This window comes from Vitis vinifera, chromosome 19 (genome assembly GCF_030704535.1).
Source record: "Vitis vinifera cultivar Pinot Noir 40024 chromosome 19, ASM3070453v1".
In the NCBI taxonomy this organism is placed as follows: Eukaryota; Viridiplantae; Streptophyta; class Magnoliopsida; order Vitales; family Vitaceae; genus Vitis; species Vitis vinifera.
In genome coordinates, this window is record NC_081823.1 from 23,067,860 (window position 1) to 23,131,917 (window position 64,058).

At 32.1% G+C, this 64,058-nt stretch overlaps 3 protein-coding genes and 1 pseudogene across 4 annotated transcripts; 2 read left to right on the forward strand and 2 right to left on the reverse strand.

Annotated features, from left to right (window-relative positions):
- Positions 1-33,380: 33,380 nt before the first annotated feature.
- On the reverse strand, positions 33,381-34,220 carry LOC100256149 (rhodanese-like/PpiC domain-containing protein 12, chloroplastic; annotated as a pseudogene).
- A 2,602-nt stretch (positions 34,221-36,822) lies between these two features.
- Positions 36,823-45,483, forward strand: LOC100245577 (Lojap-related-like). Of its 2 annotated transcripts, none has more exons than XM_002267476.5 (6): positions 36,823-37,074; positions 39,048-39,275; positions 41,509-41,635; positions 42,806-42,944; positions 43,083-43,171; positions 45,034-45,483. In XM_002267476.5, the coding sequence occupies exons 2-6, from the start codon at positions 39,075-39,077 to the stop codon at positions 45,135-45,137; spliced, it is 660 nt and encodes a 219-aa protein (XP_002267512.1). In that variant the 5' UTR covers positions 36,823-37,074; positions 39,048-39,074; the 3' UTR covers positions 45,138-45,483. The 2 variants fall into 2 exon arrangements, with proteins under 2 accessions (XP_002267512.1, XP_010644988.1); XM_010646686.3 differs by having other exon boundaries at positions 36,836-37,074; positions 39,018-39,275.
- Positions 45,484-48,374: 2,891 nt separating this feature from the next.
- LOC100250703 (large ribosomal subunit protein eL27) lies at positions 48,375-49,027 on the forward strand. Its single transcript, XM_002267442.5, has one exon. The coding sequence runs from the start codon at positions 48,466-48,468 to the stop codon at positions 48,871-48,873; it is 408 nt and encodes a 135-aa protein (XP_002267478.1). The 5' UTR covers positions 48,375-48,465; the 3' UTR covers positions 48,874-49,027.
- Positions 49,028-51,802: 2,775 nt separating this feature from the next.
- LOC100853332 (cysteine-rich and transmembrane domain-containing protein B-like) lies at positions 51,803-52,590 on the reverse strand. The gene is made up of 3 exons (XM_003634758.4): positions 52,369-52,590; positions 52,056-52,278; positions 51,803-51,971 (listed from the first exon to the last, which is right to left on the reverse strand). The coding sequence occupies exons 1-3, from the start codon at positions 52,553-52,555 to the stop codon at positions 51,926-51,928; spliced, it is 456 nt and encodes a 151-aa protein (XP_003634806.2). The 5' UTR covers positions 52,556-52,590; the 3' UTR covers positions 51,803-51,925.
- Between the last annotated feature and the right edge of the window lie 11,468 nt (positions 52,591-64,058).

Sequence of the window (64,058 nt, forward strand, 5' to 3'; positions counted from 1 at the left end):
TGTTCCATAGGCAAATATTGACAAGTTTTGTGTGGTTGAAGGATCTAGAAAAAGTTAGCTCAACTGCATCACCAACTTACATGCTTCATGGCTTTTGTTAGCATTTATTATGTATAATCCTCATCATTCATGTTTATAATCCGATTTATAATTCCTACCTCTTTTTCTACTTTCCATTTGTTTAATATTTATTATTTCTAAATCAATTTGTTAAAAAAAATATCAAACTCTAGTTGAAATATTGATTTGTTTATTCTCATGTGCAGGATAACAAGAAGTTGAATGAGAAGCATGTACTATTGAATTGGTATAGCATATTCGTCAATTCTTCTCAATTTTTTCCCTACATTTTAGTTGAAGGTAATCAATAGTATCATTCTTTCCATTCCTTAAGGTATTTGGACCCAATATGAAAAACTTTATGATATGTTGAAGTGGAAGACTATTTCCAAAGCAAGTGATAGTAGAATCAGTTGCTACTAATATCATCTCCACAAGGTGAGGTTTATGCTACCACATTTGGATGTAAAATATCCATAACAAAAGAGTATCTTCTTTCTTTCCATTTTCTCATTTTTTTTTCAACATTAATTTCAGTGCATATTGAAAGCATCAATGATCCAACATATTTGCCAACATAGGAGCATGCATGTCATAATCTATTGAGTTTGCCAGCATAAGAACTTAGAGGAATCACATATCTCTAAGGTCTATATATCTATGCTATTGCCAACATAAAGTGAAATGTATGAACCTTATCCCAAAGTTGAACTTTCTTCAAAATGAGCTTCAACATGTTACTAGTTAACACACTTAATAATATGTCATTTTGCAACTCCATCAAAAAGTAATTATATTTTCTTTGTTTGCTTTTAAAAAAAAACAAATTGCTAATAATGTGTCAAATCATCATTGTATAAAAAATTAATAAAGTTGCCTTAAAATTATTATAATATGTTTAGGAAATAAAAAATATTTGTTAAGTATATATTTTTAGATGTAATCACTATTGACTCAATGCAAAAAGCTATGACGATAAGGATTGACCAAGTTTTAGTTATGTGATGGAGACTGATATTAACAAGTCATAGATAGTGGATGCATAGTGTAATAGTTAGCTTAATCTATCCTACTTTTCATCTTTTACTATCTTTTGTTTTGTATACATTGTTCATAATATGTATTGTTTATCATCTATTGTGTTAGCCTAAAGGTTCTCCTAATCAAGTTTTGATGATAACAAACCATGGTTAACTAATTGGTTTGAATTATAAAGAATTTCATATGTTAATTTGGAAATTCATCAAAGAACCAAATGGATGCAAGATCGAGACCTTTGGAAGACCTTTAATCATAGGAAACATATGTAAGGTGAATGCATAGGTGCACTTAGGATTTATATATCATTTCATGCATCTTTGAAAAACTGGGTTTATTCTTTAAAGTTACAGTTTCATCAAAACCCGAGTTTTATCAAATGAACCTTAGGCAAATCACTTCAAAATTGGCATATTGATTTACCTAAAAACCTTGCCTAAGTGTTAGAAGAGAAAATACCATAAAAAGATAGGTTTTTAGGCCAAAAATGGTGAACCGGTCAAGGCACTGGCCAATTGGCTCAATCGGCCAGGAGTACCGGTTGACCAGTTCCCTCTTCCCGATCGAGGTTCGGTCGAGGAGTGCAAAAAGCACTCTCTCTCTTCCATTAGCCTTTCCTTCTCGGTCGAGGTATTTGCCTTCCCGGTCGACCTCCAATCGAGGTCTGGTTGAAGGTAATGGTCACCTGTCAAGCATTAAATGCTCCAACGACTAGTGAACTGGTCGACCCCTAGCTTGACCGATTGAGGCTGCTGTAGACCCTTAATTTTGTCCCTTTAGCGCATGTCTTTAAATTCACTTCTAGTGCTCCATAGTAGTTTATTGGTGGTCCATTACTACTCATACTACTTACCTTTTTTTGAGCCACCTCAAATACTCTGGTTGAGGGATTATCTGACCCCTTATTATGACCTTTGGCAGTCCTAATTTAGACTATGGTTTTTCTTTCCTTTTTAGGATAGCTTTTAGGTGCACTTTTAGGATAGCACACTTAGGCATGTTTAGGTCACTTAGACTCATTTGGGTTACTTAGGCCCATTTAGACACCCCTAAGCCCCTTAAGACCCATTAGGCCCATTTAGGTTCACTAGGTCCACTTAGGCATCCTGGCCCACCTATGTCACCTTTTAAGTAATTCCTACATGAGTTACATAATTTGCATGATTTTCATTTTTAACACTTGTATGTACTTGACTTCTTATTTATTTATTTATCTATTTATTTTATTTATTTATTATTATTTGGTTAGTTATTTGTTTTTATTTATTTATTTTATAGAATATTGCATGAGATTGATGTTATTAATTGCGTAAACTGATGTCTTTATTATTATTTTTTTATTATTTTTTATTTTTATTTTTATTTTTTATTCTTTTTGTGTACCCATGATAAAGATAATGTTTTTAATTGCATAATTTTAATTAGTTTTAATTTTCAATTTCATTACCTTTACTGATTTTAATTCTTATTTTATTTTGGCATGAGACTTGAATGCACTTCGGTTTGGGCTTAAGAGAATCTTCTTTGGGAGGATTTTTTATAAGAGGTCATGCTTATACAATGGATACAATCTCCTTTGCTGTTGGGTTCTGGGCAAACAAGAAATATGGCTCTTGATAGGCGGTATTTGGCTTACAACTTGACTCCTGTTTCTAGAGTTGCAGCACATATATCCCGGAATGGCCATCCTGCTGACTCTTATCTATCAAACTCAAAACTCCATTATGTGTCCTCTTCCTTTGTCCAGTGACATAAACATGCCTGTCACTGTTCTTGGATGTTTCCTTGTCCGTCACAATGGAGGTCGTTATCTCTTTAAATGCCAGGATAGAGAAGCTGCAGTTGAGGCACGGCCTGATGCTGGAAATCTGTTAATTGAAGCTTGGAGCAGAGAACTGATGTCTTGTGTTCGTGATTCCTACATTGAAATGGTGTTGGAAATTCAAAAACTAAGAAGAGAACCTTCAAGTTCTACTATTGAGCCAACTGTAGGTCGTACCATTAATCTGGCTCTGAAGGCTTATGGGGACCGAATTTATTCCTTCTGGCCAAGATCTACTGGGAACTCTTTGGTTAATGAACCTTCTGATAACAGTAACTTAATTTCAACCAATGTTCTTAAAGCTGATTGGGAATGTCTGATTGAACAAGTAATTAGGCCTTTTTATGCTCGCCTTGTTGACCTTCCTGTCTGGTAGCTCTACTCTGGAAATTTGGTCAAGGCTGAAGAGGGTATGTTTCTTTCCCAACCTAGGAATGGGGTTGGTGGTAATTTGTTACCAGCTACAGTTTGTGAATTTGTGAAGGAGCATTATCCAGTTTTTTCAGTACCATGGGAGTTGGTAACTGAAATCCAGGCTGTGGGAGTTACAGTTCGCGAAGTCAAACCTAAGATGGTTCGTGATCTTCTTAGGGTTGCTTCAACATATTGTTCTCCGGTCAGTTGATACATATGTGGATGCCCTTGGCGAATTCATTGTGCAAAGCTTCCAGGTGTTCCCACCTTCACAATCAGGACTATCCATGAATCACATACCTGTGGTGGGATTACACATCTCGGTCATCAACAAGCTTCAGTACAGTGGGTCACAAGTTCAGTTGAGCAAAGCCTGAAAGAAAACCCTCATTATAAACCAAAAGAGATACTAGAAGAGATTCACCGAGTTCATGGGATTACCCTATCATACAAGCAAGCCTGGAGAGGAAAGGAGCGGATCATGGCTGCTGTTCGTGGGTCATTTGAGGAAGGATATCGTCTTCTTCCACAGTACTGCGACCAAATCCGACGGACCAATCCTGAAAGTATTGCATTGGTTTATGCAAATCCTATGGATAACTCTTTCCACCGCCTTTTTGTTTCATTTCAAGCTTCAATCTATGGATTTCTGAATGCATGCCGGCCCCTAATTGGGCAAATACCTTGGGACATTGCTTTTTGCCACTGGTTTTGATGGAGATGGTGCTCTATTTTCTTTGGCATTTGGGGTTGTTGATGAAGAAAATGATGATAACTGGATGTGGTTCCTGTCTGAGCTGCACAACCTCCTTGAAATTAATACAGAGAACATGCCAAGGCTTACAATCTTGTCTGATAGACAGAAGGTTATTGTGGAAGGGGTCGAAGCTAATTTTCCTACTGCTTTTCATGGATTCTGCATGCGGCATCTCAGCGACAGATTCCGAAAAGAGTTCAACAACACTCTGCTTGTTAACCTTATTTGGGAAGCTGCCCAGGTTCTTACCGTAATCGAACTTGAAGCAAAAATCCTCGAGAGTGAGGAGATATCCCAAGAAGCTGCTTACTGGATTCGACGAATCCCGCCTCGCTTGTGGGCAACAGCATATTTTGAGGGAACCATCAAGCATTCACTCGACAAGCAAGAGAAACACATAGGCGCTCCATTCTCCAACAAGAGACGGGCTGCATCCTTGAAGAAATTGCTAGGTAAGTCACGCATACATCACTTCCCATATCCACATGCATTCAAAAAAGGAAATAGAATATTCAATGATGGAGAGGCTGCCATAAAAAATCCCCACTTCCCATAAGAAGAGGATCTCTACATGCTGGCTGTACTAAGGGGAATTTTGGAGATCCTCACGCAGCCATATAAAGAGGGGCTGTCATATAAATAAGGGGCAGGAACAGGCAGAGAGATCCACACACAAGGGAATTTTTTTAGAGAGAACACGCGGGGGATTTTTTTTTGGTAGAGAGAACACGCAGGGGATTATTTTTTAGAGAGGACACGCACAGGATTTTTTTTAGAGATCCAAACATAAAGCAGAATTCCTCCAGAGAGGACACGCGCAGAATTCAGGGGGAGCAGCAGGACTCTTTGGACAGGGGATTCGGTTGCACACAAGATCCACGCATTTCGAGAGGGGTATCGGCAACACGAAGTAGGCAAGTTCCCGTTTTTTTATTTTGATTTAATTTAGTTTTAAATTTTATTTTTTTTAATTTGGATGTGTTTGTGATTTTAATTCATTAACTTAATTAATTTTGTTAGATAAAGCTCACTTTTAATTCGGTTTTAGTTTAGTTTTAATACATTTTTTAATTTGGGTATATTTGAGATTTTGATTCATGGGTTTTATTAATCCTGTCAGATAAAGTACATATTTTTAATTTCAATTTAATTTAGTTACAATTTACTCTCTTAGTTTGAATGTGTTAATGATGTTAATTTATCAGTTTAAATAATTTTGTGAGATAAAGTTTATATTTTTAATTCCAGATTAATTTAGTTTTAGTTTATGTTTTAGTTTGAATATGTTAATGATGTTAATTTATCAGTTTAAATAATCTTGTGAGATAAAGTTCATGTTTTTTTAATTTCAGATTAGTTTGGTTTTAGTTTATGTTTTTATTTGAACATGTTAGTGATTTTAATTCATTAGTTTAAATAATTTTATCAAATAAAGTTTGTGCCTTTAATTCTAATTAGTTTAGTTTTAATTTGTTTTTTAGTTTAAATGCATTTGTTGATTTTAATTCTTTAGTTCAAATAACCATGTCAAATAAAGTTTGTGTTTTAATTCTAATTAGTTTAGTTTTAATTTGTTCTTAGTTTAAATGTATTTATTGATTTTAATTCATCAATTTAAATAATCTTATTAGATAGAGCTTAATTTCAATTTAGTTTAATTTTAATTTATTCTATAATTTGAATGCGTTAATGATTTTAATTCAATTGTTTGATTAATCCTCTTAGATAAATTCCATATTTTTAATTTCGATTTTAGTTTAATTTTAATTTGCCGATTTATTTATTTGTTTTGGTTTAAATGTATTTACAATTTCAATTTGATAGTTTAGCCAATCTTATTAGATGATGTTGATGTTTTAATTCTAATTTAATCTAGTATTAATTATTATTTTTAGTTTGAATGTGTTTGTGTGTTTTTTATTTCGTTAATTTTGACTTTAATCCATTTATATCCAATTTTGTAGTTGATTATAATTTTAGTTAATTAATTTAGTTAATCACGTATTATTATTTTCATGTCCTAAATATTGTAATTTTAATTTTGATCCATCAATATTTAGTTTGAGTGTTTTTAGAGTTTTGGTCAATTAATTTAGTCAATCACATGTTATTATTTTTTATATTTTGAGTATCGCATATTTTGGTTTTGATCTATTAATATCTAGTTCAAGTTTTTAGGAATTTTAGATAATCAATCTAGTTAACTGCATGTTATTGTTTTCATATTTTTAGGATTGCTAAACTTTGTTTTTTTTTATTTACCATATTTTGTTAGAATGTTAATTTATCTTAATTGATCCCACATTATTATCTCCATATGCTAAGTTTGTTGATTTTAGTCTTTGATTGGTTATTTTTATTTTAATTCATGTGTTTCTTGAAATCTAGATGTTAGTCTTAGATGATATTTTTGTTAGTTTGCTTGATTAGGAAATCATTAGTTTCTTGCCTTAGTGATTGTTGATCAAATCCCCTTTTTTTAAGGCCACTGGAAACCCTACTCTCACCACTTTAATTGGCATGATTGTCTAAAACTTTATTTTGTGATTTTTGTTTTCTTTTATTTCGGTTGGTATTTTATTTTCTATGTTTTGTTATTTTAAAAATTAATTTCTTTTATTTTAAAACAAAAAAAAATTTCTCAAAAGATACCTTTAAAAAAATCTATTTAAAAAGAAAATTCATTTAGAGTCTTTAGAATCAAATTTTTTTTTTTTTTTAAATAATGTGCAACCATATCTTGATCGGTTTGCACCCTTCTCGGTTTTCAATGAAAATTTTGGTTTTGAGTAAAATACGAATCAAAGCTTGTGGTCCCAAATAAATGGGATAATTCTAGGCTAAATTCGTGTATGTCGATTGGGGAATTGGTGAAACCCTACATAAGAAAATCTTTTCAAAACTTATTTTTGCTACCACCCTTGCTATTTGTTGTAATCATATCTATCTCTTTTTTTTAGGAATTGTATACAAGATGTGTGTGATAATTTATTTTTCGTATATTCTGATCATTTTTACTATACTAATTAGATAAGCATGTTAGGATTTCTTGTTTTATTTATTATCTACCCCCATGCCCTAAGGAAGTGAATTACGAGTTATCTATGTTATCCAGGTATGCTCCCTTACACCCACTTTCTGAATTCTATAAATATGATTGTCACTGTGAACTATGCCTATGTTTGAGAATGCTTGGGTGTCTTGATATATGTTTCATTGTTCGATTATCTATGATAAAGCGCATGCTAGGTGATATACTATTTAAATTAACTTTGATTGTTTTATGATAGCGCTTAAGAAGTGGCCCAAATACGCACCCTAAATCTTCTATATGATTGTGATTGGTTTTCTTGTTAGGCATGTCATTCTTTTGAAATCACCTAACCTACTTAGGTATCTATAATTAACCAATTAATTGTCATATTTCCCTTAACTTAGTCAGTAGAGATCTTTATAGGGCTTAGAGGGGTGCTACCTTTTAAAGGTACCTTTCCAATAGGTAACCTGCTCCCCAAACTTAGACTCGGGTTTTTCAAAGACACGCATTTCCAAAAATTATGGAGTCATTTTTTAGGGTTTTATTTCTTGTTTTATTTTTCCTTTAAAATAAAAATAAAATAAGTGGTGACTTCGACTTTTCTAGAAACAAAATTTTCACCAAATAAAAGCGAGTCTCACCGATCGAGTAGGGACACACGTGAAAAATGTGGGTCCACAAGCGAAGTCACCAATTTGTAGACCCGCATTTTTCATGTGCATCCCCACTTAATCGGCGAGACTTGCTTTTATTAGTCAAAAATTAATTTTGAAAAGAAAAGTCAGAATCGCCACTTATTTTATTTTTATTTTAAAAGGAAAATAAAACAAGAAAAAAAACCCTAAAAAGTGACTCCATAGTTTTTTGGAAAAGCTTGTCTTGAAAAACCCGAGTCTAGGTCTGGAGATCAGGTTACTTATTGGAAAGGTACTTCTATGAGGTAACACCCCTCTAAACCCTATAAAGGTCTTTACTAACTAAGTTTAGGGAAATGTGGAAATTAATTGGTTGATTGAGGGTACCTAGGTAGACTAAGGTGATTTCAAAAAATAGCATGTCAAACAAGATCAAATCACGATAAAGGAGAGTTAGGGTGCGTACCTGAACTGCTTCTCAAGTGCTATCATAAAACATTAAAGGTTAGTTTAAATAGTATATCACCCAACATGCACTTTATCATAAATAATCGAACAATGTAACAAATATCAAGACACCCAAGCACTATCAAACATAGGCATAATTCACAATGACAATCATATTTATAGAATTTAGAAAGTGGGTGTTAGGAAGCGTACTTTGATAGCATAGATAACTCATAATATGCTTCCTTGGAACATGGAAGGTTAGATAATAAATAATAAAATAGGAAATCCTAACATGTTTATCTAATTAGTATAACAAAAATTATCACAGTATACGAAATAATCAATTATCACATACATCTTATATACAATTCCTAAAAAATAGACATGATTACAACAAATAGCAAGGGTGGTAGCAAAAATAAGTTTTGAAAATATTTTCTTATGTAGGCGTTTCACCAATTCCCCAATCGATATACACGAATTTAGCCTAGAATTATCCCATTTATTTGGGACCACAAGCTTTTAGTCGTGTTTTGTTCAAAACCAAAATTTTCATTGAAAACCAAGAAGGATGCAAACAGATCAAGATATGGTTACATATTATTTAAGAAAATGAGATTTTGATTCTAAGGACTCTAAATGAATTTTTTTTTAAATAGATTTTCAAAGGGATCTTTTGAGAAAAGTGTTTTGTTTTAAAACAAAAGAAATTAATTTTGAAGACAACGAAACATAGAAAACAAAATACCAACCAAAACAAAAGGAAACAAAAATCACAAAATAAAGATTTAAACAATCATGCCAATAAAAGTGGTGAGAGTAGGGCCAACCTTCATGGGTTTCCAATGGCCTTCAAAAAAAGGATTTGACCAATAATCACTAAGGCAACAAACTAATGACTTCCTAATCAAACAAACTAACAAAAATATTATCCAAGACTAACATCTAAATTTCAAGAAACTCATGAATTAAGATAAGAAAAACCACTCACGGATTTAAAAATCAACAAACTTAACATCTAGAGATAATAATGTGGGATTAATTAAGGTAAATTAACATTCTAACAAAATATGATAAATCAAAAACCAAAATTTAGCAATCTTGAAAATATGAAAACAATAACATGCAATTAACTAGATTGATTATCTAAAATTCCTAAAAACTCAAACTAAATATTAATAGATCAAAACCTAAATATGTCATACTCAAAATATGAAAAATAATAACATGTGATTGACCAAATTAATTAACCGGAACTCTAAAAAACATTAAAACTAAATATTGATGGATCAAAATTAAAATTGCCATACATAAGACTTAAAAATAATAACACGTGATTAACTAAACTAATTAACTAAAATTATAATCAACTACAAAATTGGATATAAATGGATCAAAATCAAAATTAATAAAATCAAAAACACACAAACTCATTCAAACCAAAAAATAATTAAAACTAGATTAAATTAGAATTAAAAACATCAACATCATCTAAAAGATTGGCTATATTATCAAATTGAACATACAAATACAATCAAACTAAAACAAATAAATAAATCAGCAAATTAAAAATAAACTAAAATCGAAATTAAAAACATGGAATTTATCTAAGAGGGTTAATCAAACAATTGAATTAAAGTCATAAACGCATTCAAATTATAGAATAAATTAAAATTAAACTAAATTGAAATTAAAATCTATCTAATAAGATTATTTGAATTGATGAATTAAAATCAATAAATTCATTTAAACTAAGAATAAATTAAAACTAAACTGATTAGAATTAAAAGCACAAACTTTATTTGATAAAATTATTTAAACTCATGAATTAAAATCGCTAACACGTTCAAATTAAAACATAAACTAAAAGCAAACCAATCCGGAATTAAAAAAAATACCAACTTTGTCTCACATGATTATTTAAACTAATAAATTAACATCATTAACACATTCAAACTAAAACATAAACTAAAACTAAATTAATCCGGAATTAAAAAATATAAACTTTATCTCACAAGATTATTTAGACTAATAAATTAACATCATTAACACATTCAAACTAAAACATAAACTAAAACTAAATTAATCCGGAATTAAAGACGCAAACTTTATTTGACATGATCAATTAAACTAATAAATTAAAATCACTAACAAACTTAAACTAAAAGGTAGATTGGAGCTAAACTAATTGGAGATTTAAAAATAAAATAATATGAACTTTAATACAAAGAATTAATCAAAAATTAAAATTTCAAAAAAATCTAGGCTAAATAAAAGTACTACATAGAAAACTAACTTGTGAAGTGAAAGAGAAAATCCTCTCTTGATGATTAAAGTGGCAGCCCAATCTCCATTCGACGTCCCTTGTTCTCCTCCAAAATTCCACATGTTTTCTTTAAAAAAATTCTTTCAGGGCCTTCTCCTCTGAAAAAAAATTCCGCTTTATGTTTGGATCTCTCAAAAAAATCCCTTTGAAACTCTATTTAAAAAAAAATCATTTAAAGTCCTTAGAATCAAAATCTCATTTTCTTAAATAATATGTAACCATATCTTGATTGGTTTGCATCCTTCTTGGTTTTCAATGAAAATTTTGGTTTTGAACAAAACACGAATAAAAGCTTGTGGTCCCAAATAAATGGGATAATTCTAAGCTAAATTCGTGTATATCGATTAGGGAATTGGTGAAACCCCTACATAAGAAAAAATTTTCAAAACTTATTTTTGCTACCACCCTTGCTATTTGTTGTAATCATGTCTATTTTTTAGGAATTGTATATAAGTTATATGTGATAATTGATTATTTCGTATACTGTGGTAATTTTTGTTATACTAATTAGATAAGCATGTTAGGATTTCCTATTTTATTATTTATTATCTAACCTCCCATGTCCTGAGGAAGCGTATTATGAGTTATCTATGCTATCCAGGTACGCTCCCTAACACTTACTTTCTAAATTCTGTAATTATGATTGTCATTGTGAATTATGCCTATGTTTGATAGTGCTTGGGTGTCTTGATATTTGTTACATTGTTCAATTATTTATGATAAAGTGCATGTTGGGTGATATACTATTTAAACTAACCTTTGATGTTTTATGATAGCACTTAAGAAGCAGTTCAAGTACGCACTCTAACTCTTATTTATCGTGATTATATCTTGTTTGGCATGTTGTTTTTTAAAATCACCTTAGTCTACCTAGGTACCCTCAATTAACCAATTAATTGCCACATTTCCCTCAACTTAGTCAGTAGAGACCTTTATAGGGCTTAGAGGGATGCTACGTCATAGAGCCGGAATCCAAGTGTAAACGTGATTAGAAGTTTGGTTGAAGCTTCAAGTTAGTGGAACCCTCACTCGGTTAGGAGCTTGAGTAGAGTGGACGTAGGCAAGGAAGTGTCGAACCACTATAAAATCTAAGTTTGATTTCTCTAACTCTATCTCTTTATATTTTCTTCTCTTGTACTTAAATTTGTTGTGTTTAAAAAGAATTTTTTAAAAACCCAATTCACCTCCCCCTCTTAGGTGTTTTTCTTATTTAAGATTAGTTTTTATTTTTTCGATTGCTATTAGAGCTAGGCCTCTTGTTTAAGACTTAATCATCTAAAAGGAAATGGTTAATCCATCAAGCTCATCTCACATTGAAAGTTTTGCAAAAAATAGACCTCCATTTTTTTTGGGAATCAATTATCCCTATTGGAAAACTAAAATGACTTGGTTTTTACAATCAACCAATTTAGACGTATGGGATGTCATTAAAGATGACCCAACTTTTCCTTCAAAACTAGTTGATGGAATCATGGTTCTAAAACCCAAGCAAGAATGGGATGAGCATGATAAAAGAAATTTTCAATTAAATGCTAAGGTCATTTATACTTTGCAATGCTCTATGGATAGAAATGAATATAATAGAATATGTCAATGCAAATCAGCTAAAGAAATTTGGAGATTACTTGAAATAACTCATAAAGGAACAAATCAAGTGAAAGAGTCAAAAATCAATTTACTTGTTCATAGTTATGAATTGTTTTTTATGAAAGATAATGAGACTATTGTTGAGATGATTACTAGGTTCACTGGCATTGTCAATGGTTTTGAAGCCTTGGGAAAGACCTACAAAGAATCCGAAAATGTGATGAAGATATACATGATGCTTTTGAAGAATTGTATGAGGATTTTAAAAAACTTAGTTTGAAAAATATTTCTCTTTAAAAGAAAGTTCAACAACTTGAAAAAGAACTTGGAGAAGTAAAAAAAAAAAATTCAAATGTTGAAGTTTCTAAAACTCATCTTGAAAAAGAAAATGAGATTCTAAGAAAGAAAAATGAATGGTTGACCTCCTCTCTTTCAATCTTTTCTTGTGGACAAAAATGTTTTGAAATGATTCTAGTTATCCAAAAATGTGTTTTTGACGAACAAGGGCTAGGTTTCAAAACTTCAAAAAATTAAAAGTATTTTAAAAATTATTTTGTAAAGGAATCCACAAGTGCAAGTCCTTCCACTACTTGCAACTTTTGTGGAAAAAGAGGGCACATTAATAGTACATGCCTTTTAAGAAATGGTTCTCAAAATAATTCAAATGGAAAAGCTAAAAAGATTTGGATTGAAAAATCCAAGGTCACTAACCCTCAAGGACCCAAAAAGATATGGGTACCTAAATCAACTTAAGTTTTTATGTTGTAGGGTTCAAAGAATGATAAGTGGTTCTTGGATAGTAGATGCCCAAGACACATGACTGGAGATGAATCCAAGTTTGCTTTTCTTGCAAAAAAAAAAAATGAAGGATATGTTACCTTTGGAGACAATGCAAAAGGAAGGATCATTGATGAAGGTAACATTGGTAATGACACATCTTCTCTCATTGAAAGTATTTTATTAATAGATGGTTTAAAACATAACCTTTTAAGCATTAGTCAACTTTGTGACAAAGGTTTTAAAATAATTTTTGAAGCATCTCATTGCATCATCAAAGATATTCAAAATGATAAAACCATCTTCATGGGTCATAGACATGATAATGTTTACGCTATAAATATTTCAAAATATGATGGTCATGATAGATGTTTTTCAAGCATGCATGATCAAAGTTGGTTGTGGCATAGGAGGTTGGGACACGCTAACATGGACTTCATTTCCCAAATCAATAAAGATGAACTTGTTAAAGGCCTTCCCAAAATAAATTTTCAAAAAGATAAAGTTTGTGAAGCTTGTCCAGTGGAAAAGCAAATCAAAAAATCTTTCAAAAACAAAAACTTTATTTCCACATCTAAGCCATTTAAGTTGTTGCATATGGATTTATTAGGTCCCTCTAGGACACCAAGTCTTGGAGGAAAATTGTATGCATATGTTATTGTGGATGACTTCTCTAGATACACATGGGTCTTGTTTTTAAGTCAAAAAAATGAAGTCTTTTATGAGTTTTCAAAGTTTTGCAATAAGGTTCAAAATGAAAAAAGGTTTTGCAATTACTTGTATAAGAAGTTATCATGGGAGAGAATTCGAAAATATTGATTTTGAAGAGTATTGCAATGAGCATGGAAGTGACCACAATTTTTCGGCTCCTAGAATTCCTCAACAAAATGGGGTAATTGAAAGGAAAAATAGAACTCTTCAAGAGATGGCAAGAACCATGCTAAATGAAAACAACTTACCAAAATATTTTTGGGCTAAAGCAATTAACACTTCTTGTTATGTTTTAAATAAAATATTATTGAGGCCCATTCTTAAGAAAACTACCTATGAGCTTTGGAAAAATAAGAAACCCAACATTAGCTATTTCAAAGTCTTTGGATGCAAATGTTTTATATTAAACACTAAAAACAATCTTGGAAAATTTGATGCAAAATCGGATGTTGAAATTTTTCTTGGTTACTCAACTTCAAGTAAAGCTTTTAGAGTTTTTAACAAAAGAACTATGGTTGTAGAAGAGTCCATCCATGTTATTTTTTATGAATCTAACAATTCTCTCCAAGAAAGAGAGAGGATGATGACTTAGGTTTGGAGACCTTCATAGGAAGATTGCAAATTGAAGATAGAAGGCAACAAGAAGAAAATGGAGAGGATCACAAGAAAGAAGAATCACCATTGGAACTACCCCCTCCTCAACAAGTGCAAGGTGAATCAAGCCAAAACCTTCCTAAAGAATGGAAGTTTGTCATCAATCAAGCAAAGTATATAAGAGATCTTCTCAAAAGGTTCAACATGGAAGAAGCCAAAACAATGAAGACTCCAATGAGCTCATCCATCAAGCTTGATAAGGATGAGAAAGGTAAATCCATTAACTCTACTATGTATAGAGGCATGATAGGTTCTTTGCTATATTTGACCGCTAGTAAACCTGACATTATGCATAGTGTATGCTTGTGTGCTAGATTTCAATCTTGTCCTAAAGAATCTCACTTAAGTTTCGTAAAAAAAATCCTCAAATATTTGAAAGGGACAATGGACATAGTCTTATGGTATCCTAAGAGTGATAACTTTGAATTAACTGGTTTTTCGGATGCCAATTTTACCAGTTGTAGGGTTGAAAGAAAAATCACTAGTGGCACTTGTCATTTCCTAGGACACTCACTTTGTGTCATGGCATAGTAAGAAGCAAAATTTGGTAGTTTTGTCAACGGCAGAAGCCGAATACATAGCAATCATTTTATGTTGTGCACAAATCCTTTGGATGAAACAAACACTTAGTGGTTTTGATTTATCTTTTGAGCATGTTCCTATTAAATGTGATAATACTAGTGCCATAAGTATATCAAAAAAATCCCATGCAACACTCTAGGACTAAGCATACAGAGATTAGACATCATTTTCTTAGACATCATTTTCTTAGTGATCATGCACAAAAGGGTGACATAACACTTAAATTTGTAAGCACAAAAGATCAACTTGTCGATATCTTTACAAAACCTCTAAGTGAAGAACAATTTGTTGATATTAGAAGACAACTAGGGGTGATTTCTTTATGATCTAATGTTTGCTCAAAGAATTCTTGATGAATATGTCTTCTGATTGCATGAATTTCATGTTATATGCATCATATAGAGATATACTTAGATAATGGTCAAATTTGGACCAAAATTCAAAATTCCCTTGGCATTGGGCATAAAAAATTGAGGATTTCAACTAAAAATGGCAGGAGGGGATCACAAATTGAGAAAGTACACAAAATTTTGAAAAGTCAAAACATTGACCGCGTTGACCAAGCGGTCGATCAACCAGGACCGATCGATCGGTTTGTTAGGATTGGGATTTTAAAGAGACTCTCACACTTCATGTTCTCACCCGTTTCCTCTGGTTCTTCAAGAGTTCTACCGATTCAATTGTCAAATAGTGATTTGTGAGGTCATTGCAACATATTAAAGGCTTTGGATTGGATTTTTGGGAAGTTTGGAGGCTAGGGCTTCGAATTTGGGCTGCCTTCTCTTCCTCCCATGCGTCACAGTCAGTTTTCTCTCCATTTCCACACGCTTAGGGTTTCAATTGTGAGCATTTCTCTCTCTACCAACCCCTACTCCCTTGTTTCTTCTTTCTCATGGCTTCTAGGCTAGAGTTCGTTGCCTCTAAGGCACAGGGCAAGCACCTAGCTGAGTCGTCTCAATCGAAGGCATGCTAAAAGGCGAGGTTCGACACCGCCTTATTTAGTTCCATGGAGGGCTACCAACGGTACAAGCAACACTTTGCTCAGAGACGAGTAGTTCCAGGGAGAAATATTAATTTTCCCCAACTTCAGCATTTCGAACTAGAGGGCATTTTCACTAGGATGGGTTGGCTGCCCGTGGTGACTATTTCAAAGCCAATTTTCCCTACTTTGGTGCTAGCATTTTATTCGAGGGCAACTTATGGAATGGGTGGCCCTATCATTTCTACTGTCAGAGAAGTCGAAATCTATTTAGACCCAAAGAACATCTGTCACATTTTTCATATTGCTCCGGTTGGACTCAAAGTGTACAAGTCCAATATTTGGCCAATTGTGTCAGGATTCGAGCCTAGAGAGGCCATTTAGAGGATTTGCAAACTTGCAGACGCCCAAGGGATGGACAAACCCTCGGTCCACAGCTTGATTATCATCAATAGAGTGCTACGCCATATGATATGTTCTATCTTTCTACCATAGGGCGGACACCGAGACGAGGTCTCTTATTATGAGGCATTTCTCATTGACTTGATTTTGACATGGAGACTGATCTACTTGGGGTACTTGATGATGATGCACATAATCTCATGTTGTGAGAGCACGACTCACGTACTCCTCTACGGTTGCTTCCTTACCAAAGTGTTCAAGGATGTTGACGTTAACTTGAGCAAAGAAACTGACTTTGAGGCCCCCAACGCTTATGACACTTATGATGACCAGTCGATGGGGCAGATGAAATTTGATAAGGCCCCCGATGGTTCTTAGGTTAGGAGAGTATAGAGAGAACCAACATAGGCCCGGGGACAAGAACAGGCACATCCCGGAGTAGAGAAGAAGGCAGAGATTAGAGAGATGGAGGATGGAGTAGACCGCCAGAGTGGCTATCAGTAGAAAGAGCCCGAGCTCCACATTCCTCCACTCCAGTCAAAGGGTGTTCAATTTGAGGTCACCTTTTCTGAGCAGATGATATTTGAGCCGACTTATGCAGCAAGACCATCTACTCAGCCATCATTCACTGAGTCTTTCTCTGGACCTCCATTCACTGTGCCTTCCTCTGGACTTACATTCACTGAGCCTCCTCAGGCACCTCTCGCCTCCTGACCATGCTCCTTAGATGGATTTATCTACTCAAATTAGCTCTCTAGGTACTCGCATGGAGGAGTTTGCTATAGTCAGTGATACTCAGTTCTACTCCATGGAGGATCGCATGGATCAGTATTAGGTTGGCTTCATTTTTCAGTTTGAGCATCTCCAATAGAGGTTTGAGCGTCTTGAGGATCTCATGGATCAACATTAGGTTGGCTTCACCTCACAGTTTAAGCATCTCCAACAGAGGATTGAGCGTATTGAGGATCGCTTGGAGAGTCAGCATAAGGAGATGATGGTTTATCTGCACTCTGTGTTTCCACTTCCTCAGCCTTGATTTCTTAGAGACCCCCTTTGTTCCTTTTTGATGTTGCCAAAATGGGGAGATATTTAGGATCTAAGAGTCTATAGGAGGCTTACATGCATATCATTGTCATATCATTGTTTGGATTGTACATTTGACTTATATACGATATGCTTATATGTTTCATGACTTACATTGTTTCTTATTGTAAATTCATTCTCTCTAGCATGTCTTGATTATCATGGTTTTAACTTCGTAAATTTTGATTGTTGACCCATGATTGGTTTAAGGGGGAGATTCTTCTTCTCCTAGATAACCAAGGTTTGTCATCATCAAAAAATGGGAAATTGTTAACCCAAGGGTTCTCTTAATCAAGTTTTGATGATAACAAACCATGGTTAAGTTACTAATTGGTTTGAATTATAAAAAAATTCAGATGTTAATTTGGAAATTCTTCAAAGAACCAAATGGGTGCAAGATCAAGACCTTTGAAAGACCTTTAATCATAGGAAACATATGTAAGGTGAATGCATGGGTGCACTTAGGATTTACATATCATTTCATGCATCTTTGAAAAAGTTGGTTTATTTTTTAAAGTTACAGTTTCATCAAAACCCGAGTTTTATCAAATGAACCTTAGGCAAATCACTTCAAAATTGGCATATTAATTTACCTAAAAACCTTACATAAGAGTTAGAAGAGAAAATACCAGAAAAAGATAGGTTTTCGGGTCAAAAATGATGAACTGGTCGAGGCACTGGCTAGGGGTATCGGTCGACCAATTCCCTCTTCTCGATCGAGGTTCGATCGAGGAATGAAAAATAGCACTATCTCTCTTCCAGTAGCCTTTCCTTCCCAGTCAAGGTATTTGTCTTCCCGGTCGACCTCCGGTCGAGGTCTGGTTGAGGGTAACGATCACCTACCAAGCATTAAATACTCCAATGGCTAGTGAACTGGTTGACCCCCAGCTCGACAGATTGAGGTTGTTTTTTGGTTTTCTTGACTGTCGAGGTTAGAAACCTATAAATAAAGAGCTTCACTTCATTTATGAGCAAGAGAACACCTACATTTATTTGTTTACCTACTTGTTCTTGCCTTAAAAGCTCTCATTTCTTTTCTTGGAGCATTAAATCCCATTTGCATATCCTTTAGTGCACCTTTGTGATTCATCCTAGCCTTGAGTTGTATTTGAGCCTTTGTTGAGCTAGGTTGAGAGATTCGGATCTATTAATTGAGTGTTAAAGCCTTCAAGTGAATTAAAACTTAAAGAGATTGTATAAGAGCCCATTGGAGCCGGAATCCAAGTGTAAAGGTGATTAGAAGCTTGGTTAAAGCTTCAAGTTAGTCGAACCCTCACTCAATTAGGAGCTTGAGGAGAGTGGACGTAGGCAAGGAAGTGTCAAACCACTATAAAATCTAAGTTTGATTTCTCTAACTCTATCTCTTTATATTTGCTTCTCTTGTGCTTAAATTTGTTGTGTTTAAAAAGAATTTTTTAAAAACCCAATTCACCCCCGTCTTGGATGTTTTTCTTATTTAAGATTAGCTTTTATTTTCTCATATTATTTTATAGTTAATTTTTCAAAAACTTCATCATGGGTTTAAAATTTATATTTTGGTCCTTATTTGCAACAAAGTATCAATAAGTTGTATAAGCATCACATAATATCTCATTAGAGGTCATGGATTAGGTATTTTAGTATTTCTTGTACTTTAAATTTTTTATAATATTAGTTTATACTTTTATCTTGATTAATTTAGCAATTATATTGCAAATATATATTTGTATTGGAATTTTATAGATTTATACTTTTCTTTAGTACACTCTAATGATATTTATGCATTAATATAATTGTTAACTAGAAGGTTTCAATTATAAGGAAATATTGTGCAAGCCTAATTTCATTTTTTTTTAATGTGGTGAATTTCAAATAATTAATTCTTGTTTGATTATTTGTGGGAAAAGTAGGCAACTTGTATGTGTAATATGAAAGAGGATGTGGTGAGATTTTCATTGGCAGGGTGCAATGCAAGTCTTGGAGATGATTATTATGTTCAAGATAGTTGAAAAGTATGTTTCACATGCTTTATCTAACAATTTTGTATTTTCATAGGGTTTTATCCTTTTTATTTTTCAATGATTAATTTTAATTTTTTTCTTGTTGAAATAAGTGTAGCTCATGTAAGAGAAATTTCTTGGAATGAATGAGGAAGAGGAAGAAGTGTATTTAACTTCTTATACATGCAAACTTAAAAAGTCAGGCTCAATCTTCAATCATTACAATGCATTATGTTACAATTAATTAGATAGATGACTGATTGAAAAAGGAATGATGGATGCAAAATCCTCCATGATCTCAATTACTAGTGGTTCTTAAAGTTTTATTTCAAAGTCTAAATAACCGGTTATAACACTTACAACTTCTAAATGCCCTTGAAATGCATTTGTTTTCTAAATCAATGTAGCTTACTTTCAATCCCCATAACAATTACAACATAACAATTTTTTCCTTGAATATCAACTACTAATTTTTGTTCTCAAGATTTTTGTCAACTACATGGTTGGATGTTTTTTATGCTTGTTGTTTGCTAGTCCTTTTGAAGTTATTCAAATGTGACATTTCAATGACTTCCTTTCTAGTACTTAAATCCAATGTAAGTTTTTGTATGTGAATTTCAAAGCTTCTTTTTATTTCACTTTTTTTTTCTCATGTTTCCTTTGTAATAAAAAAGTATATGGTATACTTCTTAAGGATGTTGGTTAATTGCAATTTTCATTTTCTTATACCATCTCAATTCATTATTTTGGAGGCCAAAATTAAATAAATTTAAAGGAAGGTAATCTTAAGCAAAATACTTTAAAGTATAATTAAAAATGGGCTTTAAATCATTTGGCTAAAACATTGACACCAAAGATCTCAAGAAACATATTTATAACATGGGTCTACATATTTTGTCTAAGGATTTTAAATTGAGATATTATAAGATCTTTTTATTGTTTATAATTATTATATTGAATCTTGTTTCCATTTTGTGTACATTTTGATAGAATAATATACAAAACAAGATTATCATATAATTGACATTAAAGTTGGACTATTAAAATTCATGCGGATAATAGAATTATTTTAACTCAAATTCTTCACTGAACGTTGTTTGAACAAGACAATTGTTCATATTATGGTGCATATTCAGAATTACATTGAAAGAGTAATGTAAGCCGCTATAATTTATATTAGTAGTTTTTTATTCAAGCTTAAACTATTTGGAATTTAGAGTAATTGTGATTATGAGTCATCATTTAATAAATCTAACAAAGTAAAACTTAAGTCATTATTATAGACCAAGTCATAAAATATTGAAACCAAAAGTGGTCTTCATGACCACATTTATAAGTTTTCTTTTCCCACGCATGAATGTTGGTAATATTAAATTAGATTTATCTTGAAAATACACAAAACTTATTAAGTTCACATTTCAAACATTAATAAAAGAAAAGTTCAAATTATCTAATTAAAGGTGCATTGATAGGAGAACCATAAACCACCTATGTATAGAAGAGTTTTTGGTCCCTCTCTTCATTTATAGCTTTTGAAAATATTTTCCATACCTATTCACTAAGGACTACGTAAGATAGAAAGTAGAGAGTACTAAAGATCAAGGGTAACAATCAAGAAAATTACTCAAAGATCTTCAAACCATATTAAAGTTAAAGATTATGAATCAAAATATGTTTTCTTCTTCATATCCAAGATACAATTTTAAAGTTGACATTAAACACCAAATGAAATTTTTTCAATAGTTAATTAGGTCTTGTCATAATGTTTCTTATGTCTTGCAATGAAACCACAATATTGTAATATGATGTGCTTGTGGTCTATCAACAACAACTAGATCATGGGTTTGGTTGGGACATTGGTGTTCAATAGGGAGCATTTAGAATAATATAATTTCACCCTATTACAATAATGTCATATTAATTTTATTTTTTAATATAAAAGGTTGATAATTAGTTGACTCATTCAATAAATCTTATTAAAAAATACATGTTATTTCCTAAAATTAAAAGAATCAAATATTATTAATATTTGATTGCTCTTGATTTTTGAAATTATAGATTAGAGCATATTCCTCATTATGAGTTTGATTTTATGTTTCTTTTTTATTATTTCCATTTTATTATGGATGGTTTTAGGTATAGTACAACTAGAAAATTTTAAGAGGAAAAAAAAACAACAATACAAAATAAGTTTAAACTTATTAAATTTGTTTCCCTCATTCCTTCGTAATTTTATTACTTTTAAAATAAAAAGAATTTAAAAATATATAAATGCTTTTTGTTATGCTAGTGTGTGTGTGTGTGTCTCTCTCTCTATACATGTATATGGCAAAAGCAAACAAGGTAATAAGGTTCCTCTCTTAGTTTACTCTTTTTTATTTATTTCTTTTTTTAGAAAATTATGTCTAATGGAAAAAATATATATATAAATATAATTATGTATGTTTAAGGACCTATAAATGTGGTATGTAATTATGAAAATCGTGGATATTTGAGTCCCTTTTTAGGTTTTTTTTTTATGACTTTCATGCGTATAAAAAAAAAGTGTGAAATATCAGGGATTTTTGTCAAAATTTCAAGTATTAAAGCATATGGAAACACAATAGTGCATGGAAAGTCAAATGAAGTAATTTTATTCCAAAGCTCAATGATATTTTAAATAGATGAACCAATTTTAGGCAAAATTCAACATGAAAATATCAACAATGGGTGGAAATGGAATGTAACAGAACTTAGCACTTCCATTGTCAAATCATCAAACTTATCATGCTATCAAAGTCTTGTTTCATGGGAGGTCATAAATTCAAACCTCACCACTTGTTTATTTTCTCAATTTATTAAACTCTTCTATAAGCCCAAAGGATGTTATATGTTATTAGGGTGGGTGTTAGATGATTGATATGTATTACAAGCTTAAATCCTATAAGTTAAAGCTTTTGGGCAAATTAGTTGTCTAACATGGTATTAGAGCCAAGGAAGAAGGCTTAAACTCAAGCATTCTCCAAAAGGCTCCCTTATTATCAAGTCAAATGATGAGTTATCCAAATGGGAGCAATCAAATGTCATAAAAGACTTGGTCTAGTCTCACAAATCATGTTTTCCTCTTTAAGAAAAAAAAAATTCAACCTTAATATCCCAGTCTTCTACTAGTGTTATAGTTTGATCACAATCAAGCTAAATACCATAAACCTCCTACTGTGGCAAAAGCAAATCAACCCCTTAGTTTGTAACATTATTATTCTTCATCATCTCTTAAACAGAGAAAAACTTACTAAATAAATTAAGAATGATAAAGGAATCAAAAGTTTTATTTTACAATGCCAACTATGAATCAACAACGATGGGTTTCTCACTTTAAGGCTTCTTAGAGTTATGACGGAAGACATTTTGAATATGATCTTTGGTGTTGAAATGGTATATGAAGGATAGACTTATCTTAAAGAACACTTACTTCTTGTTACAATTGAGAAAAAAAGAAATTTGAAAAATAAGTTGATAATTCTCCAAGAAAAAAGGGGTTCATGGTTTCTTAAAAGAATATTTAAGAGACTTCAAAAATATATGTGATAATCTCACCACAATCAAAAACTTAATTACAGACTACAATAAAATTTTCCTATTCACCCATAGTTTAAAATAAAGATATGAATTTTTTTTACTTGTTATGCTTAATAAACTACTTTATCCTTCTTTTAACCAATTCATACTAGCTCTTTAAAAACATGAACTATCAATCGCTACTCAAAAAATAAAAATAAAAAGGAAAAAACATTCCTAGAGCATACTCAAGCTTTCTTCTTCTTTTTGTGGAGGTAGAAATTTCAATTCAAGGGACAAAGGCTTCACCCTTATTGGGCATTACAATATTCCAAAGTAAAATATAATCATAATAACATGATATTTTTACCAAGTCTTTGCCAAAAAATGTTTTCACCGTGTTTGAGGCAAGTTAGGCATTTGTATATATTCTCACTGCAACTTAAGGGGCATATCAAGGGAAATAATAAAATATATATATATAAAGAAAATAATTAAAGAGATACACAGAATGAGCATATAATGGGTATGAATTTGTTTCAATTTATAATTCCTTAAATGAAAGCAATCAAATATTAATAAAATTGTATTCCCTTAATTTTAGGAAATGATATTTGTTTTCCTTAATTGTAGGATATTCAGTGTTATTTTCTTTAAATAATTCATCATCCACCCTAGTGAAAATTTTTGCACAAACAAATAATAATAATAATAATATAAGTCAATATATTCATATTGCAATAATTGCATTGCATAGTAAATGATATGCATTGTGGGTCAAAATCCTACAAGTTTAACTTTTTAAGAAGATTGGTGGGCTACAAGTCTACCCACCCTTCCTAAACTTCTCAAAAAAATTTATTATTTTTTACACTCATATTTTTCAAGATAATCAAATTTTAACATATTATTTTTTTAATATTTTCTTGAATTTTGAAAAATCAATGATTTTAATCAACTAAAATTTACATAGTTTTTACCAAATAAAAAAATTGAACTCTACTAACTTTTAATTATGATTATAATATCTCGTATTTGAAATTTGAAATTTTGAATGCATGGTATTCCCTAATTTAGTTCTAATACTTAAATACTTTTATTTTTTATTTTTATTTTTTTTTTAATATATGAAAAATACTAACATATTAAATTGATATACTTGCCTTATTACAATTGCAAAACAATATTTTACATAATATAAAATTTATATTATAAAAATATTTGTATTTTATAAAATTACATTACCTAGTACAACGCTTTGATGATTTGATTCTAAGTCAAATAACTTTTTACACATGAAATAATTATAAATTATCAAAAAAAAATTCAAAACAATAAATCAAAATAAATACATATCCTATTAGTAGTATAAAAGCAACAAGATTACAAATTTGGGCTAATATCCTCAATGTAGACCTAAAAATGGTTCTTTGAGCTTTACATGTGAGAGAATAAGAGAGCCCCACATAAGGGAAAACTTTTTTTTTTCTTTCTATTGTTAATTTAAAGTTATTATAAAAATGGATTACTCTCCTTTTTTTTTCTTCGCTTCGTTTTTTGTTTTATATTATTGAGTGAGAGAGTGTTTTGCTTTGTATTTATTAGAGTAATATTGAAGTTTCATTAAGAAGGTGCAGAGAGCATTAATTAACTAAACTTGGTACTATCAAAATCTATAGGGAAAAAAAACTAGAACTTGCAGAGAAAAATAAATAATTTGAGAGTTAAGAATTGAAGGAAGGAACACATCTATTTCACAAATGAGAATGCCTATTTTTAGGCTTACAACCAAATGGAAATTGCAAAAAAAAAAATCTCAGCTACTGTCAGATTTTATTGGCACTACTTCTACTAACTGAAAACAGAAAATTATGGAGCAAGAATCTGATATGAAACAATAACAAAGACTAAGTCTAACTAAGACTTTTTCAAACTTCAAAGGCAAACTCTCATGAGTTCTATCACTCCTCCTTGAGATTTGCCTTGGACATGCCAAGCTTCAACCTTACGAACTCCAGCATTGATTTAGGAGGTGTCTTAGTCATTATGTCAGCAAGCTGCACATCAGTTGAGCAATAATGCAACTTGACAAGTGAATTATTTCCAACTTCCCTTATAGAGTGAAATTTTACATTTATGTGCTTGGTCCTACCATGTTGGACAGGATTTTGAGCAATAGCAATGGCTAACTTGTTGTCACAATAAAGCTTTGTTGGTGAGCTTTGTTCCTAGCCTAAATCAGCAAGCAATTTCCTTAACCATATTCCTTGATTTGTAGCAGCTGCTAAGGAGATATACTCCGCTTCTACAGTTGATTGTGCCACTACTTCTTGCTTTCTTGAATTCCAGCAAATGACACTTGAACCGATTGTAAATACATAACCTGAAGTGCTCTTCATGTTATCAACACTTCCTGCCCAATCACTATCAGCATAGCCATCTAGCTTAACTCCTCTTGTCTTTAAATACCAGATGGCAAGATTTTTTGTACCTCTAACATACTTTAACACCCTTTTTGCAATTCCCATGTGAACATTGCTAGGTGAACTCATGAATCTTGAAAGCAAACCAATTGGAAACATCAAGTCAAGTCTGGTTGTTGTCAAGTATAGTAGGTTGCCTACCAAGCTTCTATATGTAGAGAGCTCCTCAAGTTTCTCACCATCATTCTTTGAAATTTTCTCATTTTATGCCAACGGAGTTGCTACTTCTTTGCATGATTCTAGCTTGAATTTCTTGAGAATATCAACAACATATTTTCTCTATGAAATGAAGATACCCGAGATGCATTGGTATATTTCCATTCCAAGGAAGTAGTTCATGATGCCAAGGTCAAACATCTCAAATACATCTTGCATCTCCATTTTGAACTCAGCCAGCAATCGTACATTGCTTCTAGTCACTAGCATGTCATCAACATAAAGTGACACTACCAATTGCAAACCATCCTCATTTTGTTTCAAATACAAAGTAGCTTCATTTTCACTCCTCCTAAATCCAAGTTGGATCAAGTGAGAGTCAATTCTGCTATACCAGGCCTTTGGTGCTTGCTTCAAACCATAGAGAGCTTTATGCAGCTTGTACACTTTGTGTTCATGCCCAGTAACCTCAAAATCTTCTAGTTGTTGAACATAAATTTCTTCAAGAAGTATACCATTTAGAAAAGCTGACTTAACATCTAAATGGTACACTTTCCATCCTATTTGACCAGCAAATGCAAGTAGTAGCCTTATAGTGTCATGTCTGGCTACTGGTGCAAATGTATCACCATAGTCCACTCCAACAACTTGAGCAAAACCCTTCACAACCAATCTAGCCTTGTGCTTGAAGATTGAACCATCTGAATTGAATTTGGTTCTAAAAACCCATTTTACACCAATTGCCTGATTACTACCAAAAAATGCTATTTTGTAGACCTAATTATAATGGTTTTAAGCACCTTTGAGTAGTAATTATATTCATTTAACCCAATTAATTCATTAAGGTCCTTAGTAATTGGTTTTAACCATTTTGTGGCAAGTTTACATGTTTTTATCAGCTTATGAATCAATTCAAGCATGCCAAATGATGGAGGAGCTACTTGGACAAGTTATGGCAAAGCTTTTGGAAGCTCAAATTCATGAAGAAACCAAGCTTTGGAGCCTCATAGTCCTTTGCCTTAGTCGTTCAAAGTATGCAAGGAAAGAGCACTGGAGAAAGGAAAAACAGAGTGAAGAAAACAGAGGACAGCAGCTGCAGTCTTCTTGCACACTTTTGGAGCACTTCCCGAAGTCCATTTTCTACATTCTATATACCATTTGAAAGCTCAGGAAGTCAAGAATCCAATGCTTCAAATGGTGCGCAATTTGGAGTTGAAATGAAGGAGTTACAGCCATTGCAAGCTGATCACTCCAAGCTGAAGGAAGAATTTTGTAAAGTGTTGCGAAATCACCCTTTTGTTGCGAGAATTTCGCACCCTTTTTGTACAGTGTTGTGGATTTCCTCCTGAAGTTGCCCGATATATGCCGCAAGCTGGAAGTTGAGAACCTCAAGGTGGAAGCCAACTTCGCAGCCCTGCGAGAATAGCCTTTTGCTGCGAAGTGATTCCGCAACCCTTTTTGTGCATCTGCGAAATCTCGCAAACCTCGTTTTCACCTGCGAAATGGTCCTTAGTGCTTCCCGATATTTGCGACCGACACTTTGGGATATTTTTCTTCAGATATTTTTGTATGAATTTCCATTCTTCTCCTTGTAATCCACTAACCATAAGATTTCTTAGTTAGGAAGGTTGGAAAAACGTCTCTATATATATTCCCTTGCATCCACTGTAAGAGAATGATGTAATATAGAAAGATATATAGATATATCATATATAGAATCAAGGAACAGAGCACTTGCTCTGTTTTTCATATATATTCTTGTTTTCTCGTTAGTTTTCTTTCTAGCCAACCAAACTCTGAGGATTTTTCCTAAGAGGATGAGAGGCTAAGCTTTTTGTCTCTTGGAGTGAGGAAAGCCGGGTAAGTTTCCGCATGCATAATTTGGAAGTTTTGTTGTTTTAGTTTTTAATGAAGAGAAAGTGTAACCCGTTAATGGTTTTTATCTTTTTAGTTAACTTAAAACGCCTTTAAATCACCTGGGCCAACACTTGGTAAGGCAAGTGATCTCCGTCCATGGAGATGCACTAGTTTACCCCTTGCGAGCCTTTGGGAGGTGGTTTAAAGGTAGGATTTTCTAGAATAGTCAACACTTGGTAAGATTTTGGACTCCAAGGAGACATCCATTAGTTATCTCTTGCGAGCTTTTGACGGGTAATCCAAGGTTAAAGATCACTTTGAATGGCAAGTGCTAGGTGAGAGGTATGAGCCATTGCAAGGTGCATCAGTGAGAGGGATTTAGTGTTTGAACCCATTAATGGGAAGCATCTGTACAACACCGGTTGGAGAAAGAACTATATGTTAATTCTCTAATGCGAGGAAAAGAAACAAGTGACCGGAACTCCCTTTTTGTATGAGGAATCTGAGCCTAGTGATCTGAAACTCCAAGAAGCACTTTTCTTTGTAAGTAAAATCAGTTACTATTTTTGGTTAGTTTAAAACTGAACCTTTTTCATTCAAACATCTTTATGTTTTCTTTTAAAGCTAACCTTGAAATGAAAAGGCACCAATTCAGCTTTGAATTAATATCATTTGCAAAGTGAAAACCCATCCCAGTGAACGATCCTAGAGCCACTATGCTATAGTAGCATTGTCTTTGCTACCCTAGTATATGGTGTAATAGGTTATAAATTTTGTTGATTACTCCCTCAATCAAGGAGCACCAGCTGGACACGAATCAGCTGAGACACCAATTGGGCATGAATCAAATGGCGCCGTTGTCGGGGATCGAACCCCGAATCAGATGGTGCCATTGCCACTTCCGCTGCTAGGGACGAATCAAATGGCGCCGTTGCCGGGGATCGAACCCCGAATCAAATGGTGCCATTGCCACTTCCGCTGCTAGGGACGAATCATTGCCTTCTTAGCTTCAAGTAATTATGTCAACTTCCAAGTTCCATTTCTTTCAATAACATCAATTTCAGCTTTCATAGCCTCAATCCATTATGGAAATCTTGCAGCTTTTGTGTAACATGTAGGCTCAGCATGTACAAGATTGCACCTCTCATACACATCAGATAATGGCCTTACTTTAAGCACTGGTGTGTCTGAAGTTGCTTCAACATCAAGTGGATCTTCAATACTTGTACTTTCTACTGTTGGTTCAAGAATAGATGGAGTGGTTTGATCACATTTATGGACTTCTTCAAGTCCCAATTCCAATAGGAATTTTCATCAAAGTGCACATCTCTACTTATCACAATTTTCATTCTACTCAAGCTATAAATTTTGTAACCTTTTGATTCTGCTGCATACCTAACAAAAACACCTTTCTCAGCTCTTTCATCAAGCTTGCCTCTCTTGATAGATGGAACATGAAGGTAACACAATGAGCCAAACACTTCCAAATGCTTGACAAATGGTTTTACACCAAACCATGTCTCTATTGGTGTTTTCCTCTAAACAGACTTAGTTGGTAGTCTGTTAAGCAAATATACTGAGGTGCTAACTGATTCAACCCATAGAAGCTTTGGTAACTTTTTCTCAAATAGCATGCACCTTGCCATCTCCATTACCGTTCTATTCTTTCTCTCAGAGACTCTATTTTGCTGCAGTGAGTATGGAGCTATCATCTGGTCTACAATTCCAACTTCTTACAAAAAACATTGAACTCTTTTGAGGTATATTCACCTCCATTATCAGTTCTAAGCACCTTAACCTTCTGGTCACTTTGAGTTTCAACCATTTTCTTGAAGCTTTTGAACACAGAGAGCACTTGTGATTTGGTTTTTAGAAAATAAACCCAAGTCATTCTACTGAAATCATCAATAAATAGTGCAAAATATACATTGTTGCTCAATGAGGTTGTGCTCATTGGTCCACAAATATCTTAATGAACTAATGACAGCTTGTGAGTAGCTCTCTTGGACATATTTTGAGGGAATGATTTGTGATGATGCTTCCCTAGCTCACAACTTTCACAAGTTTGAGTATTAACTGTGATTCTAGGCATGTCTTCAACTGTACCAGCTTCTTGCATGAACTTCAATGACTTCAAGTTGAAATGACCATATCTTTTGTGCCAAACAATACTCTCATCAATCTTGGCACTAAAAACATGACCTTCAACTAAATCAAGCTTCAAATAAAATCTATTTCCATTCATTTTAATTTTTGTTATCTCTGTTCCATGTACATCAGTGATAAAACAAAAATTTTCTTTAAAAGAGACTGCATATCCATTTCTTAACATTTGTGTAACACTAAGCAGATTTTGATCTAGTTCTGGAATGTAAAGAACATTAGTAACAATTTTAGTACCTCTCTTGGTGTTGATAGCAATTGTCCATTTTCTTTTGGCCTGCACAACTTCACTATTTCCCAACTTGACATTTGATTGAACTGATCTGTCAATGGAGGTATAAATTGACAAATGTTTGGTCATGTGATTGGTGCAGCCATTGTCAATGAGCAAAGTATTTAGTTCATGAGAATTGAGTGCTTGTGATGCCATAAATAAATGTTTATCATCATTTTTGTCTTCTTCAATCACATTTGCATGTTGTTGTGTTTACTACTAAGATTAGTTTTTCTTGGCTCTACAATACTTCTCATTGTGGCTAAGTTTATTGCATAAATTACAATTAAAAGGAGGTTTTCCTTTGTATCAACAATCTTTCTCAGCATGGTTGGTTCTGCTGCAATGAGAGCAAGGTGAAAAGTTTTCTTTTCTTGAAGAACTTCTTTCCTTGCAGGTTTCCAAAACTCTTTCCCTCATGATTTGCTTGAAAAGAACCTTCAATAGCTTCATCACCTCTCATTAAGACCCTTTGCTCCTATACATGAAGTTTGCTAATTATCTCTGCAATTGTGAGACTTTGCAAGTGATAAAACTCTTCAATTGCATAGATCTTGGCTTCAAACTTTTGAGGCACTGAAACCATGATATTTTCTACCACCTTTTAATCTGTAAATGCCTCACCAAGAAGCCTCATTTGGTTTACAACATCCATTAACCTGCTAGAATAATCTTTTACAGATTCGTTGTCTTTCATCTTCATCAACTCAAACTCTCTCTTCAATGTGAGGAGTCTGACAGTTTTGACTTTGTCACTACCCTCAAATTCACCTTAGAGCTTGTCCCATACCTATTTAGGTGTTTCCAAGTCCATGATTTTGGTGAAGATGTGGTCTACAAGTCCTAAATGTAGGCAAGTGATGGTTTTGTCCTTCTTGAGTTTTTCCTCCTCATATGCTTTCATCTGAGCAACTGTATGATTTGTTCCCAATGGTGGTGGATCAGCTTTAGACATCACAACATTCCATAAACCTTGAGACCTTAAGTAAAGCCTCATCTTGACAGCCCAAATGTGATAGTGTTCACCATTAAACACTATAATTACAAAGGAAGTACTGTTGGAAGTAGACAGGTTTGCACCACAGTTGCTTGAAAAAAAAAATCACTCAACCTCACTGTGTTTAGCACTCAAAACACTCAAAGAAACTTTGCCTCACAACCCATAGGAATAGAGCTTTGATACCACTGTTAGAATCTGTAGGAAAAAAAAAACTAGAACTTGCAAAGAAAAATAAATAATTTGAGAGTTAAGAATTGAAGGAAGGCACACATCTATTTCACAAATGAGAATGCCTATTTATAGGCTTACAACCAAACGGAAATTGCAAAAAAATCTCAGCTACTGTCAGATTTTATTGGCACTACTTCTACTAATTGAAAACAGAAAATTATGGAGCAAGAATATGATATGAAACAATAACAAAGACTAAGTCTAACTAAGACTTTTTCAAACTTCGAAGGCAAACTCTCATGAGTTCTAATAGGTACATTATTCTTCCTCTTTCATTTGTTTAGTTTTTATTTCTTCTTATTTATTTCATTCTAGTTATCTTTTGTTATTTTTGGTCTGTAAATATTTAATTTGGAATATTGATTAGTTGTATATTTTACTTTCCTTTTTAGTACTCTTATTTGTTGTATAGATGAATGGTTTGTTGTTGGTTTTTATTACTTATTTCATGTCACATTTGTTTTATCTCGTTTATTTGCATCCATTTGTATATTTTCTATACCGTGTTATTTTTGGTCATCAAAATCTAGAATTATTTATTTTAAGGAAAATAAAATTGTAGTCTTTGTAAAAAATGTAGACTTGTGGATCCTGCATTTCGCACAATACGTTCCCACTCGATGGTATGACTCGATTTTTATTTATTTGGTGAAAATATGATTTTTAGAAAAGACTTGGAGTCACCACTTTTTTTTGTTTTATTTTTAAGGGAAAACAAAATAAGAAAGAAAACTCTAAGTGTGACTCATTTTTTGGAAAAGACAATTTGTAGAAAACCAAAGTCGGGTTCAGGGGTTAGGTTACTTATCAGAAAGGTATGGCGAAAGTCTGAAGCACCCCTCTAAGTCCTTAAAAACGGGTCTTTACTAAATAAGGTAAGGTAAGTGTGGCAATTGATAAGGAAATCAATGGATACCAAATAATAAAATGAATCATACATGAAAATAAGTAAAGTGGAAGTGAGATCGTACCTTAGCAGCAAGTAAAGATGTGCTATCAATGAAATGGGGTTAGTGCATAATGATAAGTGTAAAATATCTCACACAAAACCAATCAAAATCGAACAATATCAATCATGCAATTCAGTTGAATTATTTTCGAAAGAAATGTTATAAATGTTAGGCCCCCACCAAAGCCCAATTTATTTTGCATGAATTAATCACACGAATTCCATTATATTTGGAATTATGAAAATTGTCTTCATGCTCGTTAAAAATCAAAGAAAACGGAAAATTATTTTAAAATCAAAGAAAATTTGTGAAAGTGTCTTACCTGAAAGGAAAGATAGCAAGTTTATTTAAAAATGGGATTTTTAGTGACTTAAACCCCTAATGAAGGAAAAAAAAAAAAAAAAGTGGTAGAAATAAATTTTAAAAAAAATGAAAAGTAAAGTGGAATTAAAATTATTTGGAAGAAAACTAGAGTTTTGAAAATTATTTGAAAATTGAAATCTTAAAAGTGGAATTTAAAATATATATATATATATATATTTGAAAATGGGAGTTTTGAAAATTGGAATTTTGAAAAATTATTTGAAAATGAGAGTTTTGAAAATTGGAATTTTGGAAAAGTATTTGAAAATTGAAGTTTTGAAAATTAAATTTGAAAATGAGAATTTTGGAAAATTATTCGAAAATGGAAGTTTTGAAATTTAGAATTTTGAAGACTTGTTTGAGAATGAAATTTTTAAAAATTAAATTTGAAAATTTGAATTTTGGAAAATTATTTAAAAACGGAAGTTTTGACATTTAAATTTGAAATTTTGAATTTTGGAAAATTATTTGAAAGTGGAAATTTTGAAAATTGGAATTTTGGAGAATTATTTGAGAATGGGATTTCTTAATAATTAAATTTAAAAATTGGAATTTTGGAAATTTATTTGAAAATGAAAGTTTTGAAAATTAGACTTGGAAATCAGAATTTTGGAAAATTATTTGAAAATGGAAGTTTTGAGAGTTAAATTTGAAAATTAGAATTTTGGGAAATTATTTGAAAACGAAAGTTTTGAAAATTAAATCTGGAAATTGAAGTTTTAAAAATTAAATTTAATAATTAGAATTTTGAAAAATTATTTGAAAATGAGAGTTTTGAAAATTGGAATTTTGAAAAATTAAACTTTGATATCAAAAGATGAAGAATTAAAAAAAAAAAAAAATGAGATGTGGTAGTTAGGATTGCATGCCAAAGGTGGCCATGCATGAGTGAGGCCCAAATTCTAGAAGTCATCCATTACTGCAGCTAGTACATGCACTATGAAGAAGTTATTGTCCACTCGAGGAGAAACACTGGGATATTTTCATGCATTGCTCCAGCTTCTAATCTCTTAGAACTAACAAAACAAAAACAAAAAAAATATATACTCCATCTAGTTGTGAGTAAATGACGTCTAGGTTAACCTAAAAAAAAGTCGAAAATGATGTGCATTTCCATGTAAATCTTTAGCAACCCAATTCTTGCCATGGTGACACATAAGATAAGAATCCTTCTCATGATCAAATTTAGTGGTCATTTCTGGTCCCCAGTTCCCAAATGGTTGGAGGAAAAGAACCTAAAAACCTGGTAATGACGCTTAAGCCACTTCCTCAGGTTCTCGAACATCAATCAACTGAACCTCTTCAAAAAAAAATGGGATCTTGCATTTTTGCATGAAGCTCCTCGGGTTGAATGTCTTGAAGTAATGATTCTTCCCTTTTAGATATAACTTGCAACAAGTGTCATCCAAATTTTGTTTTACACCTTACAACTTTGTTTAAAGGTGCATTAAATGCAACCTCCTCAAACTCTGGTACCATTTGCCCTTTTCTCACTCATCCAAGCATTCCATCCTCTTCTTTATACGGACAAATTGAGTATTCCACAACCAGATCACTTAAATCTACTCCACCAGAAATCCTCTATTGAAGGTCCAATAGAAGCTTAAGGTCATCCTCCTTAACAAGCAGATGTTGCACCAATATTTCCCTACCACTTCCAGAGTTGCCCTCAGAACTAAATGAAGCTCGAGGACATGGTTGAGCCACCATGGGAGGGAATCTCTTTATGCCAAGAGAAAAAGGATAGGTGAACCGAATAGGAATGTTTTGGGAAGAAATGCGTGTAGAGAAGGAAATGAAGAGAATTTGCGAATGATTGAAGGGGATGTGAGGTTGAGAGTGGGAATCAAAGATAGTTTTAGTGCAACGAGAGCTAGAGATGCACCTAGTGGGAAATGAACAACTCTCAACATTGCTTTCTCTTTTGAAATCTCTTCTCCTCTTTCTTTGTGTCGAGAGTGAGGCTTTGGGTGACAAGTCTAGACCAAGGGTGCATGTCAGATGCATAGACACAAACCAATACCAGGAACAAAGAAAGTAATAGCCTAAAACAAAGCATGCCCCAAGCAATAAATAATTCATTAAATAAGGCCTCATTTCATGTTGAAATCAATGAGTCTAAAGCAGAGAAGGAGCTAGAATAAATCTTAAACAAAAACTAGATATAACTTCCAAGCATCGAGCATCAAATGTAAGTCCAAATTCAAATTCATCTTCAGATTTAAACCGAAAGAAATAGGAGAATAAAACAATGTGAAGTTTGCAATCAATCCAAGATCAGCAAGACAACATATAATCCCTTGTAATCACACCCAAACAACAAATAATGCTTAGAGAATTAGCTAAAAATGAAAGTAAAGCAGTGTAAAAAAATGAAAGACATGGAGATGACAGAAACCTCACCTGGAGAGTCTCCTCCCAATCTGTGCTATCTTAGCTTCAAGTGAGTTGTGTCTCCTTCCAAAAACCAACAAAGAATCCCTAGTTTTCTCTCTCCTCTGCTCTTCCTCTAGACACTCTCTACAACTAGCTCACCCCCAAAAAGTCTATCTCATTCCTCTGTTTTTCTCTCAATCTCTCTCCTATCTCAGTCTAGCTTTTCTTTTCCTATCAGCTTCCCACCCATTCCACTCCTTTTGGTTCAACAAAGATGTCACCACCCTCAACCACCACCATGGCAAGTTGGTAATCCTTGCCACACGTCCCAACATGCAGCTCACCTGGAAAGTCGTTCCTCACTCCTGAAAAATGAAACGCCCATCTCTCGAGGTGGTAAGAAATACCCCTTGGTCCATAAAAGGGGTCTATAGGAGTTTTTTCTTTGAAGAAATTGTAAAATGCCCATTAAAAAAAACAAAACAAAAAAATTGCAAGATTTGTAAAATTACTTTTTCCATATAAAAAAAAAGATTTGTAAAATCAATTTTTCTAAATAAAAATTACAAAATCACTTTTTTCTAAATAAAAAAACTGTAAAATCACTTTCTCAAATAAAAATTATAATATTATTTTTTGAAATAAAATTTGTAAAATCCTTTTTTTAAAATAAAAACTATAAAAATACTTGTTCTAAATAAAATGATAAAAACTTTTTTAAATAAAATTGTGTAATCCCTTTTTTTTTAGTGAAAACAGAAAACTTTTTTCAAAAAATAAATTTATAATATTATCTCTTTCTTAATAAAAGTAAAGAATTTTTTTTAAAATAAAAGAAAATTGAAAAATTCTTTTTAATAAAGATAAAATCTTTTTTAAAATTTTTATTTTAAATAAATTGGAAACCATTTTTTAACAATAAATTTGAAATCATTCTTTATTCAGATAATTTGTAAAATTAAAAATTCTTTCCTTCAACCAAACAAGAATAAACCCTTTTTTAAATTCAATTAAATAAAAAAAATATTTTTGGTAAATAAATAAAAATAATAGACTAAAAAAAGAAAATCATTTTTGGTAAATAAAAAAAAGAATTGAAGTTTCTTTTGTAAATAATTTTGAAATGTTTTTCTATTAAAAATCATTTTTTTAATAAAATTGATTTGAAAATATTTTTATAAACAAAAGTGGTAAAGAAATTATTTCCTTTATAAAATTGAATTGAAATATTCCTTTTGTAATTAAATTAGTGAAAGTTGCTTCCTTAGTAAAACCGTGTTTCCTAAATAAAAATTTAGTTGATATCTTTTTTGAAATAAAATTATAAAATCTTGTTTTCAATAAAAATAATAAAAATCATCTCCTTATAAAAAAAAAATTCAAATTCAAATATTTCTCTTTCAATAAAATTGTTCTCTATAAATTCTTTAATAAAAATAAGAAAAAAGTCTTTTCAAATAAGTTCATAGATGTGAATAAAATTAAATCTTTTAATAAATAAGTTAAAGTTTTGTAAATAATCAAATTGATTTTTAATGTAAATAAATTCTTTCAAGATATCATGAGGTTGTATTATGATATTTAAAATAATAAAATTCTTTCAATAAATCATTTTGTGTAATTTTCATGTTTCAATTCTCTATAGTTATCATTACTTTGTTATACACTTGTATTATTTCTTTGTGGTATCTATGATTTATTGATCAATTATCATAATTTCTTTTCCTCCGTTTAGTAGAAATATTTGACATACGATTTTAGAGAGGTGCTATAACTTATCAACGCACCTTCTCGATAGGTGTGTTTTTTTTTTAGACTTTTTTTTTTTTAAATAAGGAGTCATACAAAGTTTTTATTTTTATTTTTTTATTTACCTTTATAAAATAAACTAAAATAAGTTATGATTCCAAATTTTTGAAAATAAGTCTTTTATGATAAAAAAAAAAAAAATTGTCATAGAAATAGGAATGCACGTAAAAAAAAAATGCAAAACAAAAATTGAAATCGGAATCAATTAACTATAGCCCAACCCAATCCTACTCTAATTCGACCCGGCCCGGCCCGGCCCGCTGAGATTGCACATCTGAAAGCGATGCCCCTCAAAATATCCAGAAACGGTGAGCTTGTTGAAATTCGGAAAAAAAAAAAAAAAATCAGTTTCAAGGAATAGTTTCCTTATCTCATTCTTATTTTTCACTCCACTTTCAAACCCACCGAAGTCCTTTACGTGAACACTTCTTCTTCTCTTTCTTCCTCACTCTCACTGGAATCCAAGGATCTCCCAATCGAAAGGCACTGTCAGCGGTTCTTCCAAAGTTATCACTTTTGAGGTGCTCAGCTTGAGAAAGCTTTTCCCAGTTTTCTAGCTTTCGGAACTCCAAATTCATTCAGGTAAGACCAGTAATTGTGGTTTTGAAACTCACGTTCAGAGTCAGCTTTGGTAGAAGATGGTGATTTTCTTTGGGTTGTTTTATGAATTTCGTTGTGCTTTCTTTTCTTTTCATTGTTTGTTGGTGGGATTAAATGGTACTGAAGATGATTTTTTTTTTAAAAAAAAAAAAAGAATCGATGATGGGGACTTGATTTTGTTCGTGGGTTTTGGGTTTTGAATGTTGTGATTGAAATTTGGGGTGTAGAAAAGAGAAAGTGGATTTGGATTTAACTTTGTAAATAAAAGTTTTGTTTGGAAATGGAATTTGAGTATATTGAAATCAGGGTTTTGGGTTTTGAAATTTGGCTTGGAAGGTTTTCTCATTGAAAGAATTGTGACAGAAAATGCATAAACGATTTTGGGTTTATTGAAATTTGACTTCGTAGTTTTTTCTAAAAGTTAATAATTCTGTAACAGTGGCTAAACTTCAATGCTTCTGTGCAAGTTACATTATCATAAAAATGAGTCCTTTGATTTCCAGTGAATATAATTGGATACTAGAAATGAGATTGTGCATAATTGAAACTCCAAACTATGAATTAGAAAAGAAAGCAAAACAATTTAGAAACCTGGCTACTCGAAAATTGGACTTCTATTAGCAGTAACTTCATAGTATATTAATACATTTGAAATCAACATTTGCTAGATGTCAAATGCTCAATTGGCACAACATGACCATGGAGTGCTATGTTGAGAGAATGCATCAAGAAATATGTTTCTGGAATTGTTTTGTAGCTTAATTAAATGGAGGGGCTGATGGAGAAGACACTAGCCTACTATTATTATATGAGTGGGGAGGTTGGTAGAATGGGATGCTGGGTCTATAGATTATGAAGTGGTTATAGTGATGATGGAGTGAATCGTTGAGATCCTAATGAGAAGAAATTGTAATCTTGTCCATTATTCAACTTATTCATTGATAGCCTATTATTTTCAACAAGAGCAATTGGATACACACAGCTCTTAGTGTTGACTAAATATGATGTATAAAGCACCCATTCATTTAAAGATTAATAATAATGACCAGTGTCTTTTCTTGGATTTCAAAAGTGCCCTAGCACAGTTCAGTTTATATGAGGAGACAATGACAATTTTTAAACATAGAAGAAAGAATTTAAACTTTGTCAAAAATCACTTGTCATAGATTTTAATTATTGTATTCTTTTCAAGACTAACACATCATTGGTACCCTATTGTTGAGATTTGTAACATTGAGGCTATGTTTAATTTCCTGAAAAATTAAGGGAAAGAAAATGGAGAAGAAAAATAAAAAATAAAAATAAAATGTAAAATGAAACTAAGAAAAATAGATTTAAACTTAATAAAATATTTTTACATGCTTCAAATTCATTTCATTTATTTTTCCTCATCTTTATAAAGATTAAACAATTTAAAAATGCATAAGTTTCTAACAAATTTTAATTATATTTGATTTTCTTTCATTTTTTCCATAATAAACCAAACACAAAAAACCATTTTCTTGAGCCGTTTTTTCATTTCCTTAGTAATTTATTGGAACCAAATATAACATTAAACTAAAATTCTGAATATGATAGTTAACATTTGAATAGTTGTTAAGGTTAGAAATATTATTGTATTTTCAAAGACCTTTTATCTGCAATTATTATGATTTTGGCACATCTATCCCACTGCAGGGGAATTTCATTCCTAAATTTCTGATGCATATGTAATATTGAGGGATGTCACCACTAGATGCATGTGAATCTTTGTCTATCAACACATTTATAGTTAATTGGACTTTGGCATGATTTGGAATGTCAAAAAAATCTTCAACCATTCTAATTTATGTTGCATTTTGAATAGATTTTAGTAATTTGGAAAATTAATGTTTAATACATTTTTTATATCCTAAAGTTCAAATTTTCATATAACTCTCACTCAGTCACTACTACCTCTTTGTGCTGTTGGGTAGTGTTTGAGCAGCAGAGAATAGAAAACAATGCAAGCATCCACTAGTCTCTTTTCCTGCCCCCTACCTTACAAATCCTTAGCCGCTCCCCAGCTTCCTGGAGAATGTATGCCCTTTGTAAGACCCATAAAGCTTTCTTGGTCATCTTCGCTTCAGAGACCTGTGAAGTTCAGTTCAGTTACAGGCTTGTCCAGGGACTTGTCAATGTTTTCTTCGATGGCTTTCAATCCGGTATGAATATTTATATAATAAGCTTTTTTTTTTTATTGGTTTAGTTTAATTTGCTGAGCCTCTTAAGAAATTTGCATGATTAGTTGAAACATTCTGGAAGTTTACCTCATTGATTTGGAGAGTATGTGATGTTTCTTTACTTCTATGTCTTGATATTTTGCTGGTTTTAGCTGATTTAGGTGGTTTCTTGTTTTTGGTTTTGATTATTAGGTTTTGTTAGAAATGTCTATATTATATTAATTCTCTTAGACAAGTACGTCAAAATGAAATAAACAACAAAATAAAATCATCTAAGGCATAGTTATGCTAGTTAAAAATTTTGAAATGAGAGGTTGTTCTTGTTGAACAATCCGAAGATAATATTTCATAAATCCTAGGATTTCATTGTATTAGTGGTGTTCTTTATACCCAAATCTTCAGATTTGAAATTCTTTGAAATTAAGATTGACTCTCTTAAGTTGGTCCTTTGTTGGGAAAATTGGAAGAAACCTTGGAAGATTACTCCTTTGTGCTTGTTTCGAATTGTTTAGGAGAAAAATTGGAGATAGTTAAAAAATGTGGAGCAAATAGAGCAAGCACTCAAATCCTTTTTTATGTGTAATTTTTTGCATTGAGTTAGATTGTGAACAGATGAAGCGTCAATGTGCATGGTCAACTTAGTTGATTGGCTGGGCTCTAAGTAGGTGAGGAAGTTGTTTTTATTTCTTTGTTCTTGTTTTTTTGTCTTTTATCGCCCTTTATATGCACCCTGTAGACTTTGATGTGCCCTTTTTCTAGGTGCTATTGTTATATCTTTTTTGCTTGCCTATTAAAAAAGGAAAAAAAAAATCTTTGAAATTAAATTTGAAATGATGCAATATGCAAGAATTTAAACCCTAAAAAAAGTGTAGGATTTATCAAATCCTGCCTTTGAAATCAGGCTATGAATCCTGTTATATGCTTTATGCCACAATAAATCTTTTACAATCATAGATGATTATAAGCCGCATTAGAGTTATGTTGTCCAGAATGACTCATCTATTAATCTCAAAATTGTTAAACTCATATGATTGGAATTTTTAAAAATACTAAATATTTTACAAAATATTAGATTGGATTTGGGTCATCCTGAATCCCATTGGTCAACTCATTTTATTTAAAATTTGAAGAAGAAAGTTCATAAATGGGTTTAACTCGTGGATTGAATAAAATTGCAAAATACTCTTATCCAGTAGGATGTACCAAAGCAACCTTCAGTTCCCTCAGAGTGGTCTACATTTTGTGAGATTCATGTTGGGGTCACTAGATAGAAGCTATATATCTTGTGAATATTCACCATTTCTACTCACTAGAAATGTTTTCAGAACAACATGATCAAAATAAAACCTGCTGCAAAATAGTGTTATCTTTATACCACTGAGTACACTCATAACTTTAAGAAACACATGTTTCAACTAGCTCATTGTTGGATTTTGTGTTCCGTTGATGGTTGTCATGCTCTTTAAATGCAAAGTTCTTTGGAGAGTGGGAGTTGTCTCATCCATATTATGCTTTGGATTAGAGTTTAATTTTAGTTTTTTCATTAAAGAAACATGAGATTCTGTATCAGATAGCTTCCTTCTCTACTCATACTCCCCTCCCTCTCTCTGTACTCAAGACATGACAGCCAGGCACATATTTACTCTCATAGTGGTTGTGTAAACAGTGGGTGTAACTGAATTTGTGATCTATTATTAGAAATTCCATAATTATCTGCATTCCTTTTGTCTTTGTCCAAATGGGACCAAGGGTCCCTAATTTCAAGTTTATTATAGGCTAGGGGATCAGAGGGATTCCTATCAGAGTTAGGAATCTAATTCTTATTACTTTAAGATTCATATTTCAGTTAGTGTTTTATTTCCTTTAAACTTCTTGAATTGCTTATAAATAGAACTGATTAAAATTGCTTCCACTTTCCTACATCACTTTTGCTCTCTATATGGGCACACACACAACACTCAGGTACATACAAAAATCTTACAATTTAGATGGGAAATAATAAATGTATTCTCATAATGGTATATAAAATCTAATGAGTTGTATGTATAACTGATTTTGTGATATTTTTTTTTTTTATATATGTCTGCATCTTCTTATGTAGTCCTGACTGGGTTGCTGAATTTTGCTCCATTCGCACAAGCATTAGGTAATGTACCTTTTGTGGATTCAAGGATGCAATAGGTGATTTAAATGATTTTCTTTTCCTCTTTGTCAGAATGTAAGTGAAGATACTGATGATATGTATGACGAATTATTTGAAAAATATGGAAAGGTGGTGTTGAGAAGAGGTGACAAGAAGCCTCATAGTGCAGAGGTTGATGATGATGCCGAAAGCCTAGCATGTACGCTTGTTTCATCTTAAATCAAGATGAAGATACTTGTGATGTTATAACTTGCATAAGTTGTCTTTCTTGTTTTATTTTGAGTTTATGTATGTTTCGGCTAGCATTTGGTTTCTCCTTATTTTCTTTCTTCTCTATTTTGTTGTAGTTGATATAGTGAAAAATGTTTCTGGTGAGCTCTTATTAATTCTTTTATTGTGCTCCTATGTTTATTATTTCTATTTTCGTTGTTGTTATTTATGTGATTCTGCTTGTGTTGCATTTATTAGTATTTAATAGTCACCATCTTGTCTTTAAAACTTGTCTCTTGCACAGATGGTTCCAAATCCCAAGTCCAGAAAAAGGTGATTTTGTTAGGTTGACAGCCAATGTAACCCAACCTTAAATAATTTTTACTCCCTTGTGGGCATGAATCCCGAAAATGGCACAGAAGTATTTGTCTAGTCAACCCCAATCAGTTGGAATAGGATTTTGTAAAGTTGAGTTAGGTCTAATAGGTGAATTGTTTTTGCTCTTGCAAATTCTGCAATTGGATTGTTCTGTAGCATTTGAAGACACAAATATCACATGAATGGAATTTCTCTAAAATCACCAATGGTCACAGAATGGAAAACATAATTTGAAGTATTTCTTCTAATCCTGAAACCCAATCAGTTTCAAAAAGTGAGAAAAAAATCAAATAGATATAGAGAATAAAACATGGGAACCAAACACTTACACAAAGTGGATAACCTTAAGTATGGTTGTGACAGTAGTAGATTTCCATCATTTTCTGAGAGTAAGCTTGGAACAGGAGGAAGCTAACTAGGAAGTGGTGGCATTTGCAATTTTGTGTGTGTGTTTATTCTTTTTAAATGATACCAAATCTCTTAAAGTAGTTGATGATAAACTCTTTGAATCCTTTTGCTCCTCTCTGGTCTAAAGATGTGAGATTTTGATAGCAGATCTTTCACTAGTCTGTCTTGATTTGTTTTGTTTCATGCCAGTTCTTGTGATTTTTATTTATTTTTTGTTTCTTTGTGGACTTCAATGGTTGTGATATTTAACTTCTCTTCCTTGTAATAGCCCCTTGGATATCAGGATAAGAACAAAACAAAATACAACCATAAACCTTTGTTTGCTTAATTGATTTTACATAATTTAAATGACAGTTTCCTGCCATCTGTGTAGTTGCGGTGGCATTGGCCAAGGTTGCCAGTGATGTCAAGGCTGCCGATATAAGGGTCCTCTTTGTGAAGCCTTTAGTGTATTGGACTCGTTTTTTTATCATTGCCACAGCATTTTCTCGCCCCCAAATTGATGCCATTGGGTATGGTCTTAACTCTGTTTTATGATTTTTGTTTGTTTGGCAAGCTATCTTTATTTTATTTGTTTATTTTAATTGGTTTTATTTTCTATGCGGGTGGATATGCAGCAATGCTTGAAATAACCTTTTATTGTATTGTAGGTCCAGGATAAGAGATCTCGCTGAAAAGCAGTATGGAAAAGTTCCATCCGGAGATTCAAAACCTAACTCTTGGACTTTGTTGGACTTTGGTGGGTGTTCTTACTTGACAATTAAATGCCTTCTGTTAATTCTGGAAATCTGACACGAAAATCCTAGCGTTAGTGTTGCTTATGACCATTAGTTTTTACTGTTGTTTACGACCATTAGCTTTTCCTTGCCGTGGAATAAATTAGGGCCTTGTCATATGCTTATTCCAGCTGATATGCTTTGCATTGCCCTTGTGCTTCTAATTCATATCAAACCAGTTTTAGTGAGGTGTGATCACAGTGACGGTCATCAATGACTTAATCTGAAATTATATAATAGTTACAGGGGCTATTTGTGGTTTCATATGAATTATGACTTATGAGTTGTTTTTGGGTTTGGCACAAATACACTAGCTATATCGCCTACAAACTTTTTCATGCCAGCTTGCTGGGGTGCCTAAATTCAGCCAAGCTGCAGCTCAACTTTTCTACCCTCATAGTTTGACGGCACTGACTACAGTGACATGTAAAAGATAGGATATGAGCCTCTCAAGAAAACAGTTAATTGAGATGTTTCCTTTGAACTTTCTAAAGATTTCCATTATTAGCTGTTCGTATTTCCTTTTTTCTTATCAATATTTTCCTTTTGAATCAAATATATGCTTTAGTTTTGGCCGGTGAAAGGGCTAACCTATTCAATTACTGGTTTTTGTTGCCTAACATGAACCAATATTTGGGCCTATTGTTAGGTGTTTCTAACTAAATAATTTTATCATTTATATTCTTCAAAGGAAGTCTTTGGCAATGTGCATCACTGATCTTCCTTGCTATCAATTGTGGATGATTGTAGGACAAAACCAAGGACTTATGAGTCAGTTGCAGTTAATTGGACTTGAATATCTGCATTTATTTATATATTTATTAATGTCATACACATTTGGGTTAATATTTGCTTCATTTCATTACCTTTTTCATAGATTTTGAGCTTCATAATTGTGGACATTTAAGTGATGCTGATGGTGAGAGAAAGTAGCCCCTTAAGACAAATGAATCCTAGGATAACTAAAGCTAGAGCTCACAAGTTCAAAGTAGGTACATGCTATATGGTTGGTGTTTCAAGGATAGGGATTTTAGAGTGTTTTGATGTTCTAATGTTCTCAAATATACAGGAGTGAGGTTCCCTAAAAGCTTGGTGGTTAAAACTGATACTATTAGGTCACATTTGGAACACTGGAATAGAGAATGGGAATGGAAATCAATTTCATTCCCATTTATTGATTTATTTGGATTGTTTTTTAGAATAGGAATAGGAATCAAACAAAAATTATTATTATAAAAACCACATATCACTCTCATTAGGATTGTGATTCCTCTTTTCTACATGGGATTATAATTTACCTTCCTTCTCATTCTATATTCAATCATATTCCTACGTACCAAACATACCCTTAAGGTATGTGTTTGATATATGGTAACAGAAATGACTTAACAATGGAAATGTAGGTGGATCACAAGACCATGTGTGAAAAGTTATTAAAACCTTTATGAGAAAGGGTTTTGGTTTTTATGAGAAGGAACTTTATATTCTTGTTTTCGTTTCCAATTGTAATCCAAATGCCCAAATAAATCAGGGAATTAATCTCTCATTCTCATTTTGTATTCCATTATTCCAAATGCCCTCTTAGTGATATCTTGATTGATTAGAATAAAAATAATCCGCCCAGGGTTTCTTGTCTTGATGCACATACTGCCATTTATTTTACTTATTTTGGCTTTTCATCTACCACTCTTGGTTACTGCTGGTGGATAGTTTAGCTACTCGTACAATAGTTGTCATTCTGCCATTGTAGACCACTGAAACTATAACCACGGATTCGTCTTCCCAAATATTGTTGATCCATTATTGACTCATATGTTGATTGTAGGTGATGTAGTCATCCATATATTCCTTCCTCAACAGCGAGCATTCTACAACCTGGAAGAGTTCTATGCTAATGCAACACTCATTGAGCTGCCTTTCGAAAACTAGCAAACCATTCTGCAGCTGAAAAAGGTTTCTCAAAGTTGCCTGAGTTATGAATGCTGGCCAATTTAATTGAAGTCAGTCTCACCTTTACTTGGATGGCATCCTTTTACCTCAAGCCTTGCAGAGAGGCTGAATGATACCGGCCAGGAGTTTCTTGGCTCAGACTATCCCTTCAAAGACAACGAGGCATTTCTCATTGTTGGAGGTGTTGGCACACCAAGGCAAAGCATTGTTGTAAACTCTATTTGTAGCCCTTACTTTTGTAGACATTTATGATTATACCCTGTTTTCTCAAAGTAGCTGTCAACAATGAGAAGGGTTTTAGCATGAGAAGCTTCAGTTCATTAAATGCTTTTCTTATTATTAAGTGAAAATTTGATGACTCTTAACATGTTTTATCTTGGGACAAAACAGAGTATGAAGTAGGAAGTAGAATCACTTCAAGATATTAGGGTTTACACCCTCCATGATACTTCAAGGCTCCATGTATAAACAAGCATTCATCACATGTTCACATCTTCATACCCAAACCAATGATAATGCATATATGCTTATCTGTAATCCATGCTATGGATGCTACTACAATTAACATGCACTTACAAGAATGGCTACATCATCTATTCTTATGCTACTTAAATTTGTGTAGAAGAGTAGGTTATTTCAAATGGTATCAGAATTGGTCCGCTTATTTAAATTTGTGCATAAGAGTAGGTTATCTCAAATAGTACTAGAATTGGTTCATATTAAGGGTCTAAGTATGTTTGTCTAGACATGTAAAGGGTGTTTATCTATCTAATCTCGCAAAGTGTATATGCTCTCAACTCTTATGATAAATAGCGAGGACATCTTCCTCTTGCTTGTATAACAGAAGGATTGTTATATTTCATGTCAATTAAAAAAAAGAAGTTTTTGACACTTTATATGTCATATGCCCTTCTTAATTATGTACTTAAGCATTAAAATCATATAGGTCTTATTCCAAAGTGAACGATATCAAATTGGGTCATGAACTTTTATGAATAAGCTCATCAACTAATGTTAACCTCCATTTGAAATCTATGTTGTTGGCAACAAACCTTCACTAATTAGTTCGAATACAAACTCAAGGCTTCTCATGAAGTGTCCTCATTTTTGTTTCTTAGTGGAGAAAGGTACAAGGTACTTATCAAGTTTGAGGCCTATTTCTTAGGAGTGTTTCTAAAAAATGCTAGATGACTAGGGGAAGATGACTTTAGAGAAAGAGCCCTCCCTTTTTTCTTAGCTTCTAAACTATTCCTTCTTCTACATAGGAGGGAAAAAATCAAGGTCTTTTCTCATATTCTTGCTCGCTATTTATTTTCTCTTCCATTCAAGTGAATTAAGTTCCTCAATGGAAGTATTACTCAATGACTAAGCAAAATTGCTTATTTACCATAGTGAAATCATACAAACTCAAGACATTACATGCACCATGACACTCAATTAGTCTTGTTTTATGAATATAAGGTACCTTGATCAACCTATACAAGTTTTTCAAGGGAATAGAGCTTAGAAAGGGATTTAAACAAAACACTTTGGAAGGATTGGTAATCCTACAAGGAAGATACCACAATACTCTCTCGATTCCCCTTAAAAAAAATAATACCAAAAAACACCTGAGAATAGGCTACCCTAGTAAACATTGGGTTCACTAGTAAACAAAGTTATTTCCCTTATTATATATTTTTTATATAAGAATTAAATAATTTAAAAATATATATGTTTCTAATTAATTTTAATTATATTTAAAAAAAAATTATGATAAAACCAAACATGAAAAAATCATTTCCCTCGTCACTTTGTTTGATTCGAGAAAATGTGAAAGAAAACATAAGGAAAATAAAATAGATTAAAAAAAAAATAGAAGAAATAAAGTAAACATAAATAAAAAATATTTAAAATCAATAAATTATTTTTATATACTATTTTAAACTTATTTAACCTATTTTAACATTTTTATATAAAGATTAAATAATTTGAAATTACATAAGTTTCTTATTAATTTTAATTATATTTGATAATAATTTTTATAGTAAAACTACGAGTGCAATCTGGGTGGATTGATCAATCCAACTTGAACCAAACTTGACGTGTGGGCGGACTTACAATCATTTTCAATACTTATATTGGACTTAGGTTATATTTTTTCAATCTGAAGTCAATTTGGGTTAGTTTAAGTTCAAACAACTTGAATCTAACTCGATCCCAATTGAATGTTTTTATAATATTTATAATGCATCTTATCCTATATAATAATATTTATTTTCTTTTTTTATTTTTAAAAAATATCAAATTATATTACATCATATTTTTTTCATTATTTTTAGAAAATATATAAATTTATATTTATCCTTTTATTGCTATCTTGAAATTTTGTCCTATTTGTTACTTAAATTATCATATAAATATATTAAAATAAATATCATAGATAGATTTTGAATTATGCAACCCAATTAACCTAAGTCTAACTTCAATAACTTGAATTCAACCCAAATTTAAAAAAAAATGAAGTTGGGTTGGACCTAGATTAAGTACATCGAGGTAGAGTTCATGTTGGGTTGAATTTAAGTTGATTATTTCTTAACTTGAGTTAAGTTTGGGTTAGTTATTAACCTAACTAATTCACCAAGTTGCAACTCTAAGTACAACCAAACATGAAATTTCTTAGTATTTTTTTTCATTCCTTATAATTTTTTAGTAACCAAACATAACTTATCATTTTTTTTTCTTTAATATTTCTCATATTTCGTTATATTATGAAAAAATATAAGAGAAAATCAAGTATAATCAAAATTAGCAAGAAACATGATTTTTTAAATTATTTAATTTTTAAATAAAAAATTAAAAATAAATTAAGTGAATATGAAATTGTATAGATAAATAATTTATTAACTTTAAATCTATTTGTTATTTTTCTTCTCTTTTTCTTTTTATTGTATTCCCCTCCTATTTTCTTTCACATTTTTTTCAAAATTAAACATCACTTAAAAAAAAGATTTTAACCAATTGGATAATGCATGAGGTAAAATTTACTTTACATTGTTCTATTTTTAAGTTAGAAAATTAAAATAAAATAAAATAATTTAAATATATTTAATGTTTATTATAAAAAAATTCAAATGTAATTAAAAACATTTTTATTTTCTTTTATTTTCAATTTTAAAATGGCATTTATGTAATTCTATGAACAAATGAGGGTCCAATAAAAACCCAAAACCTCTATATACCACCCATCCAATCAGATCCGAAAACCCTAGTAAAGGAGGAGCGGCAGCGGAGAGAATATCCAGGCGCAACCAAAAATCCCACAGAAATGGTGAAGTTCCTCAAACCCAATAAGGCCGTAGTCCTCCTACAGGGCCGCTTCGCCGGCCGTAAGGCCGTGATCGTGCGCTCATTCGACGATGGTACACGTGACCGCCCCTATGGCCACTGCCTCGTTGCCGGCATCGCCAAGTACCCAAAGAAGGTGATCCGCAAGGACTCGGCTAAGAAGACAGCGAAGAAGTCGAGAGTCAAGGCCTTCATCAAGCTTGTCAACTACAACCACATCATGCCCACTCGCTATACTCTCGATGTAGACCTCAAGGACGTTGTCTCTCCCGATGTGCTGCAGTCAAGGGATAAGAAGGTGACGGCTGCCAAGGAGACTAAGAAGAAGCTCGAGGAGCGGTTCAAGACTGGCAAGAACAGGTGGTTCTTTTCCAAGCTCAGGTTCTAAGTTGTTTATTGTTTTTCTGAAAAAGATAAAGATTTTGATTTGTATTTCGAGTTGAGAGGGTTTTTTGGGGATTTATTTGATGGATCTTGTTGATGAATTCATCTGGGATTTGAAGATTTTGATTATTACTTGAAATGCATTTTTGTGTTTTATATACCTTTTTCCTGCATTTTCTGTTTAGCTGAAATTTTGATTGGTGGGTTTCTATTTTCTTTGAAACTGAGAACTTCTCTTCTTGAATGTTGAATTTTGAATCTGAATCTGAATCTGGATGCCTGGGAAAGGGTAGGATGGGATTTTGCCCAGGGGGCAAGGAAAAGATATTATCTTTGTATTTTTTTGTCTTTTTAGAATTGAGAAAGTGAAATTTTCTCATGAATTTAGATGGGTACGGATGATTTTGTTTACAATTTAAAATATTTTTGGCTGTCTTCATAACTTGTTTTGGCTTGTTCTGGGTATTAGGGAATTTTGGCTTTCATTGTAGATGGGATTTTTCTGCTTTCTGATTATCTTAGCTGCTGAACTTAGAAGGCTATTGGCGGATAGGCTGGAATTTTTGGGGAGAAACGTAAATCTTCTTGCTGTTTGGTTGTGTTTTTGGCAGTTCAGATGTCTGCGAAGATTTTGATTATTACTTGAAATGTTTCTATTCCTTCATAGGCTTGCTTCTGCACCTATTGTCTTTTCTCCATTTTATCTGATGAAAAATTTTGGTTCTCTTCTGCATGACCTACCTAGTTTATGCAAAAAAAAAAAAAAAAAAAGACAAAATGGATATTTTTGTTATTGCTGTTTTGAAGATTTAGTCTGAATTTGCTGGGAAAATCTTGTTCTTGTTTTGTTTAATAAATGCATCTTTTGAAAATTTGAAAATAAAAACAATTAAAAGTTGTCTAAAAATGCTTGTCTAATGGCTTGGCTTGATGGTTTTTTTGGTTTGAATTCAGAGAAAATTTTAGTTTTCTGTCGGCAGAGCTCCTTTTCTTGGTTGAGTAAATCCAGTCTATATTTGTGTTGGAAGTTGGGATTTTGCCCCTTGAATGGTGAATTTTGCCATTGAGTTGAGAGGAGTTTTATAAAAGGATTAGGATGTGGTTTTATTTATTTATTTCTGGAAATATTGAGCTGGAAATTTTGTAGTTTTGGTTTTGAATATAATGGCTTTTCATCCCTGACTACTTTTTGGATACTTGAGCAAATAGCTTTTGTTGTGATTACCATTTGAAAATTTTAATCTGCATTTCTTAGGGGATGCTTGGGGGCCTGTTTTATTCCAGACATGCATTTTCCTTTTCAAAAAAGAGAGAGAAGTATTCTAGTTTGGAAAATTAAAAACAGCAAATTCATCAAATCATGTCGATTTCTGTTTTTGTGTATTTTTGTGCGCGGGCATGCCCACATGTGCTCTTTTTTAGACAAGATTTGAACATGAAAATGCAAAAACTATTTTTACAGTTTCTGGTGATTTTTTTCAGAGAATTTTGTTGGGTAATTATATGGGAGAAGACTACTTGGAGTGCATATGAATGCACAAGAGTTGTTTTGGAGAAGGGTTGAAATGGTGAAGGCTTATTCATTTAGTAAATTGATTTATTTTGTTTTCTACATCTTGTGCTGCATTTCCTGTTAGATACAAGAAGCTATCTGACATGGGCCGTCTGATGGATAGTACACATCTTTGTGAAATTTTTATTTTTAGGAAATTTCAGGTTTATCTATTTTGTTTAGGTTGGAAGATAGATGAAGTTATACTTACTGGCCACAATTAATATCCTTATGCAAAGGGTTCTTGGGTTAGTGCTGGGATTGGTATAGTAAGGCGAAATATAATGACAGTAGTTCTCATTTTTATTTGTTTAACCCATGAGATAAACAAGGTTTTAGTTTCTTTGGTTCCTTTTCCTTTCCTCACCTTAGGTCTATGTATGTTGTGTTTACAACATGTTACAGAACTTGTTTCATAGAACTTCATGCTCCTGGAGTCTTTATGGAATTGTGTAGTTTTCATTTCCAGGTAGACATTTGCATATCTTATGGATTTTGCAAAATTCTGCCCCTTGTCCCTTGTCCCTTGTCCCTTTAATCTCCAATCTGTCATAAGTGTGGAGGTATAACAAACCTTATTCCCAGTGTGGGCATATTTGATATGTGAAATCGTCTACCATCTTATTTGAGTAAATGCCATATGTAAAAAATACTGGTACTATGCCTATATCTTCCTCTGCCTGCTGGCTTTATCTCATTGAGCAAAAGACTCAATCTGGAAATAATTCCCAACCCTTCCACACACTGCTAGTAAAGATATCCACAGATTATAAAACCTCAACATGCTCTTTGATCTTCCTCCTCTGGCTGAGAGATCAGTTTATCTGTTCAGTTGCTTGTTTATTAAAATATTCAAACACCTACTCATCAAAGAGTTGAAGCAAAACTCTTTTCAACTCTCTAGAGTAGTTTCTAAGGCTACAAACTTGATCTAGACCTGTTTTTTGGTTGAGATTTCTGCTTTATATTATGTGATACGATTTGATCTAGACTTAGTTTTAGGACTTGGATTAAGGTCCATGAATTTATGTTATAATTTTGCATATGGTATACTTTTTCCTAGGTTATGATTGGTTCCCGAAAAGTGTCAAGAAAAAAAATATTAACGAAAATAATTCTCATATTTGATTGTCTTGTAGAAAATATATGAAAGAAATATTGGATATAATTAAAATTAGTTAAAAACTTATTTATTTTTTAAATTATTTAATCTTTATATATAAGAATTAAAATAAGTAAAATAAATTTAAAATAACATATAAAAATATTATGTAAAATATTTTCAATTTACATAACCGTGCACAAGGCATATGACCAAGCCAAAATCTGGTCGAGTTTTGTTATTGTTACTATTATTATTTGGTTTTTCAAAGTCTGATCAAACAACTTAATAATTTTGAGATCTCCATCTTAATCAATGCTAAAGAATACAATAGGGGGTAAGACCTGGGTCCCCTTCTCCAATGTGAAAGGAGGCGAGGGTTACAAAAGCAGTTCAGATCAGTTAAAAGCAGCAGTCCAAGACACAGCAGCAGCACAAGGCAGCAGCACTGCCAAAACCAATAACAAAATGTAAGAAAAACTTAACAAAAATACAAGATCATATACTGTAGATGAGAGTGGGGGACCATTACCATCCTTTCCAGAAGCCGTCACCCCTGCTTTTGGTCTCAACCGGACGGTGATTTTGTGGGTGCCCTTCACCATCTCTCATGGGGTACCCCACTGGAGGCGGCGCTGCAACATAGATAACTTGATGCTGCCCCTCCCACGATGGTGGCGGTGGATACACCTGACCTGGTGGAGGATATGGAGTCGGAGGTGGATAGACATGGCTGGGTGGGGGATATGCGGTTACTGCAAAGAAACACAAACAAACCAGCTGTCAGAATTCAGAGCCACATTTTTGTAGAAGTTCGAACTCTGGAAAGAGAGAAGTAGAATTACCTGGACCTTGGTGGTGACTCATGAGTGCCTGGTAAAGGGGAGATTGAGGGGGAGAGGAAAAAGAGAGGCAGAGTGGGGAAGATGGAGAATTGAAGGAGATGGGATATGTATAAGTAGTAGAGGTGTGTGGAGGGGTTTGGACGAAGTTTACAATGGGCCTGCATTGGCTGCCGAATGAACCTCCCATCACCCATATCGCCCATATTGCTATTTGTTATCGTATCTGTGTTCTTTAGTGGCTGGTTCAAAGGAGGAAAAAAGAAGAAGAAAGAGAGCAACCCTTTTATCCAAATAACCCATTTGAAATAAAATAAAATAAAAATTTGTCCTTTTAACCAAATAACCACCCATTGGAGGGAAAAAAAAGTTAGAAGTTATAAAAATAATATTTTTTATTTTCACTCATATTTTGATTTTGATTTTAAGATTTCATCGAACAAATGATTTTGGGAAGTGTTTTTAACTTAAAATGTATTTTTGAAAAAAAATTAAAATATAGTACATTTAATAGTGATTTTCAAAAGTGTTTTTAGCATTAGAAATGCCAAGAACACTTCCCAAAATCATTCTCAACGTACTTTTAGATGTTTGATAAAATTTCAAAAACAATTTTAAAAATTTTTTTAGCGCTAAAAAGTATCACATATAGTGTTTACGAAAAAAGATATATGATTCTCCTAAACATGCTTACAAAGAAAACCCTTTTACTAAAAACACTTCAAATTGAAAGCTGTGAAATGCACTCTATTTTTTTTTTACAATAATATCAACCTTAAAATATCTCTAAATATCAAATAGAGTATGCTTTTAATTTTTATTTTTTTTTATCAAAAAATCTATTACGACATATCAAATACACGTGCATGTTACAACTTACAAGCATATAATGGGTTATGAAGTACTCACAGATTTGTTGTAAGATTTTGTCCATCCATTTTGATGAAATTTTTTGACAGAAAAGTAAATTTAATATCTAGATATACTTTCGGATTGGCATTGCTTTAAAAATAAAAAATTTAAAAATTAAATTGAAATGTAATTAAAAGTATATGGATTTTTTCATAAAAAAAATAACTTAAAAATATATGTCTTGAAAAATTGTTTTAGAAATTGTGTCCTCACAATATTGTCATTTTTAAAAAAAAATGGCAAAACATTTTATGCTAGTTGCTTTTGTTTTCAAAGGGCTGCTTTCTCTTTTTTTTTTTTTTTTTACCTCTTTGCTTTTTGAAAAAGAAGATAGTAAAATATTTTTTTTGCCTCTTAGTTATTGTTAGGAATAAAAACAATTTGAGGAATTTTGCTTAGTTTTTTTTGGAAAGCATGTTGTAAGGCTTTGGCAATTGTGTTTATCCCAAACTTAAAAATCATTTCAATTGGATAGTCGTTTTAATTTTACCTATTAACAATCACTTTGTTAGTATTTCTCATCAAAACGTTTTTGGTAAGTGTTTTATTTAAAAGTATTTTTAAGGGAATTACTTATAAAGTGTTTTTTTTTTTTCCAAATAACACCATAAATGATTTTTCAATATAAGTGATTTTTAAAAATTTTTAAAAGTGTTTCAAAAATTTTGTCACACACTTAGAGTATATTTGACAGTAATTTTAAGAAGTATTTATAATATTTGAAATATAAAATTTTTTAAGTGTTAGAAATGTTAAAAACACTTTCTATAATCACTATCAAACACACTCTTAGAGTGTGTTTGAAAGTGATTCTAAAAAGCATTTTTAGTATTTCTATCACTTGAATGATAAAAATTTTCAAGTATTAGAAATATTAAAAATACTTCTTAAAATTACTAAAAAACAGGTTTTTTAATGTTTATTTTAAAAACTGTTTTTTTTTTTTACCTAAAAACACTTGGGAAAGTTGTGTTTGCAGCCAACTATTTGAAAGTAGTATGACAATCAAACTCCAATAAGTTGGAATATGAGATTTGACTGTCAAAGGGGAAAATATTATCTTTCTCGTGCACTCTTTGCTGACTCCATTTTATATTCCTAAATTGCCCTTCCATGCCTCCATGTCAATTGCAACCTTGTCTCCATAACAGTAGCAAGCACTCTATGTCATAAGAAACACTAAAAATTTTAAAAACAAAAAAATCTGAATTTGAAACCTATGAAAAATCACCTGACCCAACAACCGGTTGTAATTTCCCTAATCTAAAATCTTTCTTCTCTTTGATTCGGGAGCATTTTTTTCTCTCTCTCTTGGCTTCATCACCCACACAATCCCGAGACCCATATAAAATTTCCCAAAAATTGTCTCATTTGAGAGAAAAAACCATTAATCCATAACTCCAACCTGTGTGTTTCTCTCTTATCCATATAAAAGTGCAACAAAATGGAGCATTACATCCTAAGAATGTCCAAGTAAAAGACAACTTTAAGAGGCGCATCTATGATTGTGAATTTACTATAGCAACCCATACCCGAACGGAAAGCTAGAATCCAAAATATTGGCTTTGTCAACAAGATATCTCTTCCTGTCATTGAGTCGCATTTTGCCGTAACCCTAAATTGAAATTTGAAGGTAAATAATTTTTATTTATTGTTCTTTAGTTCCTTTGTTTGAAATGGAGCACATCAACGATTTTGGAGTCGTTGACGAACTTGAACTTTTGTATTGGGTTGTGGAAATCATATTATTCCCAAATAACCATATGACCTACAAGTTGCATTGAATCCAGATGAAACTTACATCATATCTAGTTGCAAGTTGCATTGTTATTTTGGGGACTGTACCTTAGGTACTACCTTAATAGCCCTTAGGTACCACCTTAATGTATCTTAGGTACTACCTTAACGGAGCTTAGGTACTACATTAGTTAAACTTAGGTACTACTTGTTCGAAGCCTTGGAACTTCAATTGTGGACATTACTTACTTCATTTGTGACCCTTAGAGCATGTCATTATGTGATTATTTAGTATGGTGAAATGGTTCACCTTTCTTAGTTTGGGGACTGTAACTTATGTACTACCTTAATATCCTTTAGGTACCACCTTAATGTACCTTAAGTACTACCTTAACAGAGATTAGGTACCACCTTAGTTAAATTTGGGTACTACCTGTCCGAAGCCTTTTAACTTCAATTGTGGACATTTCTTACTACTTTTGTGACCCTTAGAGCATGTCATTATGTGATTAATTAGTGTGCTAAATTGGTTTACCTTTGTTATTTTAGGGATTGTATTTTAGGTACTACCTTAATAGCCCTTAGGTACCACCTTAATCAACCTTAGGTACTACCTTAACAGACCTTAGGTACTACCTTAATAGACCTTAGGTACTACCTTAGTTAAAGTTGGTTACTACCTATCCGAAGCCTAGGACTTTCATTTGTGACCCTTAAAGCATCCCATTATGTGATTATTTAGGGATTTCTTTGGTTTCCATAGACTGATATGGAAATATTGGTAAAATAGAAACCCAACTTAACATTTACTTTTTGTTTGAATGATTCACTTTTAAAGGGTGATTCATCAGAAGGCAATGCACGAGATGATAATGACACGTCATTGACTGAAATTCTCTATTGTACCAAAATACTTAGCCTTTTTATGTAGTAACTCTGGTCAAGAAAAACTAGAGAAAGAGTCACTACGACTTTTGTAGTATTCCGGGTATCGTTCTCAAGGACTGGCTTAAGAAAATTGTCAATACTAGAATAAATGAATTGTTTTTGTTTAAATCCTTAAGTGAAAAACAATATGTGAATAATGTGAAACTAAGTAAAAGAAATTAAATTAATAAGAAAAAATGAATATTGATTTTAAATTCAATTGATTCAAGTTTGGGGTTTTCCACAATCCAACCTAGGGTATAAAAATGAGAGAAAACAAGGGTATTTTAAGTAATATGATCCTAGGGTTTTGGGATCCTTGGCCACTCGCGATCAAGTTGAGTTCTATAACTCAAAATTGCATCTGAAACCTAATTTTTCGTTTTTAAAACAGATTCCAAAAACTATCAAATGAATGAGATTGATTATCAATTTAAGATTTGGTTTTTTAACCCTTCCTACTCCTTATAGCTTTGTTTAGGGGCAAATAATGGTAGGTAAGACGAGGATAACTAATGATCAAGAATTACCAAGAATCATTAGTATCAAGTAATAACCTACCGTATCATTCCCTAAACGAACTCACAAGGATAGGATAAAAAAAATGATAAATTGTTACCCAACCAATAATTAATCTCATTGTTATAATAATTTACCCATTGTCCCCATAGGTTTTCTAGCCCTTAGGTTTTCATGCTTTAAGCCCCAAGTTGGCTCTTAGCTTCTCCTGGGGGTGATGTCACATTCACAATCCATAATAGGGTAAAAATCCATAATTTGAATCAAAAGAAACTAAAAACAATATATTCAATAAAGAAGAAAAAGAAAACAAACCAAAGTTCTCGTCTTCTTCCACCTTCAATGTCAAACTCTCCAAAAAAAATCCAAGATCCCCAAAACCTAGAATTGAGACAATTTATATAATATCCTCAATTATCTAACATGTGACACACTCTCATTGGCCACTTATTGCAAAATAATTTCCTAAAAATGATTAAAAAATAATAAAATGGTGATTTCTAGTCGTGTGGGGTCCACCTAAGGTGGATGGAGTGCTTTAGATGCAATTCCCAAGGTAGAGGAGGCAGAACATCAAAGTGGCAGTGGGTGAATTCGAAATTGGTGTCATTTCGAAGTGGATTTCGAATTCATAAGTTGAATTTCGAAATCATAAGTTGAATTTCGAAATCATTTCGAAATGACCCTCCAGCTTGGTGCAGTTGTCTTCAAGTGGCCATAACTTCTTTATTTCAGCTCCGATTTGCAAACCATTTGAAGTATTGGACTCCTGACTTCCCAAGCTTTGAAACGATATATAGTATGTATATAATGGACTCCAGAAAGTATTCCAAATTTGTCCTCAAAGTTAGATTCTATAATGCCATCAGATTTTTGAGTTCTAAATTTCCATGCAGCTAAATCTTGCTTCATGCCTCATTTCCCATGCTTTCTTGCCTTCTTTCTTACTCCATAATGGTCATTTATCATCTTCCAACCTCATGATATCCTCGTTTTGCCTTTCCTTACGTTCATTGAGTCTTGACTCACTTATTTCCTCATTTAGTCATTTCTTGATTTTTCAAAATCTAAAGTCATTTAATTTGCACAATTTTCTTCGCTTGAACCTGAGATAAGTCTCCAAAGTACGGATTAAACTCATGGCTAGGGTCTTAGCATTGATTTAGGTCAAGTTGGGTGATTTGAATGTCCTTTGGTGCACAAATCATATCGAATATGTGTCATTAGAGCACATATTTTGGCTCCAATCAGTCATCTATTGCTATACCCTCAACTAGAGTTGAAGACGCAACATCACAGACCAATGAAATAGGTAATTTGGACTATATGCTCATATTTTCAAGTAATTGTGTTAAATTTTATCTGTATTTGATGCAACCCTTGTAATCTTTATTGGTTTGCATCTTTGACAAGAATGTTAACATCCTTGTTTTCAATTTTCTTGTACTCAACCAAACAACAAAAGTTAACATCTTTGACAAGAATGCATTTCCTTGAAACAAAACCAAAAAAAGTGAATCCAAAGTTCAAACAACCTCATGACCATCATTTTTTACTACAGAATGAGCACTTGTTTTGCAGGAAGTGAAGACTGTAATCCACCAGTTGAAGAAAAAAGAACCAATGAGAGAGACATCAGTTTGGACCAGAACCCTCTTCACTCTCTTCCATACTTGATCAACTCCTCAACACCAATAGATAGTCTTCTAATGCAAAGGCGCATGCGTTTTTGTGGGTGGATTAATGATAATGAGCCTAATGATATTTGTACCAAGCAACTCATACCAGCTATTGTGATGTAATTGGAAAATGTGATACGTGGGATAGATACACACAATAAGAGCAGGTGGGATGAGAAGCCTGAATGAAGACCTTTTTGGTTATTTTGTATCCTTTTTATGTTTTCTTTCTTCAAGAGAAGATGACTCTATCATGTTTTTATAGCTTTTTTAGATGAATGTTAGTATAGTTCCTATGGAGAAAGGTTAAAAAAATATTGAGGAAGAAAAATAAATGTTTTTACTTTATTTTATTTTATTCTCATTGACCTAAAAAAATATCCTAAAAAATTTAATTTTCTCTTATTTGGACATTTTCATGGACGATCAAACAAAGAGAACAACTTTATGAGAATTAGAAAAATGCAGGGTGTACAAGAAGATTCTTTGGAGAATGTCTGGAATGTAGGAGGAGATGCCTCAGAGAATGCTTGAAAGGTTGAAATATGAAATAGAAATGACAACCAAACCCATTGTACTTCTCTCACAAGCCAAATGCACCCAAGACAAATGACACATTAGAATCATAAGGAACAAAACATAAGTCACTTTCCTTTTTTTAAGAAAGAAAACTTAGGATTTGTATGCAAATTGTTCAAATAATAGTTCTTATTATTTAAAATAGAAAATAGTAATTTTACTTAGAAAATATGTTTAATAATTTTTTTTAGAAGATAAAGAATGATACGAGAATTTGTTTATTGTATAAATGTATAGTTGTTTTTAGGGAAAATAAGTCAATAAAATTGTTTTTACATTATTTAAGTTCCCAATAAAGGGTTTTTTTTTTTTTTTTTTAAGGTTTTGAAAATTTTCACACAAAAATAATAAAGAAAAAAATTCCTATAATTTTATTGTCCATGATTAAATTATAGATGAGGAAAATTTCTTAGCCCTTCTTCTCTCTTTTTATATTTTTTAATTACAATATTTTTGCATTATCCAAATATAATTTCTATATATAAAAAAAAACAAACATAATTTAAATAATTAGAAATTTATTTTTGTTTATATTGACATATTAGCTTTAATTTAAATTTGAAATATGCTATAATTTAATTTCCCTATATACAGTTTTTAGCTTTACATCTCAACTAAAATTTATTCCAAAGCTTATGATGTGTAAAAAAAATCTCAAATTGTCTTATGTTATGAGCTTTAACAAACAAATTGTCTTATGTTCCAAACGTTTGAGTCATCATTTTCAATTTAACAAAGTTGATAATAATAATAATCACATAGTACCTGTAAACACTACGAAAAATACATTACTAGACATTGATATTCATAACACATTTCCATAACCTATGTTAAACTAGATATTACAATAAGCAAAACACATGCTACAAAGAAGCCAATAAAGAAACTGATTACATATGTATATGAAAATATTTTGCAAGGAATGCTTATCATCAACTATATGTTTAGACTTTGGTTTGCCAGCTGATGAACATTCATCACTTCTCTTCCATCTTGGTGCATAGAACAACCAAACTCGGACAACTTCCTCTCTAGAAGTATATGCTTTGTAAACACTCCCCTTATAAAGGAGCACATTCTTTTGACATTCAACCCAAGAATCGTACACTCCATGTCGGTGACCCACAAACACTACATAGTATGTTTGCATGTTCGTCATCTGATGACACAATTGTTGTTGGTTAATTTTTGATAATCAATCAATCAAGTAATGACTATTGCAAAAGATAGTACAAAACGTATATAATTCACACATGCATACCACATTTTAGGATAATAATAGTGATGATTAACTACAAAATTCAAAAAATAACCATTAATGTGTGGGATTCAAGTTTTGAGGCTTCGAATAGGTAGTACCCAACTTTAACTAAGGTAGTACCTAAGATCAGTTAAGGTAGTACTGAATGTTGATTAAGGTGGTACCTAAAGGCTATTAAGGTAGTACCTAAGGTACAATCCCCAAAATACCAAAGGTGAACCAATTGAACAGACTAAATAATCACATAATGGGATGCTCTAAGGGTCACAAATGATGGTCTAAGGCTTCGAATAGGTAGTACCCAACTTTAACTAAGATAGTACCTAAGGTCAGTTAAGGTAGTACCTAAGGTTGATTAAGGTGGTAACTAAAGGCTATTAAGGTAGTACCTAAGGTACAATCCCCAAAATGCCAAAGGTGAACCACTTGACCACACAAAATAATCACACAATGGCATGCTCTAAGGGTCACGATTCCGAGGCTTCAGATAGGTAGTACCCAACTTTAACTAAGGTAGTACCTAAGGTCGGTTAAGGTAATACCTAAGGTTGATTAAAGCGGTACCTAAGGTTAGTTAAGGTAGTACCTAAGGTTGATTAAGATGGTACCTAAGGGCTATTAAGGTAGTACCTAAGGTACAATATCCAAAATGACAAAGGTAAACCAATTGAGCATACTAATTAATCACATAATGTTATACTCTAAGTGTCCCAAATGAAGTAAGTAATGTCCCTAATTAAAGTTCCAAGACTTCGAACAGGTAGTACCCAAGTTTAACTAAGGTAGTACCTAAGGTACAATCCCCAAAATAACAATACAACTTGCAACCGAATATGCTGTTAAGTTCCATATGGATTCAATGCGACTTGTAGGTCATATGGTTATTTGAGAATGATATGATTTCCACAAAACACAAAATTTCAAGTCCACTAACGACTCCAAAATCGTTGATGTGCTCTATTTCAAACAAATGAACTAAAGAACAATAAATAAAAATTATTTACCTTCAAATTTCAATTTGGGGTTAGGGCAAAATGTGACTCAATGACAAGAAGAGATATCTTGTTGACAAAGCCAATATTTTGGATTCTAGTTTTTCGTTTGGGTACGGACTGTTGTAGTAAATTCATAATCACAAATGTGCCTCTTGAAGTCGTCTTTTAACCGGACATTCTTATGATGGAATGCTCCATTTTGTTGCACTTTTATGTGGACAAAAGAGAAACATGTATGTGGGAGTTGTGGATTAATGGTGTTTTTTTTTCTCTCAAATAAGACAATTTTTGGGAAATTTTAGATGGGTCTCGAGATTGTGTGGGTGATGAAGCTAAGAGAGAAAGAGAAAGAGAGAGAGAGAGAGAGAGAGAGAGAGAGAGAGAGAGAGAGAGAGATGCTTCCAAATCAAAGAGAATAAAGGTTTCAGATTAGGGAAATAATAGTTGGTTGTCGGGTCGAGTGATTTTTCATAGGTTTCAAATTTAGATTTTTTTATTTTTTAAATTTTCAGTCTCTCCTGTGACATAGAGGGCTTGTTGCTAATATAGAGACAAGGTTGCAACTAACAAGGAGGCATGGAGGCGCAATTTAGGAACATAAAATGGAGTCAGCAAAAAGTGCATGAGAAAGATAATATTTTCCTTTTTGACAGTCAAATCACATATTCTAGCTTATTGGAGTTTGATTGTCATATTACTTTCAAATAGTTGGTTGCAAACACAACTTTCCCTTTTTTTTTCCTTACTCAAATATAGCAATTTAAGATAAATAAATAAATGCATAGCTGGATGGGTACATGACCCATAGAGGAACCAGGACATGACTAGTTGTTCAACCACTTGGCCTGTAATAATCCCAACTTGTCCTTCCATGCCGTAAAAAAAAATTTTAGAACCATTTCTCAATCTTGCTTTCTATTGTTGTTGCAAATAACTCATCAAGATTAATTGGCATTTCCATAGGGAAAAATGTTACAAGTACCATGTTGTGACACACATTAATGCATAGCTGATCAACTAGAATATTATGCTTCCTTGGATATATTGTTGGAAGGGTGCATGTGTGTTAAGAGTGAAAGAGTTTAAAGGTGTCAATTCTATATTGAAAATGGATTGAAACGTTTTTCACTTTTATATAGTTTTTAAGTTCCTTAATCTCTTGGGTTTATGAACAGGGAAGTGTGATTCGGTTTGTCCATGGGACCTAAGTGTTAGATTTTCCTAAACGGGTCCAGAAATATGATTTATAATCTTCCATCAAATTTGGGAATAATGCTACACTTTCTTATATGGGTCTAAAAACGGGCTCATAATATTATGAAATTTTCATTGATTTAGTTTTCCTTTTCATTGTCATCAATAGCCATAAATTATGAAATTTGACTTTGTGATGGGTAGAATAAATATAAATAGAAGCTTTGTAGTTAAGCCCCATAATCTTTGTGGTTAAGTCCCTAAACCTTCAATCTTCATTCAGACATATATACATCATTGTTTGTGATTGATTAAGGGTTTAGAAGCACCTCAACCCATTTTCATATCAAATTTGATTTCCGAATTCCCAAATAATCAATGGTTGGAGGTATGTTTAATTGTGTAAATATAAAGAGAAGCTTTGTAGTTAACAATGATGAAAATATCTGTAATCACGGATATATCAGTATTTCGATTTTACGAAATATCGGATATATCAGTAGATATTTTGAAATAAAATATTGGTAGACATAAAATTGATCAAAATTTATAAAAATATAAAATAAAACTTTTAGAAATGAAATTGAAAGTATAATAGACATTTTAAAGTTGTTTTGTTGAATAAATTAATGTATATGTATAATATTCTACGTGTCAATAAAAAATATAAAATTGAAAGTGTATATTGATTATTAAATTATATCAAATATTATTTGATGATTATATTGTGATATTTGATTATAATATATTTTGGTGGATATTTTAACACAAAATATTGTTAGACCTAAAATTGATCAAAACTTATAAAAATATAAAATAAAACTCTTATAAATGAAATTAAAAGTACAATAGACATTTTAAAGTTACTTTTTTTTATATAATAAATTGTATATATATATATATATATATATATATATATATATATATATATATATATATATATATATATATTCATATAATATTGTACGTGTCAATAAAAAATATAAATTTGATAAGTGTACATTGATTATTAAATTATATCAAATATTATTTGATGATAATATTGTGATATGTGATTATAATATGTTTAATTTTAAAATCTATTTAATATTAAAATTATGATACATTATAAAATAAATGATGATAAATGTATAAATTTTTAATATTTAATTAATATATTAATAATATTAAAAACACTATGAAGAAAATTATGATATATTTTTACTAATCAATTAAATGAAAATTTTTCATTCAATTATAAAATAGTTATAATTAATTTGTTCTTTAAAGTGTTTTTTTTTTAATATTTTGTTTATATCCTAACTTTTGATATATATTTCTTTAGTGCATATTATGCATCAAAGGGTAAGCTTGTCCTAGTGGCGCCCTTTTGTTGGGGGTTCAAATTCCCCCAATAGCAGCAAGAAAATATCTCAATTTTGAGCATTGACCACCGATATATCGAGACCCGCCAATATCGCGATATTTTCTTCACTGGTAGTTAAGTCCCAGAAGCTTTGTGGTTAAGTCCATGAACCTTTAATCTTCGTTCAGACATATATATACATCATTGTTTGTGATTGATTAAGAGTTTAGAAGCACCTCAACCTATCAAATTTGATTTTCAAAGTCCCAAATAATCAATGGTTGGAGGTATGTTTCTATGGGTCTTGATTATTATTATTTATTTATTTATTTATTTATTCTCCTTTGGTTCCTTTTGTGTTCATGACCTTCTTTTTTTTAGCCAAGATCAATGTTAAGAGGTCAAGTTTACAACAATAAAAAATTTTAAAAAAATTGAAATATTTTTTAGAAAACAAAGGCTATGCTTAGTTAAGAAAAACACTCAAAAGAGGGGGTGAATTGGGTTTTTAAAATCTTTTCAATCACAACAAATTCAAACACAAT

Excerpts from the sequence above, each read along its gene's own strand:
- LOC100245577 (XM_002267476.5), top strand. The coding sequence starts at position 39,075 with ATGCAAGCATCCACTAGTCTCTTTTCCTGCCCCCTACCTTACAAATCC. Across the intron at positions 39,276-41,508 it reads CTTCGATGGCTTTCAATCCG|AATGTAAGTGAAGATACTGA; the intron begins GTATGAATATTT and ends CCTCTTTGTCAG. Across the intron at positions 42,945-43,082 it reads CCCCAAATTGATGCCATTGG|GTCCAGGATAAGAGATCTCG; the intron begins GTATGGTCTTAA and ends ATTGTATTGTAG.
- LOC100250703 (XM_002267442.5), top strand. The coding sequence starts at position 48,466 with ATGGTGAAGTTCCTCAAACCCAATAAGGCCGTAGTCCTCCTACAGGGC.
- LOC100853332 (XM_003634758.4), bottom strand. The coding sequence starts at position 52,555 with ATGGGAGGTTCATTCGGCAGCCAATGCAGGCCCATTGTAAACTTCGTC. Across the intron at positions 52,279-52,368 it reads GAGTCACCACCAAGGTCCAG|TAACCGCATATCCCCCACCC; the intron begins GTAATTCTACTT and ends GTTTCTTTGCAG. Across the intron at positions 51,972-52,055 it reads GACGGCTTCTGGAAAGGATG|TGCTGCTGCCTTGTGCTGCT; the intron begins GTAATGGTCCCC and ends TGGTTTTGGCAG.